Raw genomic sequence first — 72,089 nt, 5'->3', positions numbered from 1 at the left:
TTCACATGAATATATTTTGAAAATTCCCAGAGGAACTGGCAGATTAATTTCAGTAACGATTAGTTATTTCCACATTTTCCTCGATACTGGAAGCCCACCAGTGGTTAATACCAACTCGATAACCACCTGTTAATAGCACTTGATTGAAACATATTTGGTCACAGTGTTACATGGATAGAAAACATTCAATTAAACTCTTTCACATGAATATATTTTGAAAATTCCCAAAGGAACTGGCAGATTATTTTCCAGCAATGATTAGATCTTTCCGGAACTTTCTCGATGCTGAATGGCATCCTAACGAAAAGAGTTCTGCGCGTGTATGTGTCGATCCTTCGCCGTCCACCTCCTCCAGCACGTTAGGCAACGATGTTGTCTTGTCGATGTCCTCACGAAAAATGAATGTGTCTCACCACCAGAATATCGCTTAAGTATGCTTTTTGTGTGTGATTAAATCGAGAGAAGGTGTGGTTTACAATGGCAATTTGGAAGGCAAACTAGAGGGGAATGAACTCTCTGAGCTCGGAACTTTCGGCGACTGAGCAATAATCGATTGCGGGCGCATACAATATTGGATACGGAAATATCCTACTGATGGGGAAGAATAATCTTCTGAAGCTATCCTGTTAATTGCGATTGATTGAAAAACCACAAAACCAAATGTATTTGGTCACAGTGTTACATGGATAGAAAACATTCAATTAAACTCTTTCACATGAATATATTTTGAAAATTCCCAAAGGAACTGGCAGATTATTTTCAGTAACGATTAGATATTCCCACATTTTCCTCGATACTGGAAGCCCACCAGTGGTTAATGCCAATTCGATAACCACCTGTTAATAGCACTTGATTGAAACATATATGGTCACAGTGTAACATGGATAGAAAACATTCAATTAAACTCTTTCACATGAATATATTTTGAAAATTCCCAGAGGAACTGGCAGATTATTTTCAGTAACGATTAGTTATTTCCACATTTTCCTCGATACTGGAAGAAGCCCACCAGTGGTTAATGCCAACTCGATAACCACCTGTTAATAGCACTTGATTGAAACATATTTGGTCACAGTGTTACATGGATAGAAAACATTCAATTAAATTCTTTCACATGAATATATTTTGAAAATTCCCAAAGGAACTGGCAGATTATTTTCAGTAACGATTAGATATTTCCACATTTTCCTCGATACTGGAAGCCCACCAGTGGTTAATGCCAACTCGATAACCACCTGTTAATAGCACTTGATTGAAACATATTTGGTCACAGTGTAACATGGATAGAAAACATTCAATTAAACTCTTTCACATGAATATATTTTGAAAATTCCCAGAGGAACTGGCAGATTATTTTCAGTAACGATTAGATATTTCCACATTTTCCTCGATACTGGAAGCCCACCAGTGGTTAATGCCAACTCGATAACCACCTGTTAATAGCACTTGGTTGAAACATATTTGGTCACAGTGTAACATGGATAGAAAACATTCAATTAAACTCTTTCACATGAATATATTTTGAAAATTCCCAAAGGAACTGGCAGATTATTTTCCAGCAATGATTAGATCTTTCCGGAACTTTCTCGATGCTGAATGGCATCCTAACGGAAAGAGTTCTGCGCGTGTATGTGTCGATCCTTCGCCGTCCACCTCCTCCAGCACGTTAGGCAACGATGTTGTCTTGTCGATGTCCTCACGAAAAATGAATGTGTCTCACCACCAGAATATCGCTTAAGTATGCTTTTTGTGTGTGATTGAATCGAGAGAAGGTGTGGTTTACGATGGCAATTTGGAAGGCAAACTAGAGGGGAATGAACTCTCTGAGCTCGGAACTTTCGGCGACTGAGCAATAATCGATTGCGGGCGCATACAATATTGGATACGGAAATATCCTACTGATGTGGAAGAATAATCTTCTGAAGCTATCCTGTTAATTGCGATTGATTGAAAAACCACAAAACCAAATGTATTTGGTCACAGTGTTACATGGATAGAAAACATTCAATTAAACTCTTTCACATGAATATATTTTGAAAATTCCCAAAGGAACTGGCAGATTATTTTCAGTAACGATTAGATATTTCCACATTTTCCTCGATACTGGAAGCCCACCAGTGGTTAATGCCAACTCGATAACCACCTGTTAATAGCACTTGATTGGAACATATTTGGTCACAGTGTAACATGGATAGAAAACATTCAATTAAACTCTTTCACATGAATATATTTTGAATATTCCCAGAGGAACTGGCAGATTATTTTCAGTAACGATTAGTTATTTCCACATTTTCCTCGATACTGGAAGCCCACCATTGGTTAATGCCAACTCGATAACCACCTGTTAATAGCACTTGATTGAAACATATTTGGTCACAGTGTAACATGGATAGAAAACATTCAATTAAACTCTTTCACATGAATATATTTTGAAAATTCCCAAAGGAACTGGCAGATTATTTTCAGTAACGATTAGATATTTCCACATTTTCCTCGATACTGGAAGCCCACCAGTGGTTAATGCCAACTCGATAACCACCTGTTAATAGCACTTGATTGAAACATATTTGGTCACAGTGTTACATGGATAGAAAACATTCAATTAAACTCTTTCACATGAATATATTTTGAAAATTCCCAAAGGAACTGGCAGATTATTTTAAGTAACGATTAGATATTTCCACATTTTCCTCGATACTAGAAGCCCACCAGTGGTTAATGCCAACTCGATAACCACCTGTTAATAGCCGCGCGTGTATGTGTGTGTAGCGATGTCTTCCCAGGGAACCGTTTGTGGCATCACTCTCCTCCTGATAGATTCCCTTCTGGCCTAGGGTGCACAAACAGGCTCTTGGTGACACCGTTCATCCGCGCTTTCATGATAAATAAAGAGCTTCACCGCAACAGCGACAACATGCTCCAATCGCTGTTCAATTAGAACTGAGTGGATTTCCGAGCGCCGCTCGCTTATATACCGATTGGTGATTTCAATAGCCTGTTTTGAAAGCAATTTTAAGACTATTGAAACAAGTTTTTGGATCAAAAAGTAACAAGTATATAACGCGTAGACATTTTATCTTTCGAATGAAGTGTTTATCATACCATTTCGTTCAGTTGTTTAGGAGCTATTAACGCTCAAAATCTCGGTCTCCGGCGTAACGCTTTCGTTTTCGAAACTTTGATTTTACACCCCGGTATAGAAATGAAAGACGTAGTCCTACGTCAAAAAAAACAAAACATCCTCATTTTACTCGCTGCGCCATCTGGTTGTAAATCCAACGTAAATTCGTCAATTGGCGGTCTAACGTACAAATCTACACCTAGGCGGCGCTGCTGTGAAAGTGATGATGGTTTTAAATTTTGCCATGTGAGCTTATGGAAGGTTTGTAGTTTTTTCCATAAATTACAATGTTATAATCATAAAAGATTATTTGATTGCAATGATTTTGTCAGAAATTTAATTCTGCGCAATTTTATATATAACATGTTATTTATTTACCTCTTTCGGTAGTGAAAACTATAAAAATATTGACAATGGTTGAATTAAAGAAGGAAATTCGAGAGCACAATCAAACACAAGTAGAAAAATGCACGATTCCTGCATGTGAGAACTACCTTGGAAAGCCCGGAAGTAAAATATATGTGATTTGTTTTCGAGTTTTAGGTTACCTTTGCATAATTTTCTTAGTTCAAAAACAAAATCCAGATGTCTCAACGATCGTTTACGTTTTGCGTTAGATCGCCAATCGTATTTGTCGCCAGATCAGCTTCAAGTGTGTCAAGTTTTCTTAATTTTCAAACAAGCAATAGAGCACAATATTTGAAAAACTTTACGACATCGAACAAACTGAGAATATTTTAAAAGAGCAGGGAGCAGCAACAGCGACAACTACCAGCTTAAACTGGAGGAAACCCGGTTGATTCAAGATTAGCAACGTCCTCGGCGGTGGAAGCAATTCTGCTAATCAGAGCGACAGCGGGAGAAGGCTCCACTGATACAAGCCAGACGCAGCATCGAAATTATTTTGGACATCGCTCTCAAAAAAGGTCGTGAGTAACAAACGAAAACTTACTAATTCCATGCGCATGTCGAAATTAGTGCCGGTACGGTCGTGAAAATCTATGAGTAGCGATCGTAGCCGAGTGAGTTGATCGTCCGGTCTGCCATGATAAGAGTAGCCGGTTCGAATCGCAAGTTGTGAAACCATATGATCATATATGGAAAGTGAAATTTTCACGTACGTGATGAATCGAATTCTACAAATACAAAAAATCCTAGGTCTCAGCGATGCTAATTTTCCGCTGGTTGCGATATATATTATTTATTGAATGAAATTAATGAATTATGATGGTACACGCCCACAACCAGCACCCACAAATGTACATCAAAGATTAATAGTGATATGACGGAATGAACAACGGACAAGCACGAATAATGAACGGCACACCCGAGAAATTAGTATGGATGGAGATTAATAGAATAGTGAGGATTTAGAAAGATTTAGTGAGCCTAAATTGATAGTGGAGTTTAGATAAAGATGATAAATGACGATAGAGTGATTAGTAAAAAGTGGAATATTTAAAGGAATTAAAGGAATTTAATGAATTAAGGAAAATAATAGAGAGATAGGGTTAGAATGGAAAAACATAATGTATAAAATTTGCAAACAAAAATGTAAATGTAAATTTGTTGAACTATAACGAACATTTTAAAATTGTTAGATAAAAATTTCCTTGAAGTATTCGAAGTTCATTTTATTTTATTCTTAATCTGAAGCTGGTTAGGTGAAAGGATCACGGTTAGCGAGCCGTGCTTTCCCCCGTTGGTCTTTTTGGTGACTTTATGTTGGTCTGGTTTCCCAAGCGTGAGAGGGAATCGGGGATCGTATGAGCTGTGATGATAACACAGGCAAATTGGTGATCTGTTTTATCGATCTGTGTCTCCCACATAGTGATCCCCGATTTTTGAAATTAATCGTTCATCAGCTAATCGAATACTTTTCATCAGTTTGTTATTCGATACGATTAATCGCCTCAAATAATCGATTAATCGATTAATCGTCACACTGAGAGAAATAATTTGTTAGACTGATTTTCTCATTTGCGAGAAAGCATTCTGGAATCAAAAAAGTGTTCATTCTGCCTGAAAATCAATTACAGTAGAACCCCGATTATCCGCGGAATAGTCGGGGTAGATCACCGCGTATAACGAAAAACGCGGATAACGCAATAAAGGGCTAAAAGTGAGGTGCAAGCATTGAAAAAAGATATTTTTAGCATGAAAACCATGTTTTATCAATACAGAAAATATTGAACTATCTATCTGTATGGTCGTGTACATCAGTGATCAGATAATGTGAAAGCCATGACCAAAACAAAAGAGCATGAGTCTACCACTCACTGACAAATTTCGGGAAGGTTTATAGATTTACTAAGGAACTCGTAGTCGCGGATCATCCGCTCGCGGAAAATCGAGGTTCTACTGTATTATCTCTTACTCTTACCTAAACTTGTAAATAAATTAAGCTTTGTCGCGTTGACGGCATTGGGCTTCATTTACCAGTTTAGGGGAGCGTCAAAGATAATGATTGATTTTCAGGATAAAACTACAGCGGCCTTACTTTTTTTTTCTCTGGGTTTGTATCGATTAATCGACGTAAATTATTCGTTCGCTTCGATTATTGGTTGCGCAGTATTCGTTCGATTAATAATCGATTTCTGTAGGAAGTATTCGATTAATCGATTAATCGAACGATTATCGGGGATCACTACTCCCACAGTGCTTGGGACGGTCGAACTTGAAACTTCTCTTGTTTGGGGGTTCAAAGAAAAAACCTGCCCTTTGGCAGAGTCTCAGCTGGGCACAGAAACAGTGGTGAACGGCCTCCTTCGGGAGTGGCGCTTAAAGTGCGATTCACATACGACATTCACGTCACGAGCACGTCCCGTCACGTTACGTTACGTCAGTTATTCTACCATGCAATCCTTATGAAAACATTCACATACACCGGCAACGTAACGACCCGTCATCATACGTTCAATGAAAACGACCGGCGAATCACACATAATGGGCACCTTACACGATCAAACTGATTGACAATAAGTGTCTTCAATATCGTGACAGCTAGGCTTTCGACATCCGATCTAACCTCAATCAATATTTTGCCACCTTAAGCCGGGTTCAGACGGTGCGAGTAAGCATACGAGTCGGTCTAGTCAGTTACTGCAGTGGAGCTACTCACACCGTGTGAACACATCATGCCAGTTAGTGTCATGTGTAATCCGGCGTGCGAGCTACTTCAAAGTTTTTTGAATTTACTTGCACTCGCATCCCTCAAAACGTCAAAAACAGAATTTAGCGTTCGAATCATGGATGCCAAATATAAAGAAATGTCTCTATTTTTAAGATATTTGAAAATATGCGAAGATATTTAAAGACTTGAGAATTATTGGAAAAACAAATAAAACCCTCATAGTTTCTAAATGAAATCGTTGTTATTTCGTTTTGCACGCTGGCGGGGCACGCTTTCTTTTTGAGATAGTTTTCTTGAGAATCTCTAATATAGAATCATTATCAGGCACAATTTTCATTCAAAATTCACTCATAACTTGCAAAAAAAAGTATTGTTCTAAGAAACAGAATACTTACTCGATTTAAAAAAGTACATTTTCATTCATTATTTTAATTTTTGATGAATATTTATTCCAACTGCAAATCTACTATCATTTTCATTTCACAAATTGGTATACGAAGCTGCTGGCAAGGCGAAATAAATAAAAAAAAAAAAAAATTTAAAAAAATCTTTCAGACTGCCATTTATAGCATCACATACCTCCGGAATTATCTTAGCTATGGATGCTTTCGAGATTCTAAAAAAATATCAATAACAATCTGAACGATATTCCAGAAAAAAGGCACATCAATGTCATTTCTAATTTCACTCTTGCAGGTACAGCATCCCTCATGAGTGTATCTTGGCGTTGTATTTGTGGAGCAATTAAACCCAATAGTTTTTCCACCTGTTCAGGTGTTATTCTCAACACTGCTTTGTAATCTCGGGGATCCTCATCGCAGAGTTCTTTCAATATTGTATTTGTTGTTCCTTTTCTTTGCATCCAATTCCTGGCCCGAATCCCTTTTTTCTTTCTGTTTTTTCGGATAGTACCTTCAGTTCAAAGAAATTCAGCACAAAGTATGTATTTTTAATCACGATCAGCTTCTGTTTCGCTATAAAATTGTGTAATGATACATTCAACTGAAAACCTAAGAAGAAAACTGCCAATAGAGAAATAGATTTCGGATCAATCATCTGACAAATTCGGACCTGATTGCTGTTTCTGACTATTTGATGGACTTTTGAAAAATCGCCTGGCATCCCTGGTAAACCCGTGCCGTCATATCTAGTTTCTCGCCAACAGCTCACACTGTGTGAACGGACAAGGCGAATAAACCAATTGTCAAGCGAGTTCACCGGGTCAGTAGCTGCTCATTGACAAGTCAGCTACTAGCAACGTATAAATGGGCCTTTACACGGTCAATATCGCCCTCAACCCGAGACAACGAAAATATCCGCGATGGCTAGTGGCGACATTCGAGTTTGGGATTCAAACTATTCTCCATCAGATTAGAAGGCTAAAAAGCAATTTTCAATTGGTTAAATTTGAATGAAAATATCTACTTGGTATTATTTAATTAGTTGAAGCGCGTGGTCCTAACTCTAACTTTACCTGTTTTCTATGAATTTTCAGATATTCCTACTAAAATTTATTATTATTATATAACGTCAGTTTCAGATACAATTTTTGTATGAGATTTTCTCACCACTTGCAGAAAAAAAGTGATTTGCATTCACATAGCATACTAATTTGATTTGGAAAAGTTAATTTTCATTCATAATTAACACTTTAAAACTCGTTTTTCCTTCTCAAAAACACATCATAATACTCGCTTCACAAATACAGACTGATCCTTTCAGTTTCAGGGATGCCAGATTATTTTAGATTGCGAAAATATATGCAAATTATATTATCTGCAAGCAAATGTTTTTATTCGATAAATAAGACTATGACAGTAGAACCCCGATTATCTGTATCTGTATCTGTACCCCGATTATCTGTATCTGTATCTATTTCTGTATTGATAAAACATAGTTTCTATGTTTAAACATCATCCCGACTATTCGCGGATAATCGGGATTCTACTGTAACTTGAATTAACACGTGATGTTTTTTTCACCTGTGATTTTCCCAGATCTTCTCATTTTCCAAATTTTATAGCGGAGTGTGAAGAAACACACAACTTAGACTAAAGTGGCTGCCCCGCTTGCTAGCGCAAAGAATGACCGAGTTCAATGTTAAAAAAATCCTAAGACGTTGTTAATTTTCATTCACTCTCTCACCATCACATTGTCAGTTTACTTTGAGGTTTTGATTTGTATCGCGAAAAGTACTGTATTTTGCTATTTTAGGTACAGTAATTTACATTTAATGCGACATTTTTCTAATTGGACAGACCTGTATGTGACACGTTTAGTTAGACATTTTTTGTAAACATCGAGTTCGGGCCCAAATTATGGCCCCACATTGAAATTCGCCGCCAGACGTCGACGCTGTACCACTCTCATCTTCAAATCGCCTCCAATGCGACACTGAGTGGATCCTCGGCATGTCGCATTAAATGTAAATTACTGTATCAGTTTTCCAAACCAAAAGCTTTCATTTATGATTCCTACAATTTCAGAAGTTTATAAATTTTAATTACAATCGCAAAAAAGACTAACAAACATTAAATGTCCGCTTGCAAATCTGGCAACTCAGTCTGGAAGTCCGTGAGGTAAAACGTCATCATCATGCATCCATATGAAATGTCACGATATTGATGCCCGAAAATCAGAAAATCCGGATTTCTGCGTTGTCGGCCATGTTCAGCTGTCATTATGCTCTCAAATGTCATCATATTGTCAATAAATTTGACCGTGTAAGGTCCGCTTAAGGCGGCGGTGACAATGAATGCAGTGGTCGAATTGTATGCAATAGTGAAAGTAAACAACCACATTGAGTTGTATTGGTGTGGAATTCGTCAGCTTCTATCGAACAAAATTGTTTGTTTCTCTTCGTACAATCAAATTTTCGTTCGTACTCCGAGCCAATGTCACCAAAGCCGTTCACTAGACACTCCCCCATTCAAGTGCGATTCACATACAACATTCACGTCACGTTCACGTCACGTCACGTTACGTCAATTATTCTCCCATGCAATTCTCATGAAAACATTCACATACACCGGCAACGGAAACTTCGACTTGCCGTTGATGGTGTATGTGAATGCTTCCATAACAATTGCATGGGAGAGTAATTGACGCAACGTTACGCGACGTGACGTGAACGTGACGTGGATGTTGTATGTAAATCGCACTTCAATCAGATCCGACCGTCTCGGGTTACATTCAATGTACTGGAAAAAAGGTAATGAAGATGGTAGAGTTTCGAGCGACATAGCATGCAATGCCATAATTATTTTTCAAATAGTGACGTAAGTCATTGTGTTTATCTTTGATTGACCACTGCATTCATGTTAAAATTCTAATTTCAGAAATGAATTTATCAATCAAAAACGTACATTTTTTTAGAGCTCCCGCTGAATATAAGGCTAATGTGATAGCGTGCAGTGAATATTTGTGAAATCACGTCGAAAAAGACGGATAAAAGCGATATTTCCATGTGCCATTTTCACTCCCCCACGTTCATAGGAACAAACGAAGTTTCATTATTTTAACGTTATGAAGTGGATGTTTAGAAGGCTCTCAGTGTTGGTGTGTATGATGTGAGATAATAATCGCCAATTATTCAAAATTTTACCGAAAATGTTACTGCTTTCGAGAACTAAGCATACGACTGCTCTCTGGACCTTTTTATAACATAAATAATCGAAATAAGCCACGATACAATTGTTATCTGTTAAAAAACAAACTGTTGAATGATTTCATGAGAACTTATACCGGGGACAGGCATACAGCTGTACTTGCGTTGTACGTGTACAGCGTTGTACAGGTACCATCGTACCATGACAGACATACTTTGGTTGTACATTGTACCGTATGTCAAACTGACAATAAGAAATTTTCCCAATTTTCACCACATATTTCAATGAAAAAGGTTTTTATTTAACGTATAAACTATCAAACACTACAAAAAAAGCCTCCAATATGAGTTATTAACTTATGAGAAAATCAATGAAAAGAACGTTTAACAAGTACTTCGATTCGGTTTGTTCATGCTACCCACCACCAACCGTCTATGGCGCTTCGCACAGTACAACTGTAACCATGTACAGCGGTAAGATAGGTCGGTACAGGTACAGCGATTGTACAGAGTTGCTTGCATGGTTCTAGCGCTGTACATGGTGACAGACATACAATTTTCGAAGTACAACGCTAGTACAGTTGTATGTCTGTCATAAGTATTAGGCTCAAATTATCATGCAACCGTGAGTACTTTCAACATTGTTTTGTTTCTTTCATATACATTCCATATTGAATGCAAATAATTACGACTTGCAAATACAGTTAATTAAATAATTTGCTTGCAAATACAGATATACTTCCACCTCGATATGTACTCATTGGGTTACACAAGGCGCCTAGAAGTATATCCCAAGGCGCCTAGAAGTATATACTAAGGTGGGCCAACTTGCTAAAACCACTCTTCAGCCATCTTGGAAGTCTACTGTGTTTTGTTTGTAAACAAAACACAATACGCTATTGCCGCAGCTCGCTCCTGATCAGTCTGTCTCTTTCACGCTACAAGCAAATAATTCCCCTTCTACTTTCTACCGTGCTGTTTTCATATACCGCTCCCCTAACCAACTTAGTGACGAAACGGCCTCACCTAGTACCATAGACCCGTCTTGGTATATCCTAAGGTGGGCCAACTTGCTAAAAGTACTCTTCAGTCATCTTGGAAGTCTACTGTGTTTTGTTTGTAAACAAAACACAATACGCTAGTGCCGAAGCTCACTCCTGATCAGTCTGTCTCTTTCACGCTTCAAGCAAATAATTTCCCTTCTGCTATCTTCCGTACTGGTTTCATATACCGCTCCCCTAACCAACTTAGTGACGAAACGGCCTCACCTTAGGATATACTTCTAGGCGCCTTGGGGTTACATTCTTCACCGGCACCGGCACCGGCGATGTAAAGCGGACCTTACACGGTCAAATTTATTGACAATATGATGACATTTGAGAGCATAATGACAGCTGAACATGGCCGACAACGCAGAAATCCGGATTTTCTGATTTTCGGGCATCAATATCGTGACATTTCATATGGATGCATGATGTTGACGTTTTACCTCACGGACTTCCAGACTGAGTTGCCAGATTTGGAAGCGGACATTTAATGTTTGTTAGTCTTTTTTGCGATTGCAATTAAAATTTATAAACTTCTGAAATTGTAGGAATCATAAATGAAAGCTTTTGGTTTGGAAAACTGATATAGTAATTTACATTTAATGCGACATGCCGGAGAACCACTCAGTGTCGCATTGGAGGCGATTTGACCTGTAATTGGACATTGAAGATGAGAGTGGTACAGCGTCGACGTCTGGCGGCGAATGTCAATGTGGGGCCATAATTTGGGCCCGATCTCGATGTTTACAAAAATGTCTAACTAAACGTGTCGCATACAGGTCTGTCCAATTAGAAAAATGTCGCACCAAATGTAAATTACTGTACCTAAAATAGCAAAATACAGTACTTTTCGCGATACAAATCAAAACCTCAAAGTAACTGACAATGTGATGGTGAGAGAGTGAATGAAAATTAACAACGTCTTAGGAATGTTTTGACGTAGGACTACGTCTTTCATTTCTATACCGGGGTGTAAAATCAAAGTTTCGAAAACGAAAGCGTTACGCCGAAGACCGAGATTTTGAGTGCTAATAGCTCCTAAACAACTGAACGAAATGGTATGATAAACACTTCATTCGAAAGATAAAATGTCTACGCGTTCTATACTTGTTACTTTCTGATCCAAAAACTTGTTTCAATAGTCTTAAATTTGCTTTCAAAATAGGCTATTGAAATCACCAATCGGTATATAAGCGAGCGCCGCTCGGAAATCCACTCAGTTCTAATTGAACAGCGATTGGAGCATGTTGTCGCTGTTGTGGTGAAGCTCTTCATTTATCATGAAAGCGCGGATGAACGGTGTCACCAAGAGCCTGTTTGTGCACCTTAGGCCAGAAGGGAATCCATCAGGAGGAGAGTGATGCTACAAACGGTTCCCCGGGAAGATCTCGAAGCAGCCGCTACACACACACACATACACGCACGGAATTCTTTCCGTTTGGATCGAGAAAGATCCGGAAAATAATCTGCCAGTTCCTCTAGGAATTTAAAAATACATTCATGTGAAAGAGTTTATTTGAATGTTTTCTGTCCATGTAACACTGTAACCAAATATGTTTCAATCAAGTGCTATTAACAGATGGTTATCGAGTTAGCATTAACCACTGGTGGGCTTCCAGTATCAAGGAAAATGTGGAAATATATAATCGTTACTGAAAATAATCTGCCAGTTCCTCTGGGAATTTAAAATTACATTCATATGAAAGAGTTTATTTTAATGTTTTCTATCCATGTAATACTGTGACCAAATACATTAGGTTTTGTGATTTTTCAATCAATCGCAATCAACAGGATAGCTTCTGAAGATTATTCTTCCCCATCAGTAGGATATTTCCGTATCCAATATTGGATGCATAAAACCTTGTGCCTCCAACGTAACGCTCTCGTTTTCGAAGTTCTCCAAATATTCATTCATTCAGAATGAATTCAGATTCAACTTCATACAAATGATCTCTAAATCAACGATAGTCCTACGTCACCCTTGCGGTTATACCATAGATATAACCCACTTCCTGTTTTTAACATTGAACTCGGTCATTCTTTGCGCTAGCGAGCGGGGCAGCCACTTTAGTCTAAGTTGTGTGTTTCTTCACACTCCGCTATAAAATTTGGAGAATGAGAAGATCTGGGTAAATCACAGGTGAAAAAACATCTCGTGTTAATTCAAGTTACAGTAGAATCCCGATTATCCGTGAATAGTCGGGATGATTTTTAAACATAGAAACTATGTTTTATCAATACAGAAATAGATACAGATACAGATAATCGGGGTACAGATACAGATACAGATAATCGGGGTTCTACTGTCATAGTCTTATTTATCGAATAAAAACATTTGCTTGCAGATAATATAATTTGCATATATTTTCACAATCTAAAATAATTTGGCATCCCTGAAACTGAAAGGATCAGTATGTATTTGTGAAGCGAGTATTATGATGTGTTTTTGAGAAGGAAAAACGAGTTTTAAAGTGTAAATTATGAATGAAAATTAACTTTTCCAAATCAAATTAGTATTCTATGTGAATGCAAATCACTTTTTTTCTGCAAGTGGTGAGAAAATCCCATACAAAAATTGTATCTGAAACTGACGTTATATAATAATAATAAATTTTAGTAGGAATATCTGAAAATTCATAGAAAATAGGTTAAGTTAGTGTTACGACTACGTGCTTCAACTAATTAAATAATACCAAGTAGATATTTTCATTCAAATTTAACCAATTGAAAATTGCAATTTAGCCTTCTAATCTGATGGAGAATAGTTTGGATCCCAAACTCGAATGTCACCACTAGCCATCGCGGATATTTTCGTTGTCTCGGGTTGAGGGCGATATTGACCGTGTAAGGTGGCAAAATATTGATTGAGGTTAGATCGGATGTCGAAAGCCTAGCTGTCACGATATTGAAGACACTTATTGTCAATCAGTTTGATCGTGTAAGGTGCCCATAACATACCTGGTATTCTATTTAGAGCCCCCGCACACTACAGACTTTTTTTCAGCCGACAGTTTGGTCGGATCGGCCTACTGATGCATAAACCAACCCAACTGAATCGGTGTAATGTGCGCATATGCATACGGAGAGGTGTACTGATGAAGAAACCGACCGAACTATCGGTCGACAAATCAGTCTGCAGTCTGCGGGGGCTCTTACTTTGGACGGACGACAGTGCGCTATACCGAAATGGAAAAAGTAAGGTTGAAGATTTTTTAATCTGTGACGTCACTGATTTTGTTTCTGTATGTTAAAGGCTGATTTAGACGATGCCAGTCAGCGCTCTAGTTGAAGTATCCAGTGAACAGAGAACAGACACTCTGTTCAAGTTACTTGTACCAGTGTCGAACAAGTAATTGGCCTCTAACTTGAAAAATACAAATCCAAAATGGCCGCCACCACAAAATGGCGGATCACATATTTTCTCAAAACCCTATCAATATGGGTATCAAATGAAAGGGCTTGACTAGTAGAACACAATTATTCATGAGAAATGCAAATCCGAAATGGCCGCCACCACAAATTGACGGATCACATATTTTCTCAAAACCCTTTTAATATGAGTATCAAATGAAAGGGCTTGACTAGTAGAACACAGTTATTCATGAAAAATGCAAATCCAAGATGGCGGCCACTACAAAATGGCGGATTACATATTTTCTCAGAACCCCATCAATATGGGTATCAAATGAAAGGGCTTGACTAGTAGAACACAGTTATTCATGAGAAATGCAAATCCAGAATGGCCGCCACCATAAAACGGTGGTTCCCATATTTTCTCAAAACCCTTTTAATATGGGTATCAAATGAAAGGGCTTGACTAGTAGAATACAGTTATTTATGAAAAATGCAAATCTAAAATGGCGGCCACTACAAAATGGTGGATTACATATTTTCAGAAATTTATGGAAAATTATGAAAAATGCAAATCCAAAATGACCGCCATCATAAAATGGCGCCATGTTTTTCTCAAAGCCCATCAATATGGGTATCAAATGAAGATGCTCGACTGGTAGAACACAGTAGATCATGAAAAATCCCAACCAACATCGAAACATACTTTTAATTCTACTGTCATTATAAAACTGCGTATTCCATGTTCATCGAAAATTTGATTTGGTCGCCGCTAAAAAATGGCTGAATGGCTTGACTTGGAGAATACACTACACTATGAACAACATAATTTCGAAAAGGTCACCGCCATAAAATGTTCCACTATGTATTTTTTGCAATCCCCTCAATATTAGTATCAAATGAAATGATTTCACTAATAGAATACAGTACACCATCGAAATATTCCGAAGAAAGTTAGGTAAGAAACAAAAATTGAAAAAACACAATTTTTTTAAATGGTTTTAATGTAGAGAAACTAGGAAATAAAATAAGTAAAAAAAACCTTTTTAAGTTAAACGGTTTAATGTACTAAGAGCTAGAAAATAATTTGACAAGTAGCTGTTAGTAATTATCACATCCATTCTTTCATTGATCTAGGGCAATGATGAGACTAAAATAACATCGTGGGGTACATGATGAAACAACTAACTGTGGATAGTGGAAATCCAACGTTTATTTCTTACCTAATTTTCTTCGGAATATTCTCATGATGTATTTTATTCTATTAGTCAAATCATTTTATTCGATACCGATATTGAGGGAATTGCGAAAAATAGATAGTCGACCATTTAGTGGCGGCGACCTTTTTGATTTTATGTTGTTTATTATGTTTCGTGTTCTTCATGCCAAGTCATTCAGCCATTTTTAGCGAAGGCCAAAATAAATTTTTCAAGGTCATAGAATACGTAGTTTGATAATGGCAGTAGTATTAAAAGTATGTTCCATATTTCAGATCAATCAGTCAATAGGAACGGGGCAATTTTCTATTAATATGGGACAACCCTACAAACATTCAAACATACATACAAACAGGTCAAGCTGAATGAAACCATTTAAAAAGTAATTAGTTGTTAGGGGACTGCGGTCATTTTGGATTTGCATTTTTCATAAATTACTGTCTTCTACTAGTCAATCCCTTTCATTTGATATACATATTGATGGGGTTCTGATAAAATGTGTAATCTGCCATTTTGTAGTGGTCGCCATCTTGGATTTGCATTTCTCATGTATAACTGTGTTCTACTAGTTAAGCTCTTTTATCTGATACCCATATTGATGGGGTTTTGAGACAACGTGTAATCAGTCATTTTGTGGTGGCGGCCATTTTTGATTCGCATTTTTCATAAATAAATGTGTTCTACTAGTCAATCCCTTTCATTTGATATCCATATTGATCGGGTTTAAGAAAATATGTAATCCGCCATTTTGTGGTGGCGGCCATTTTTGATTCGCATTTTTCATAAATAACTATCAATCTCTTTCATTTGATACCCACATTGATCGGGTTTAAAGAAAATATGTAATCCACCATTTTGTGGTGGCAACCATTTTGGATTTGCATTTCTCATGAATAACTGTGTTCTACTACCCTTAGAAAAATCCTCGGTCGAAAACTACTAAATACATTTGGTAATGCAAAATTAGTAGAATGTACAAATTTTTTGTACATATTGTCAACAAACCCGCATCCCTACCAGAGATTAGTATATTTTACTCGATAACATTAGTAAGCTTGGATATTGTCATATCTGAAAATTGGTGAGAAAAGCGCGTATTAACCATTTTCATTGTTCCCATAAGGCAATACGGAGGTATAATAAGGATATAATTCTGATACGTGCATTTTCGGCGAGAAAATGTAGCCGATATTGGGCTTCCGAATCATGGTTCTGCTTGACATATGTGTTTATTAGAACGGTCGAAAATGACTATAGATTGGTAGTATTTACCAAAAAATTCGTTATATTGACTAATTATTTCTCTCAGTGTAGTCAAGCCCTTTCATTTGATACTCATATTGATGGAGTTTTGAGAAAATATGTAATCCATCATTTTGTGGTGGCGGCCATTTTGGATTTGGATTCCTCATGAATAATTGTGTCCTACTAGTCAAGCCCTTTCATTTGATATCCATATTGAAGGAGTTTGGGAGAACATGTAATCCGCCATTTTGTAGCGGCAGCCATCTTGGAGTTTACAAACATACACACATACAAATTACAGGGCAAGCTAAATAAAACCGTTTAAAAACAGTTCCTATCGGTGCTATGTTTATGAGAAAATCTGTGTTCTTACTGTACAGAACAAAACAAAAAAAAACTGAAAAAATATACCTTTCCGGATAAATCTGTACATTTGCCAACACTGGATGGTTTGACGGTACAAGGAACATCAAATTCAATTCCCTCAACGTATACATGGAAGAATCTCCATTCGCGTTGACGGCATTGTGCTTCATGTGTTCGATTTGTGAAGCGAAAATGATAATAGACAATGAAATCATGGAAATATCAGGAAATTTATATAAAAACAGCTGATGAAGGTTTAGTACGACGTGTTTTAATTAGTAAATTAACAAGAAGTAAAATTTTTTATTCAAATTTTGACAATTTAAAACTGCCCCCGGGCCTACACAACCGATAAAGATAAATTTGCCTCCCAAAATGGTAATCGCCACCAGATGTCGCCACTGTCATTCGTCATCGAGGATAAAGTGACAGCCAAGCCAGTTGCTGAAAATGTGTATAAACGCACAGCACCAGTCAACTGGTGATGTAAATATGGCGTGCCGTTGACGTTCTAGTAACTGGCGCCAATTACTGGTCAATGTGTAAATCAGCTATTAGTTTTCTTATAGTAGTCCAGTGCTTAGAAAAAAATTTGTTATAAAAAGTAAAAATACCAGATGAAATAAACAATACCAGACTAGTTTTCCTTTTCTTAAATTATTGCTATCATAATAATCATAAGAGCCTAACTGACATTTTAGCAAAAACAGAAATTTCAGTATTATTGAAGTGTTCTAAACTTAATTACAATTCAATTTTACTTCTAGTCAAATGTTAACTCTAGAATTATATTATTTGAACTTTTTCGTTCAATCAAGAGCTAAAAATACGAATTACATAAATTACAACATTTATTTCTTTCAAGTTAATTAGAAAGATAAAAAAAACAAGATCAATGTATAACTTAAATGAACATACGGTTGTCGTGCTTTGTTGTTCTCATTATCCAAGGTTTTTCCGTATTCAATTTCTTTCTAGAAATTGAAAACAATTCAAATCGATAGCGTATAGCTATTGAAACCGACAAAGAATTACGATATTTTGAATTTTCGATACCCTCAGCTGCGTGTAGCAAGAGTCTAATTGTGAAAAAAGTGATTACAATTGCGGACAAGAGATAAACTTCCATGAAGCTCTAAAATCCAAAATCCTCATTGGCGAAAAACTCTAGCAATAGATTTTTACAATCTTCTCTTGATCCCAATTTCTTATCGTTCTGGAAATTTTTCAATGCGAGAAAAAGTTGGTAATCGCTTGGTGCTAGGTCTGGACTATACACTATAGGTCTGGTGGTACATATAGTCTAAACATGCGCTGCGTTGCGCTCGAGTTCAATTTTCATCAGCGCGCGCTCAAAGAAAACTCGTATACTCTTTTGATACGAAACGCACCGAAATCCAGAACAAGTGAATCCAAAATCAGCACGGCGCAGAATACAGATACCTCACTTGTGTGGTGCAAGCCTCATTCTATACACACGCACGTATAAAATTCTAGCGCCCGTTTTGTCTTCGCTCGTTCTAAGCTAAGCATACAAACAACAGCGCGTCCCCATACGCACCGCCTCAACAGAAAAAAATTATAGGAGGTTGTGTCCAAGATACGACCGCATTGTTGACGTAGAACTAAGCTGTTATTTTTTATAAGTCGCTTGTTTATAGCTTCGGATATTATTCTATAGTGCTGTGAAATTTTAGAAACAACTGCTTAGTAGAATAATCTCTGAAATGTTTTTTCATTGTAGAATAAGTTGACGATAGTTGATTGATGATTCATTCTTGCCCTCGCAGAACAATACACTAGCTGATCATATGTCGCAATTAATTTCATGTCAATGTATTGAAAATTTACGTTGAACGCTATTCCGGTGGCCTTTTTCGCAATTGACATAGACTCGGCTACAGTTGATTATATACATGTTGCACCAGCACCATTATTCCACATCTCATAACTACATCAATATATCTAACTACTAGGAATATAAACACTTCTCATCATGTTACGTTATTCTCAAAAGAAACGATTCTGTTTATATCACTGGCCTCGAAAAAAGTTGCATTACTTTCTCATGCTCGAGATAAGCACAGCTGCAACCCTTAGTGGAGAAATTTTTTCTACTGGCAAACTAAACCTAATCACATACAACATTCCAGAACGACATTTACTTTCTTGGTATCTAAACAAGCGAAATAAACTCTTTTTGTTAATATCAACAACCTCGAAAATAGTAGCATTGCTTTATTATGATCTAGATTAGCGCAATCCTAGTTAATGGCAGTTTTGCGACTGACACGCGTACCCAAATAACTTATAACATTCCAGTACGACATTCAAGATGCTTGGTATTCCCCAAATGATTTTTCGGCAAACAACCTTAATGCCTGCTTCGCCATAACGTCAGTTTAATGCATTCATGCAATTTCAAAGACACCAACAAAACAAAATAAACAATGTTAACTGCTAGGAAAAAAACTGAATTATGTCACACAGCTCGAATCTGCTGTAAAACCCATCGATGCGAATTCTCTGATGAGTTTGTCAATAGCGACCGCCTTCACCACCAGTGGGGAGAGCTTGATTTTGGTTACAGCCTGGGTAACGGCGCTTACATTTTCGACTGACACGCCGAAGTCGCCTACTTCGCTGTTGTTCGATGCGGTGTCACTCGCGAAGGCTTGGTTCAGTGCGAGCGCTTTTCACTGCATCAACATCGCGTGCTTCACTAGATGTCGCTTGCCTCGAAATTTGATTGCCCCTGGCAATGCGTTCGCTCTTTGCAGTGCTCGAGGCAGCCTTCCTCTTCTTCTTACTCATCACACACTACGCGAAGCGTCCAATTTATGACGCGGAAAGAAAAATACACGATACGAATAACGCCAAAAACGAACCGAAAAAACCACACGACGATATCTAAGTTGGATTACCACTGGTGGGGTCCAATCTTAGATCGAAGCGCAGCAAAAGCAAAGTGAACTGGATTGCTCAACAGTCCGATGCCGAATGAAAGTTTGCCTCAGCGAGATCCACTGTTTATCCGCGTTGACGGCATTGAGCTTCGTATTACGAAATGGGGGAGTAGGCATAATAATATGGATTTGTCGAAGAAAAAAATACACTTTTAAAATCAAAATTATGAATGAAAATTATTTTTTCCAAATCAATTTAGTACTCTATGTAAATGAAAATCACTTTTGCTTGCGAGTAGTGAAGAAATATCATACAAAAATTGTGTCTAAAGATAATGTTATATTATAATGGTAAGTTTTGGTGAGAATATCTGTAAATTCATAGAAAATAATTGAAACTGGGGTCAGACAAACGTATTTATAGTGGGCAAATAACGCAAAGAAAAAAATTTCATACATATTTTAACAAATTAAAACTGTCTTAGACCCGACTAATCTGATAGAGAATAGTTAGCCTCATACAAACTAATATCGTATCTAGATGTCGACACCATTCCGCCGTCAACGCGAATTGGCGATCTAACGTACAAATCTACACCTAGGCGGCGCTGCGGTGAAAGTGATGATGGTTTTAAATTTTGCCATGTGAGCTTATGGAAGGTTTGTAGTTCTTTCCATAAATTACAATGTTATAATCATAAAAGATTATTTGATTGCGATGAGTTTGTAAGAAATTTAATTCTGCGCAATTTTATATATAACATGTTATTTATTTACCTCTTTCAGTAGTGAAAACTATAAAAATGTTGACAATGGTTGAATTAAAGAAGGAAATTCGAGAGCACAATCAAACACAAGTAGAAAAATGTACGATTTCTGCATGAGAGAACTACCTTGGAAAGCCCGGAAGTAAAATATACGTGATTTGTTTTTGAGTTTTAGGTTACATTAGCATCATTTTCTTAGTTCAAAAACAAAATCCAGATGTCTCACCGATCGTTTACGTTTTGCGTTAGATCGCCAATACTCTAGGCAAGTATTCCCCTTCATCGTTCTTCTTTTCCTTCGTTCACGGAGACTTTAAATCCTACGATTTCTCCTTCGCTGCTCGTCGATAAGTTGCTCGTTATTCACAGCTCTGTTCGGGAAAGCACACAAATGGACAGATCAAATGTATGTGAAAATGGAAACGCTTAAAGTTTTCATGTATTTTAACCATTAACAAACCAGGAGATTCTAATGTATAGCATATTAAACAAATCTTAGGGAATTTCCGATTCGTTTACTATGTAAATCACCAAAATCCGTTCGCGGCAAAAATAGTTATTAACGTTAACTTTATTTCATAAAAACGTGACCTGTTTTCTGATTTGGCACCCTTAATGAAAGACGTAGTTCTACGTCAAAAGCAAAGCAGACAAACAAGATTCGAGCGCGACTTAAAATTGGGCATATACACCGGTGAAAGGATACGGTGCAGAAAGAATGTACGAACGGTGTTGAAAACAAAACATTGGTTTCGGTGCGCGTTGATTCGTCCGGGCGCAAATGTGCGCAAGGAGTGAGAGTTCAACTGGGTGCAAAACAAAAAGCTGCACATCAGCACCGCGTTGCTTTCCGAAGACTGATGGTGGATGCATTAAAATATTCCAATCAAGCTCTTGGAATGCGTTGTTCTGATGGAACACAGCACCCCCTCTGTTAGCTAATTCTGGACGTTTCTTGTCAATCGTCAGCTTCAAACGGTCCATTTGTTGACTGCAGAGATCAAAATTTAGCGTATTTCACCAAAAAAATTTTAAAAAATTTTAAAAATTAAAAAAATATATTAAAAATTAGGTTCTCAAATGGGGATCAACACTAGGGTAGGAGCTTGCCTGTTGGTCTCAAATGTTCCTATTTTACGCCTCCACGAAGATCATATGACGACAATTTTAAATCGGGTGTGAACTGGAAACACACACCTGGTATTGGCTCCGAGAACGGGTGTCGAAAGTGGCTAAGTGAGGGGGTGCGATCAAGTCAGAGCGCTATATCTCTCTCGGGGTAGGCCTCCCGAGTCAATGGAGGCTTAGGGGTGCGTCTGATCTCCATGTTAGGGGCGGCGCCCCGAAAAGTTCCTCTGGCAAGGTGGGACTCTAGTATACCTTGCCGCCCCGTTGTCTCCCGGGCAAAGGAGATACACCCATGAAATGAATAATGCAATCACCTGAGCGAGCGGCCAGCGGTTGGAGGGCGAGGTGCAAGAGCGGGCCTCCAACCGGGTTCAAACCGAAGAGCTACCGCCACACGGAAACAGCAGCCATCGACATCGCCCACGAAACGCTGCGCCTACGAGCCGTGTTGCGACTGCCAGACGACAGTCGTCCACACTTGTGGGTACCACTAGGCGACGGATCATGTGGACACATGATATGAATAAATTTGTGATCCGCGCCTGCACTGCTTTGGAGACGGACATGAGCGGTCGCCCTTGAATACTAACAATGTTCGAGGAAGCGTATCCAGAGTTCGTCGGTAGGCTTGATCAGAACGCGATGAACGCGAGGCATAGAGCGATAGTACGCAACAACATGCTCTCCCAAACGCAAATCGATGAGATCAAGCAGCAGGTGCAGAGGGAAATAAGCTCCAGGAACAACAGAGCAAGCGATGTGTCGAGACGAAGTTCAGTACGGCTGAGCGATTCATTCGCGAGTGGGGCACGCGAATCAGCACCAGTGGAGACCACAGTACAACATCCCCCTGAGTCGGAAGACCCACAGCCAGATCAACAACTACTACGCGATCTGGTCTTCCACTACGACGAGGCGATCTCACAATTCCGCGACACAGATCCTTTGTCGCGCCCTAGGATCCCGAAGTTGCAGCATTCCCGCAGGCTGACAAGTGCAGTAAAGCTCATGAACGAGCACGTTCTTCCGCTGCACTTGGTTGATGCGGAGAACATAGAGGAGCTGCAACCGAAAGTTTACATGGAGGAGCTGCAACTGAAAGTTTACTGTTCACAAAAGTTTTGGATACCGTGTAAGACCAAGAGGCGGACTGCTCCAACATCTCCCTGAAAGGCGTGAGCCTCCATGGCGAAGGATATTGGAGCAACGGATCCTAAACAAGCGCGCCGCAATTGGAAGGCTGATGGCGTATAAAAGAGGCAGCAGATCGACGAAACTATGTCGCCAAGTTGCTGTAATCATGCGGCCTACTGGACTTCGCCAGCTGGGAGCTCACCAGCTGACGGAAAAACTCGACATACTGGTACAGCAATTGAGCGTCCTAACTAAACGGCTGAAACGTTACTCTGACTCTGCAAAGCGCCAGGAGCAAAATCGGAAGTTCAGAGATAACGAAAAAGCGTTCTACGACCACATTAGCGACGAGAAGCCCGACTACCGCGAAGGTTTGCCAGATATTAGCGATGTGACGAACTTCTGGGCTGGTATTTGGGAAACCCCAGTCGCGAAGGGCAAATGTGGTTAAGACGGGAGGAGGAGAGTTGTGGTGAAATTGGAGAGATGCCAGCTATCATCGTCGGAGAGAACGATGTCCGCGAAGACTCACCGTACCTAAGGAACTGGGCAGCACCGGACCCCGATGGTGTTCAGAACTTCTGCCACACGAAGCTGACCGTCGCACATCCCAAGATAGCTGAGTGCTTCAACAAGTTGCTACGTGATCCACACAACCTCCCTGAATTCGCCACTTTCCTCCTCCCGAAAGACAGCAACACATTGAACCCATCAAAGTACAGACCGATAACGAGTCGATAACGATAACAGCCTATCGAGTCTGTACAAAATACTGAGCAGCATCATTACCGCCAAAGTTTTTGCTCACTGCGAACAGCATCACATCATCGCAGAAGAGCGGAAAGGATGCAGGAAAAATACGCATGGCTGCAAAGACTAGGCCATCATCGACGCAGCCATAGTCGACCAGGCGGTATATAACCAGCGGTATGGCGACGGCGCCCACGAAGAAGTGACCCATACCTTCTACATGGACGATCTAAAGGTCTACGCTGATTCACGTCAGCGTCTAGGTGTAGCTATCCGAGTTGTCGAAGATATAAGCAGGGACATCTGCATGGAGTTTGGCCTCGACAAGTGCCGCTGTGTCCATCTGCTGAAAGGACAACTCACCGAATCCGGAGGCTACGAGGTCTATGACAGCAAGTTTATACAAGACATGGTTCGTGGCGAATCCTACAAATACCTTGGATTCCTACAGCTCACCGGGATTCGCCACTCCGATATCGAGTGAACTGTGTTCTAAGGACTTTCCTCAACGCGTGGAACAAGGTACGCGCGATGAACACATTCGCGGATCCCCTGCTGACCTTCAGTTTTGGTGTAGTCAAATGGAGCAAAACTGACCTGGAAGATCTTGAGAGGAGGATGAGGAAAGCATTTAAAGAGGTCGGAATGCACCATCCTCAATCGGCACTGGAGAGAGTTTCACTGCCACGCAAAGAAGGGGGACTTGGAATAGTCGACATATCTGCACTGTGTGTTGCCCAGGTACGACAACTGCGCGAGTACTTCGCAGAACGCGCCAACCAAAACGCGCTATACCGGGGTGTCTGCGCCGCCGACAGAGGATACAGCGCTCTGCACTTGGCGCAAGCGGAGTACCAACTCAACTGCAATCTGCAGACAGTGAAGGAGAAGATTGCAGCTTGAAAGCAGAAGGCAGTGCATGGTGCCCATCCCCATTAACTGGACCGGCCACACGTCGACAAGGCCGCATCTAATCTGTGGCTAACGCGTGGTGAACTCTCTTCAGTAGTAGAAGCCGACATGATAGCCATCCAGGACAGGATAATGCCGACGAGAAACTGCAGGCGGTACGTCTGGCATCAAGACGTTGATGACATTTGCCGGATGTGCCATCAACCAGGTGAAAACATAGAGCACATTATGGGAGGCTGTCCCGTTTTGGCCAACGCAGCCTACACCGAGCGCCACAACAACGTGGCCCGTATTGTTCATCGACAACTGGCGCTCCAATGTGCTCTACTGGAAGACAACGTACCAAACTACCGGTACCTGCCTGCACCTGTCCTGGAAAATGACCGTTTCAAGTTGTACTGGGGTCGCACTGTTCTGACCGACCTCTCGATCCACCACAACCGCCTAGATATAATGGTTTACGACAAGAGCGACCGCAAAGTCACCATCATCGATGTCGCTATTCCACTGAACCAGAATCTGGAGGAGAACTACGGTCGTAAAATCTGCAAGTACCGACTATTGGCCGTGGAGCTCATGGAATTGTGGGGGCTAAGGGAGGTGTCAAGAATTGTTCCAGTCGTTCTCTCTAAAACTGGAATTGTCCCGAAGATACTTCTGGATGCGCTAAAGGTGTTGAACATCGAGAAGGAATTGGCCGGCATCCAAAAGTCGGTCATCCTGGACTAAAACAACACGAACATGCAGATACGTGCATTCCGCAGAGCCTAGTCTCCTTTGGTATTAAGAAGCCCGGGCGCAGGTGAATATTCTGGCTAGGTTCGCCTAGTTAAGAAGTGAGATAAGTCTGCTAAAAAAATAAATTAAACAAATATTGCCCATATTTTACTGTTACAGTATCAGCACCAATAACACCATTCCCAATTTCAGCGACCTGGCTTGCATTGTTGCTTTTATAAAAGAAAAAGTGTAAAATGTATACCGAGATTTCTCTTAATTGACCTCCATTGTTGACACCCTGTAACTCGCAACTGAATGGAATAAACAAAAATCAGCAAAATATTTTAAACATAAAATTCTCGCGTAACTTTTGAAAAGGTCCAATGTAACATTTTCGTCAACTCGAGAAAAACGAAGTTGAAGACCCGAATATTTATCTGCGAATTGTATTGAAAAGTATCGATCTCTATCGCTACTTTCACCACTAGCAGTCAAGAATAACTCTGTAAAACCAATCGTAACTGTTGTTCAGTGATTTGAGCTTAAATTTGAAGCCTAGGAACGAAAAATGTTACATTGGACGTTTTGACTGCCGCGTTTGTACATTGGACATAATACGTTGCACGATGCGAATCTGAAACTAACTACTAAACAGCAATTCAAATATCAGCATTTCGTTTCAAAGACGTATTAAGTGCGATTCACATACAACATACACGTCACGTTCACGTCCCGTCACGTCACGATACGTCAATGATTCTACCATGCAATTCTCATGAAAACATTCACATACACCAGCAACGTAACGACCCGTCAGCATACGTTCAACGAAAACGACCGGCAGGGTTTGTAGAAAAGAATAAAGTGCGATTCACATACAACATCCACGTCACGTTCACGTTCCGTCACGTCACGGTGCGTCAATTATTCTTCCATGCAATTACTGTTGAAGCATTCACATACACCAGCAACGGCAAGTCGAAGTTGCCGTTGCCGGTGTATGTGAATGTTTCCATAAGAACTGCTTGGAAAGATAATTGACGCAACGTGACGGGACGGAACGTGAACGTGATGTGGATGTTGTATGTGAATCGCACTTAATTGACGGAGACGGACGGCTCGTTTGGTTTTTGTCTGGGCTTTGTGTCTCGGCTTTTGTTTTGATTTGGTTATACAGTAATTTACATCTACATCGACATTAAGCTAATTGAACAGATCTGTGATGCAACACGTTTAATTAGACATTTTTACCTCTAGTTGGACATTTTTGTAAACATTAAGTTCGGGGCCCAAATTATGGCCCCACATTGAAAGTCGCCACCAGTCGCAAATGTCCAATTCCTGTCAAAACCGACTCCAATGCGACACTGAGTGGTGCCTCAGCATATCGCTTTATAAGCAACTTACTGTACTTTTCATGCCAACATATCTCTTAGCTCCAAATTTCGGAGTGAAAATCATTCGCGACTAGTTGAAAGAATTATTCTATTTATTATTATTATTGCATAAGGGTCGGACTACGGGGTTTAAGCATTTAAATAATTGAATTCAATGATTCTCATTGAATTTTTCAAAATTTAGAACTGATTCTAGGCATGCTGTTTTGAAAGAGGGCATTGCAATTTAAAATTGTTGTAGGTGGCGACACCATGAATAAAATTATATAAATCATTCGTTTGGCATTTGACGTGACGGTGCTGGTGGAAGCATTGACTGCATGTGTGAATTGGTGGAGACGTTGACGGAACGTAGACGTTCTTCTCCGTAACGTGCTATGTGAATCGCACATTATTGTTTGTTATCACTCGTTGAATTGCACTGAAATCGCTAACAACGCCTGTAAAGCGGACCTTACACGGTCAAATTTATTGACAATATGATGACATTTGAGAGCATAATGACAGCTGAACATGGCCGACAACGCAGAAATCCGGATTTTCTGATTTTCGGGCATCAATATCGTGACATTTCATATGGATGCATGATGATGACGTTTTACCTCACGGACTTCCAGACTGAGTTGCCAGATTTGGAAGCGGACATTTAATGTTTGTTAGTCTTTTTTGCGATTGCAATTAAAATTTATAAACTTCTGAAATTGTAGGAATCATAAATGAAAGCTTTTGGTTTGGAAAACTGATACAGTAATTTACATTTAATGCGACATTCCGAGGAACCACTCAGTGTCGCATTGGAGGCAATTTGACCTGTAATTGGACATTGAAGATGAGAGTGGAACAGCGTCGACGTCTGGCGGCGAATTTCAATGTGGGGCCATAATTTGGGCCCGAACTCGATGTTTACAAAAATGTCTAACTAAACGTGTCGCATACAGGTCTGTCCAATTAGAAAAATGTCGCATTAAATGTAAATTACTGTACCTAAAATAGCAAAATACAGTACTTTTCGCGATACAAATCAAAACCTCAAAGTAAACTGACAATGTGATGGTGAGAGAGTGAATGAAAATTAACAACGTCTTAGGAATTTTTTAACATTGCACTCGGTCATTCTTTAAGATCTGGGAAAATCACAGGTGAAAAAACATCACGTGTTAGTTCAGGTTACAGTAGAATCCCGATTATCCGCGAATAGTCGGGATGATGTTTCAACACAAAAACTATGTTTTATCAATACAGAAATCATTAAACTATCCATCTATGAGGTCGTGTATACTAGTGGCTAAATAATGTAAAAGCCATGACCACAATGAAAGATCATGGGCCTACCACTCACTAACAAATTCCGGAAAGCCCTATTGATTTACTATTGAACTCGCAGTCGCGAATAATCCGCACGGCGGATCACCCGCTCGCGGATAATCGGGGTTCTACTGTCATAGTCTTATTTATGGAATAAAAACATTTGTTTGCAGATAATATAATATTATATTTTCGCAAACTAAAATAATCTGGCATCTCTGAAACTGAAAGGATCAGTCTGTATTTGTGAAGCGAGTATTATGATGTGTTTTTGAGAAGGAAAAACGAGTTTCAAAGTGTAAATTATGAATGAAAATTAACTTTTCGGAATCTAATTAGTATTCTATGTGAATGCTAATTAGTTTTTTTTTCTGCAAGTGGTGAGAAAATCCCATACAAAAAATGTGTCTGAAATTGACGTTATATTATAATAATAAATTTTCGTAGGAATATCTGAAAACTCATAGGAAATACGATAAATTAGAGTTAGGACTACGCGCTTCAACTAATTAAATAATACCAAGTAGATATTTTCATTCAAATTTTACCAATTGAAAATTGCCTTTCAGCCTTCTAATCTGATAGAGAATAGTTTGGATCCCAAACTCGAATGTCGCCACTAGCCATCGCGGATACTTTCGTTGTCTCGGGTTGAGGGCGATATTGACCGTGTAAGGTGGCAAAATATTGATTGAGGTAAGATCGGATGCCGAAAGCCTAGCTGTCACGATATTGAAGACACTTATTGTCAATCCTTTTGATCGTGTAAGGTGGCCATTAGATTCTGCATATCCTCTTTCAACGTTCCTTGACACATTCAATTTTGTACCATTTGAGTAAACGGTATGCCTGGTATGTGAACCTTCTATTCGCGTTGACGGCGGAATGGTGTCGACATCTGGATACAGGTTGTAGCGCTCATGACAACTCTACACGAGCTGATGATTGCGCCGGCTAGTGACCATTCTATCCTGGATTTCTCGAGTCGAGAAGACGCACCACGCTAGATATGGGGTACATACTAGGGGGGCGTTGCTGATTAATGGTCAGCTGCATCCCAATAGGAAGTATCCCGTGTCGGGCACACGTACAGAGCATTGGAGACAGCAACATCCCAATTATGAGAACACTTGTAATACTAACCTCGAACCGACCGCGAGTAATAGGTTACATATTACTAACATAGATAATAAGAAAAACTGTTAAAATATTGAACTCCGGCCCCGTCAGGCTAACTCCATAGGAGCCTTGATAAAAATATATATTTGGAAAAAAAAAATCTGGATACGACATTAGTTTGTATGAGGCCAACTATTCTCTATCAGATTAGTCGGCCCTGAGGCAGTTTTAAATTGCTGAAATTTGTATGAAGTTTTTTTCTTGGAGTTATTTACCTACTAGAAGTACGTTGTTCTGACCCTAATTTAAGCTATTTTCTATGAACTTTCAGATATTCTCTCCAAAACATATCATTATAATATAAAATAATCTTTAGACACAATTTTTGTATGATATTTTTTCACTACTTGCAAGCAAAAGTGATTTTGATTTACTTGGAGTACTAATTTGATTTGGGAAAATAATTTTCATTCATAATTTTAATTTTAAAAGTGTGTTTATTTCTTCTGCAAACCCATATTGTCATGCCTACTCCCCCATTTCGTAATACGTAGCTCAATGCCGTCAACGCGTATAGGGCGCTTGCAGCGTGCATATGTATTAGTGATCTGTTGGGCAGGCAAAGGAGTTCGCTGCATTGGATTTATATGGATCGACAAGATTGAGTTTTGTTTAAATAATTATTTCAGCGAAATAGTTGTAGAAATTACGCGCTACACTACATTAATAACATGCGAATATATGTCTCTTTACATAAAAATATTTACTGTTAGCGTCAAAGCCATATACACGGAGAAAAATAGAAATTTCTGTCATGGCTATGATCCATATCAATGGAAGCAGATTGATTATTCAAAAAGTTTCACAGAAACAATGCAAATTGTATAGCCGGATTGTGTGAAGTGTGCTCCCATTTAGGCTTCGTGCCTTTGCCCTGAAATGCTGGTCTCGTGAAGAATAAACTAAATGAGTAATCGTTTGCAGATATTCTTAATCGGTGGTAAGTTTCGCCAAAAAAGCAGATGATTATGTTGAAATTAAGATCATATTCAACCAGAAAGATCAACCGACCCTCAGATATGATTTCCGGGTACCTGAATGCTCTGCGGAGAAGTGAAATATGGTTATAAGAAAATTGATCGGAAACGGAGAAAATCCATCAGTTGACCAATTCATGGAAAATACAAGGAAGCATTCGAACGTGAGCTCGAGCCTCTATAACTTTGATCTTGATCCAAACATGTTGATAATCCTTTTTTCCGTCAATTTCGATCTAAATATTAGAAATAACAGAAAATAAACTGATATGCGAAATGAGTGCTAATAAAATAAACTAATATGCGTCACACAAAAACTCTTGTTCAAGAAATAGCTTACTTAACTGTTTCACAAAGTTTATGTTAGTGCTGTTAACAATTTCGCGCTAGTAGGAATACCACATCTATATTTAAATCAAGAACAAGATAATAAATCCACTGCTGCTGCAAAGAAATTACAAACGTAAACAAGCGATGTTTGCCCAACAGATGCTCCGCATGTATGTGTAGCAAGAGCCCTATTGCTTCCTTCTTGCTTCGTTCAATCAAACCTTAGGCTGAGGTTACCTTGGATAGGAGTACGCACGAAAATTTGATTGTACGAAGAGAAACAAACAATTTTGTTCGATAGAAGCTGAGGAATTCGTACGAAGCAAGGGGGAAGCAATGTGACCACACCAATACAACTCAATATGGCTGTTTTCTTTTACTATTGCATACAATTCGTAAGACCACTTTTCCGCATCCAGTGTCACAGCCGCCTAAGATTGCCTAAATTGCCTTGTTTCTCTTTGTACAATCAAATTTTCGTGCGTACTCCAAGCCAATGTCATCTTACCCTTAGGCCACGGTGATACTGCCTGCAGCTTCTTACGAAAATAAGGCTGCACGAAACGCATATAATCGTGAGAAGTAAACAACCACATAGAATTGTATTGGTATGGTACATTGCTTCCCACTTGCTTCGTTCGAATTCGTCAGCTTTTATCGAACAACATTGTTTGTTTCTTTTCGTCAGTTATCGCACAATCAAGTTTTCGTGCGTACTCTGATCCAGTGTCACCTCAGCCTTAGCCTTAAGCTCAACTGACGCAGTCTTTCTAGCTTTACAAAGGTCCACAAAACACCTAGTATCATAGACCCGTCTTGCCCGAGATGAAGGATAGAAGGTGGGAAGATTCACAGGTTTTAGTCGTGTTGAACTTTGATTGTGTTAGTAGCCAGGAAGATAGGAAGTTCACATATCAGGCATACCAGTCAGTTACTCAAATGGTACAAAACTGAATGTGCAAACGAATAACGTTGAAAGAGGATGTACAGAAGCTAATTACAGATTTCCAAATCATATTTTTCGAATTCTGAACAAAAAAAAACAAAAAATATCATAAAATGTTATAAAATGCTTAATTTAATTTTTAATGTCTACTATGTTTGGATTCTAGAGCAACTTCATGGAAGTTTGACTTTTGTCAGCAATTGTAATTACTTTTTTCACAATTAGGGTGCTGAAAACGCCAGTCGTCTAAAACTAAGACGCAAGCGGAAAACTTTTCGTCTCAATCTAAGTCATACGAAGTCAATTAAAATTATTTTTAAAGTTGATTTTACGTGAAAAAAACTTGCAACCTTTTTTCCCATGCACTGTCAAATGTTTATCCGTCAAAGGAACAAAAGATTGTATGACTCTGACTTTGTTCGTTTACGTTTTTGGTCGACGTAACGAGAAGTAAAATTTAATTGAAATTATGTTTAGAACACTTCAAAAAAACTGAAATTTCAGTTTCTGTTAAAATGTCGGGCCCTTGTGATTTTGAACGCTAGCATTAATTTAGGAAAAAAGTAGTTCATTTCATTTGTTTATTTTTACTTTTTTTTTTCGGCAGACTTATCTCACTTCTTAACTAGGCGAACCTAGCCAGAATTTTCACCTGCCCCCGGGCTTCTGAATGCCAAAGGGGGACTAGGCTCTGCGGAATGCACGTATCTGCATGCTCGTGCTGTTTTAGTCCTGACCGAGGAATTGTCGGACAATCGCGCAGGTGCTAAGGATGACCGACTTTTGGATGCCGGCCAATTCCTTCTCGATGTTCAACACCTTTAGCGCTTCCAGAAGTGTCTTCGGGATAATTCCAGTTCCAGAGAGAACGACTGGAACAATTCTTGGGACCTCCCTTAGCCCCCACAGTTCCTTGAGCTCCACGGCCAATGGTCGGTACTTGCAGATTTTGCGACCGTGGGTCTCCTCCAGATTCTGGTTCAGTGGAATAGCGACATCGATGATGGTGACTTTGCGGTCGCTCTTGTCGTAAACCATTATATCTGGGCGGTTGTGGTGGATCGAGAGGTCGGTCAGAACAGTGCGATCCCAGTACAGCTTGAAACGGTCATTTTCCAGGACAGGTGCAGGCAGGTACCGGTAGTTTGGTACGTTGTCTTCCAGTAGAGCACATTGGAGCGCCAGTTGTCGATGAACAATACGGGCCACGTTGTTGTGGCGCTCGGTGTAGGCTGCGTTGGCCAAAACGGGACAGCCTCCCATAATGTGCTCTATGTTTTCACCTGGTTGATGGCACATCCGGCAAATGTCATCAACGTCTTGATGCCAGACGTACCGCCTGCAGTTTCTCGTCGGCATTATCCTGTCCTGGATGGCTATCATGTCGGCTTCTACTACTGAAGAGAGTTCACCACGCGTTAGCCACAGATTAGATGCGGCCTTGTCGACGTGTGGCCGGTCCAGTTGATGGGGGTGGGCACCATGCACTGCCTTCTGCTTCCAAGCTGCAATCTTCTCCTCCACTGTCTGCAGATTGCAGTTGAGTTGGTACTCCGCTTGCGCCAAGTGCAGAGCGCTGTATCCTCTGTCGGCGGCGCAGACAGCCCGGTATAGCGCGTTTTGGTTGGCGCGTTCTGCGAAGTACTCGCGCAGTTGTCGTACCTGAGCAACACACAGTGCAGAAATGTCGACGATTCCAAGTCCCCCTTCTTTGCGTGGTAGTGAAACTCTCTCCAGTGCCGATTGAGGATGGTGCATTCCGGCCTCTTTGAATGCTTTCCTCATCCTCCTCTCAAGGTCCTCTAGGTTAGTTTTGCTCCATTTGACTACACCAAAACTGAAGGTCAGCAGGGGAACCGCGAATGTGTTGATCGCGCGTACCTTGTTCCCCGCGTTGAGGAAAGTCCTCAGGACACAGTTCACTCGACTCAAGAATTTGTCTCGCAGCTCCGTCTTGATGTCGGAGTGGCGAATCCCGGTGAGCTGTCGGAATCCAAGATATTTATAGGATTCGCCACGAACCATGTCTCTTATAAACTCGCCGTCATAGACCTCGTAGCCTCCGGATTCGGTAAGTTGTCCTTTCAGCAGGTGGACACAGCGACACTTGTCGAGGCCGAACTCCATACAGATGTCCCTGCTTATGTCTTCGACAACCCGGATAGCTACACCTAGACGCTGACGTGAATCAGCGTAGACCTTGAGATCGTCCATGTAAAAGGTATGGGTCACTTCTTCGTGGGCGCCGTCGCCATACCTTATTTTATAGCCATGACCGTTTCTATTGAGCGTCCTACTGAGGGGGTTCAGTGCCAGACAAAACCAAAGCGGGCTGAAAGAGTCGCCTTGGAATATCCCCCTCTTTATCTGCAGCGTTCTAGACTGCAACACATTTTCCCCATCACTAAGGTGCAGAGACGTGCTCCACTGCCTCATCGCATGCTGCAGGAACATAACGACGACGGGATCAATTTTGTAGAGCTCCAATACCCGGACGAGAAACGAGTGAGGTATGGAGTCATAAGCCTTCCTGTAATCGATGTAGGCCATACTTAGGTTCCGCTGGTTATATACCGCCTGGCCGACTATGGCTGCGTCGATGATGGCCTGGTTTTTGCAGCCATGCGTATTTTTCCTGCATCCTTTCTGCTCTTCTGCGATGATGTGATGCTGTTCGCAGTGAGCAGAAACTTTGGCGGTAATTATGCTGCTCAGTATTTTGTACAGACTCGATAGGCACGTTATCGGTCTGTACTTTGATGGGTTCAATGTGTTGCTGTCTTTCGGGAGGAGGAAGGTGACGCCACGGGTGGCGAATTCAGGAAGGTTGTGTGGGTCACGTAGCACCTTGTTGAAGCACTCAGCTATCTTTGGATGTGCGACGGTCAGCTTCTTGTGCCAAAAGTTCTGGACACCATCGGGGCCCGGTGCTGCCCAGTTCCTCAGGTACCGCGAGGCTTCGCGGACATCGTTCTCTCCGACGATGATAGCTGGCATCTCTCCAATTTCACCACAACTCTCCTCCTCCCGTCTTAACCACATTTGCCCGTCGCGATGTTCTACTGGGGTCTCCCAAATACCAGCCCAGAAGTTCGTCACATCGCTAATATCTGGCAAACCTTCGCGGTAGTCGGGCTTCTCGTCGCTAATGTGGTCGTAGAACGCTTTTTCGTTATCTCTGAACATCCGATTTTGTTCCTGGCGCTTTGCAGAGTCAGAGTAACGTTTCAGCCGTTTAGTTAGGACGCTCAATTGCTGTACCAGTGTGTCGAGTTTTTCCGTCAGCTGGTGAGCTCCCAGCTGGCGAAGTTCAGTAGGCCGCACGATCACAGCAACTTGGCGACATAATTTCGCCGATCTGCTGCCTCTTTTGTACGCCATCAGTCTTCCAATTGCGGCGCGCTTGTTTAGGATCCGTTGCTCCAATCTCCTTCGCCATGGAGACTCACGCCTTTCACGGAGATGTTGGAGCAGTCCGCCTCTTGGCCTAATACGGTATCCTAAACTTTTGGCGGTCGCCACAGCAGCACAGTAAACTTTCAGTTGCAGCTCCTCCATGTTCTCAGCATCAACCAAGTGCAGCGGAAGAACGTGCTCGTTCATGAGCTTTACTGCACTTGTCAGCCTGCGGGAATGCTGCAACTTCGGGATCCTGGGGCGCGACAAAGGGTCCGTGTCGCGGAACTGTGAGATCGCCTCGTCGTAATGGAAGACCAGATCGCGTAGTAGTTGTTGATCTGGCTGTGGATCTTCCGGCTCAGGGGGTTGTTGTACTGTGGCCTCCACTGGTGCTGATTCGCGTGCCCCACTCGCGAATGAATTGCTCAGCCGTACTGAACTTCGTCTCGACACATCGCTTGCTCTGCTTGTTCTGGAGCTTAGTTCTCTCTGCACCTGCTGCTTGATCTCGTCGACTTGCGTTTGGGAGAGCATATTGTTGCGTACAATCGCTCTACGCCTCGCGTTCATCGCGTTTTGGTCAAGCCTCCCGACGAACTCTAGATACGCTTCCTCGAACATTGCGAGTATTCGAGGGCGACCGCTCATGTCCGTCTCAAAAGCAGTGCAGATGTAATAGGCGCGGATCACGAATTCATTCATTTCATGTGTCCACATGATCCGTCGCCTAGTAGTACCCACAAGTGTGGACGACTGTCGTCTGACAGTCGCAACACGCCTCGTAGGCGCAGCGTTTCGTTGGTGATGTCGATGGCTGCTGTTTCCGTGTGGCGGTAGCTCTTCGGGTTGAACCCGGCTGGTGGCCCGCTCTTGCACATCGCCCTCCAGCCGCTGGCCGCTCGCTCTTACGCCCGTTCCAGGACCAGCTCCAGTTCGGGGACCCTCCTCGGGCGATCGCATTCTGAGTATTCTTCGTGAACGTAGCTCCATTTTCTGGGTGTATCTCCTTTGCCCGGGAGACAGCGGGTTGGCAAGGCCTCCATGACCCGGGAGGCCTTCCCCGGGAGAGATATAGCGCTCTGACTCGCTCGCACCCCCTCACTTAGCCACTTTCGACACCCGTTCTCGGAGCCAAGACCAGGTGTGTGTTTCCAGTTCACGCCCGATCTAAAAATGTCGTCATATGATCTTCGTGGAGGCGTGAGATAGGAACATTTGAGACCAACAGGTAGGCTCCTACCCTAGTGTTGATCCCCATTTGAGAACCTCCTTTTTTTTTTTTTTTTTTTATCTTCGCTTATTTTTCGTCGGCCTATTTCCACCACTTTTAGTGCCAATCACCGACATCAGGGAGGCGACTCCACCTGTTCCTACCTATCAGACTCAACAACTCATGAGCCGGGCCAACTTCTTTTACTTCCGCTCCGAAGGAAGACGTAACCAGAGATTTTTCGCCTCAGAAAATCCCAACGACGCCAGCTGGGATTGAACCCAGGCCGATCGGATTGTGAGGCTGTTACGCTAACCATACAACCACTGGCGCCGTCAATTTTTACTTTTAATAACAACACTTTTCCTATGTAGTGGACTATTATAAGAAAAGTAACATACATAAACAAAATCTGTGACGTCACAGATTTAAAAAATCTTCCCACCTTTCATTTTCCATCTCGCGTCTTGCCTACGATAATGCATGTATGTGTGTGTGACAAGGTAAACAAACAGGGTGTGAATGATACACTGAATCAAATATAAAACATCATTATAACACCCAGCGTATTCTTCCAGCCAGTCTTCTGGAAAACACTTACACATGTCCACGCAATGTGAAAACTCCATGTTTTTGTTTGAATTCGAACATGATTCTCGCTAGTGTTGAGTGTCTATCCCCAACACGAACAATGATACACAAACATAGACATGTGAAAACAAACTCGATGTTTATAATTCAAGAACATCATGTACAAACATATCACCCGATGTCGCAGTATTCATTGCTTTCGTTTCGTTTCGTTTTCATACACGGAAAGAAATTATTCATCCCAAAGCATTTCTTCGTAGAATACTTTTTCACAGAAACGAACTTGAAATTTAATTCGCATTACAAAAATTACATGAGCTGAGAGGCCATGAGTTCATACATATTTTGCAAGTCTGATTAAATAATCCTTGGATTCGTGCAGAGAAACATTCTCTGAATAGAAAAAAGCTTTCTATGAGATTTTTTTTGCGTGCATGTGGGCAATTAAAGTCTGGGGAACCGACTGCACAGCGGGCGACGTCGTACAAATGCTGACCAAAAAAATAAATACCCAAAAATTAGTCTTATATGCATCCTTCAGCGGCACATAGCAGAACCAGCAGAGAAATTTCAGCGGCTAACACAAACTATTAATTTTTCGATGTTATCACAAACTGATTGAAGGAAAAAACTAAAAGCTACACTTACACTTCACTGCATATGCTATGTGTGCATGCGATTGCATCATCCTTTCTTCTCCTCTTCTTCGCTCGTTTTATAGCTCGGGTCGCGTTCGTCGCGAACAAGCAGTATTGGCCATTTGTATTCAAAGATCCAGCCAAAATGGTTGCTCCGTGGTCGAGTGATTAGCGTCACGCCTAACATGTCACTGCTGAATAATTGTGGTACCTTATATTCGATTGAAGTTATAGAAATATTGTAATCAAAATTTGTTGTGGTTAACTAAACATCTCCGCCACGCTCTATTCAATTTTAGTACTTCTTCAAATAGCTAATAATAGCGAATGTTACATGAATTCAATATATAAATTGTTGCGTGCACTAAATAATGATATCAATTGTGAAAAACTCTGATATCAATCGACGTTTATTTTGTTCAGAACAGATAAAGAGGTTTATTTAATTTGCCCAATATTTTAGACGAAGTATCCATTGTCATGATAGAAAAGCATTTTCTCCATGTCCACATACCAACACACCACGCGTTGAGTGGTGGTGGTGTGGTGTCCGATTCGCTTCTTCTACTCTACGCACTGCCGGTGCTTGGGGTGAAATTGCAAGAGAAACTGTACACCATGTTCGAACATCATGTGAAACATTGGGATTAAACATCGTATGTCCAAACATACAACGAATACAAACATGTCACATTTTCAAACATAGGTACGAAAAAATCATGTTTGTATTCAAACACAAAATTGCGAACAGCAGCGTGGACATGTTTATCCCGGACGCAGTGTTTTTTGTGAAACACGGAAGACTGCTTCCAGCTTTGATCACTTTCTGGCTCGTGGTTCATCCTTCGCCCTCATACGCCATCCTTCTGCACACCGTCGAAGATGGTTCTTAAAGTCAAAGATCACAGTGCTTGCTGTGAAAATATCCCTCCTCTCGCTGGCTGCGATTTATTTGTGCATTTCACTCCTCCACGGATAACGCACTACATAAAAGAACCGTTAGGGCGAAAGAAATACGAAAAAATTAAAAAAAATCGTTCAAAAATGACCCAATATGAATATTTTATAAACAATGTACAATTTATTAACGATAGTCCCAATTTACAGATCAACTCCACGTATATCCTTCCTCCTTATTGTAAACGATTCGCTCAACATCACATACCGAATCTTTGCTCGCTCGGCACATGGTTTCGAGGATATAATCGGAAATTCCACTATCCGACAGATTCTCCTTCCAAAGAACCTGATCTCCAATCGCAGTCGCTTCGTTCTCCTTGTCGGCATCGTCAATGAGTTTCTGGGAGACTTTACAAAACGCCGTAGTGTTGGGGACACTCACCAGCGTGGCACTGAAATTGTCCTTCGCTTCCGTCAGCAAATCACAGAGATAGGGTAACACATGGGGCAATATAACGCCCTGCAGTTCCGTGCTGTGGTAATCTTCACCATCCATCCGGATCTTGCTGGACCGGGTAGTGAGCGTTTGCAGCGTAGCACCAACGAACGCCGTCGGGGCCAATAAAGTCGGTGGAACTCCAGCTAGGCGGCCCACCCTGGTCGTTGTACTTTTGGCGTTCAGAAGAAAATTGAAGAAAGCCTGGCATTCAATCCCTTCAATAAGTACTGTGGACAGCTCGCTGTAATCTTCATCGCATTCGCGGTTTTGCTGTTTTCTCGTCTGGTGATAGTTAATTTTTTTTATTTCCTCAGCTTCTACCCCTAGACTCTCCAACCACTTCTCCTCTTCCACATCTTCGTCGTCGTCATCATCATCCTTTTCTGAGCAATTGTCAACCTGAGAAGCCTGCGAATAGAACATTGGAATAAATTTAAATTGTTTTTTCGAACACAATCCAACACATCTTACGGTCATTGCACCTTCGGAAGAATTCGAGAAGCTACCGTTGTGAACTCCGATGCCCGATTCTGCCGATCGATTCAAATCCGGCTTATCTTGCCCTTTCTTAAGAGGCATAACAAACTCGATGTCCTCCTGCTTCAAAGCCGCTCGCATGCCGCGTGAAGTAGGCGTAAGCAATGCGTGCGTTTCAACTCGACCGCCAATGCCGGCTGCACGGAACAGAACCGTAAAACTGTTCGCACAGACGTAAAAGTACGGACACTGGCGGGCACGAACCAGCTGGAAAAGATTCCGGAAGCTGATCGCCCATTCCTTCCCGAGGGCAACCCGTTCCGGCTCACCGAGGACCATCCCATTGTTGCCCTTGGAGTTTCGCGGGAATAACTTTAGCCAGGGAAGATGCGGATGCTGCCAGTAGAGTGTGCTCTGATAAAACCTCGCTCCAGGCGAAATGTCTAGCCCGGCAGATGAATCCTTTACTCCGATGCAACGAACGAACGACGTCAGACCGCTTGCTTCCTGATTGGTTCGCAAATTGTTACCCGGAAGCACTGACTTACACACGATCCGTAAGCGACTTTTAATACTCCAGTGTATAGGGAACCACTTGCTTGGTTTGGGCACAGGTTCTTGGGGATCTTGTGGTTGAAATAAACACTGCTGGTGATCTATGAGAAATCGAGGTTCCGGAAGATTCTCGATTACTGGAGCTTCTATAGCCGGAACTTGCTTCGAAGTGGTTTCACTTAGTAGCTTGAAAATGCTATCTTCATTCACCTCTTCTGGCCCCAGTGGCTTTTGTTTCTTGGCAGTACTTTCTTTTCTATAAGTTGACGAAAATTCATGTACCAATCTATTCAATTGCAAACCAGCAAACACTTACTTTGAGAAGGGATTTTTCCGCTTCTGGTTTTCAACGCATGGTTCTACTTGTTCAGCAACGGTGGAGTTGGCCCCAGAGGCGCACGCCCTGGATGGTCTCTGGATACGAGCCTGCAGAGCTTTTTGCTTTTGTTTGAGCTTCCGTAGCCGCAATATTTCGTCGGGTCTTTTCCACTGATTCGAGTCGGGAGGAGCTCCACCCGTGTTTGGATTCATTGTGCTTTTTGCGGAAAAGAATATTATAAATAAACCTTAAAATATGTGCATTTACACTGCAACACAAAAGACAACTAAGTAATTGTGCATTATTTACTGTTACCACCTCCTGCATGGAGGCTTTACTGATGTCAGTACGGGAAGAAAGGCAAGATTCGCGCCACTATTTATGTTTATGTTTTCAACTTTACACACTAAAAGGAAGTACAATGCATACAGTAAGAAATAGTGTCAAATGCCAATTTTATTAAACTCGCTCTGTAACTTTTTAATTTCACAAAATCGAAGTAATTTAAAACAAACCTAGGTCATGCGGAGACATTAACATTTATTTTTCAAGTGCATTTAGCTTGAAAAACAGTTTTTTTGCGCCTTTTTTCCCCATGCTGTCAAAAGTTTCTCCTATAAGAAGAGCATTTTTCTTGCTTTGTTTATTTAATTTTTTGATCGAGACAAAATTTCACTCAAGAAAGTTTATCTGCAGAAATCTTCGTGACGTTAGATTCCTGCTACATGTAACCGAGAGACGAAGTTACGCAAAATTCAGTTTATTCAAACTTTCAAAATTTGTATTCAAAATTATACCTAGCTGCTATGATTTGATGCTTTTTCTCAATCGTTGGCCGAAGTATGTTTTTAAGTATATTCTATCGTTACTGATGTTTTTTTTTTGAATGAAATAAATGTTGTAGTTCGTGTAATTGTAATTTGTGTATTTTGCGTTGTTCTAATGAATGAAAATAAAAGTCTAGATTATATTAGGATGTGGAAAAAGAAGCTGGTTTTAGTCATCAATATTTCGAGTAATATCGATCATACAATTTCAAGTTTATGCTCATTGTAAAGGTGAAATTTTACAAAAAAAAATTTTTTTTTTACGATTTTTGTTTGTTTCATTTAGTTGTAAATTTTAAAAATTGAAGTCGAAATTCGGTACAATTTACACTTTTTCTTTTAAAAAGCGAAAATGAAAGCCAGACCGCTAAAGTAGTGAATGGTGTTTATGGTGTTGATACTAAAATAGCAGAATGCGCGCAATTTATTTTTTCATTTTAATTTTTTTTTCAGTGTTTCATTTTTTAAAGCATTTTTTTGTAGTTCAATACACTAAATTCATATTACTATAGTCAACTTGGGTGGTGTGGAGTCAATCAAACTTAGTTTTCAAGTGCAAAATTTCTTGCATTTTTTTCCCCATGCTTTATTTCTCATGCAGGCAAACATTTCTCAGATCAAAGGAGAAAAAGTTTTCATGACTCGGGTTTTGTTTATTTACGTTTTTGACCGAAACCGAATTTCACCCAACAAAGATTATTCTTGTGCAGAAATTCCTTATTACTTTGTGACGTTAGGTCTCCGCTACACGCAACTGAGAGACGAAGGTATCGAAAATTCAAGAAATGTTTGTATTTAAATTTCCGTCAGTTTCAGAAAACTTAAATTTTGTTCCGTTATTTTTGATCATATTTGCTTTTTATGGTTTTCATGGTCTCGGGACTAAGAGCGCTATATTTTTTAATATTTTCTCTAGAAAGCTGAGGATTTTTTACATAACTTAATTAACTTTTTAACTTTGAAAAAAAAATAACTAAAAAAACAAATCTTTGATTTAGATATATTTTATGTAGAAAATTCTTTCTGCTTTCTAGAAAAAAATATATAAATATATAGCGCCTTTGGTACCAAGACCATGAAAACAATAAAAAACGACTACAATAAACAATTTCGAAAATAAAATCCAATTTTAATGCAAGTTCAATATTTATATGTAATTTTATATGTCGATCATCTCAATCGGTTCAGTGGCTCAAATGTTATGAATTTTTGCAAAAAGTCATTTTTGGGAAAAAGTGGAAAAAACTGATTTTTTGTGCCACCCTAAAATGGAAATGGTCACCCTAACGAAAAAATAAAAAAAACGGGTTTAATATTTTGCGATAAAGAACAAAACTATCACTTTTAATGGAAATCTGAGAACCACTATATCGGTATGGCATGGAATGGCTGTATTTCAAAGTATTAAATTAAATGCAAATTTAGTATAATCTGATAGTACATTTTAACTTTATAAATACAATTATTTTGATATTCAATGTTTTTCAGCTTTAACATTGTTAAATCGTAAGTTAGAAATTTTTAAAACAAGAAGAATGTTGGGCTGGTCAAAAAACTTCTAATTGGGCAATACTTTTGTATGTTTGGTTCATAGAAATTCAAATCACATATGTTCTCTGATCACCGTGGTCACGCGTATTCTGGAGCTTGCAATTCCAGAATTCATTCAAGGCGTATTATCCGGCATAGTTATCTCAACTAAGTACTACCAATACAAAATGACACAAGTAACAACAAATGACGCAATTTTTTTATAAAACCGCACTCCGGGTACTCAGCAAGCATAAAATCGTATAACTTTTGCACATGCCAGATCGCATAGAAATTTGTATCAAATTACAATCGTATAAAATATCAATCAACGAATCCATCATGCGTATCCGAAATCAAATAAAATGCAAATACACGACTTTCTATATAATTGATGGATTAAGTAGTATATCGATGTCTTGACTCCTTTTTCCCGTTGCAATTCACTGTTCACGTACTCTTGCGACCATCTGCTTCAATATTACTCAAGAGAATAATCGTCCTGATCTTCAGTCAGAACATGAAGACATACCGATGCGTATCTCTTACGCTCTCATAACTATTTTCCTCTCTCTTAATGCTCTCACATCCCTTCTCATTTATGGAGAACCCAAATTTCAACGATTCAGAATAGACGAAACATGCAAATATATGTACCACATTTGGTCGCGTAATTTATATGTGTTTATCACTTTTATTATCTGATTTTTATTCATTTAATTATCTTCTTTTTATCTCCCACAATCGGTATAACGATCATCCAAGTATTGCGATATGCAGTATTATATACGCACATTCTATTCATTTTATATAGCATTGCCAGGTCAAATCGCATGTCAGTGTGAAAAGCATCGTATATCGTTATATACGGCTTTATATGAGTATAAAATATGACATATACGTATATCGCCTCCACATTTGCGTGTATATGCCACTTATATGCATCATATATCATCCAAATGGGTCTTGAATTTATGTATATGCCCCAAGTTTCCCCAAGAAAATAACTCAAATCCGCGCCATTCACCGTACGATTTCCTTTTGATTCCTTGCTTTCGATGGGATAGTTTGCCTTTTTTGTTGCGCGTGGCTGTGTTGTGCTTTCAGTTGCATGTCGAAACATGTTGCTGTTAGGAATCATGTCATGCGCAACTTAGAGCATTTGATGGAAGGATGGGAATGATTGAAAAAGCGGATAACTTAGACGCAAATATGTTTTTTTCGCACTGAAATGCATATAAATCAACGAAAAAACCAAAATTAACGATAACTTCGTCAAATATGCTGATTTTTTATATACCGCACAAAAACAGGTTTTCCTGTACAACAAATACTGAATGCTAAAATCCAACGTAGAAAATGCTTAGAATACGCTGAACTTTAACAACATAAGAACCAGCAGTAGCCAAATGAAATGACTACAGAAATATTGCCCAAGACAAGGTTTTTTGATAAAACTGTCAAGAAATATTTTTGCATTCTAGGATAGAAAAATAAATCCACTAATAGGCGCAATGAGAAATAATTATTCGCGATGACAAAGGTAACAAAAAGACCATTATCAATCATCAGTATTTATGCCGGATGGTTTTCTGAATTTTTTTGATTCAGCACGCGGAAATAAATTTATGTGTCATGTTTAAATAACAATATAATATAATCATTTTATTTATAAGCATATAATAATGTTTAGTATTTTGTGTGGCGATATAAGAAAATGAAAATGAAGTAACGAACGATTGAATATCTTCAAAACTAAAACCATTTCCTATCTGGCATCTCTGCTAAAGCTAAAGAACCAAGAAGGACACACGAAAAAAAACTTTTGCGCTTTACAGCTATGCAGCTCTTCAGCTCAACAGCTCCGTAATGATCTGATGAGCTGTGTGTTTTTTGACGTAGGACTACGTCTAACCGGAAGATATAGGGGGTGAAATGGAAATCTAGGCACTGAACAAGTAGGAAAAAATGCAAGATTTGGAACGCTTATAACTCGAGTATTTCTCAATAGATCGCAAAGGTTTTTGCATCAATTGATAGGAAATATATCTACGCATCTATCATAACGAATAACATTTCATTTTTCTTGAGATAAATAATTGAATAATTGTGAAATATCAAGCATTGTCCAAATGCTCTATGTGCTCATTTTTGATTGGTCCATTTTGTGCTCCTCAAATCGTACCGACCAAAACGGGCAACCAGAGCAGCAGCGAAATAGAATGAAGCACGATTGGAAAGGAAAAAGAAAAAAATGAACGAAACATTGGTCGCAGTCTCACACATGCGTAATTCTCGAGTCAGCCAGTCAGCTTAAAAATCCCCGCTCCGCTGCCGTAACGATTGCAGCGACCAATAAAACAGGCGGGTTTTGTATACCCAGCCTAAATAAATACATCTCCCCGAACGATCTTTATGGCGGGTCGTGTAAATATTTTCGATAAGAATTTATGATTTTAACGGGAAAGAGATAGGGGAAAATCCAACCAAGGATTTTCCAATATGAATGTAAGGAGGAAGAGAAGGAATGGAGATAGAGCGTTAGAAGGATAAACAGAGAGAAGGTAAGAATGAACAAGCTCCGCCTCTGGAGTTCAGTCGGTAGAAATTAAGATTAGGAATGCTTCGTTAAAAGAAAATGGATCAAATATAGGAGAGTCGGAACTCACAGCTTGGAGAAAAAAGTTGTATTTATTTCCTAAAGAAAGTGCCTTGGACCGCTCGGGCGCTACACGATCATTCTTTGTGTGGACACCGACTGGACAACATCGTTGCTGGACGAGCTGGACGGCGAGGGATCGAGTGCCTTTCTCAAGGTAAGAGGGCGGTGGTGGTAGCGCTGGAGTAGAGTAGAGTAGAGTTTTCAAAGGGCCTTTCTCAAGGCTAGAGACGAATGAACTGCAAAAGTTTAAAGTCTCTATAATACAATACCTTTCTTCCTTCCGTAACGATCATTCTCATTCAAACCGTACACCACATCGGTTCGCATCACAACACATCAACAAACCAACCCAAGCAGCCATGTCTGGACATGGTAAAGGAGGAAAAGTGAAGGGAAAGGCAAAATCCGGCTCGAACCGTGTTGATCTGGAGTTCCCCGCAAGGGTAGCTAGGCCGAGCGCGTTAGTACCAGTGCACCAGTCCACCTAGCCGGCGTTATATAGTTTCGGTCGCCGAAGTGATCGAGTTAGTTGGCAAAGCTGCTCGCGACGATAAGAAATCCCGCATTCGGAACAGAACACATTCGGTTCGGTGGACATCAAGACAACAGGCAGTTGCAGCGAGTGGCAAGCGCAATCGCAAAACGGCACCAGGTAGCAGAAGAAAAAAGTTTGTTCTTTATACAAACTGCTTTGGTGGCGAAAAAGAGTTTATGAAATACAGTTCAATGCTTTCTAAAACATTATCCAAAATAATAATAAAACACAAATTGATTTTTTCATAATTTGTTTGCCAGGATCTGATGAGTATGTGAATTTGGCAGTTGTTCTGAGCTTATTGATAGTTGGGGACTTTCCTGATTATTCAATTTTCACCAATTCTTAAATTGTTTCCAGATTGAAAGTACAGTAATTATCAATTAGTTCGACATTTAGCTAATTGGACGGACATGTAATGCGACTTATTTAGTTGGACATTTTTGTAAACATAGAGATCCAAATTATGACCCTACATTGAAAGTCGACACTGTACCACTGTCATCGCAAATGTTCAATTACAGGTTAAAATCGCCTTCAATGCGACACTGAGTGGCGCTTCGGCACGTCGCATTGAATGTAATTTACTGTACAACATGTCACAAAGCTGGATGGGAAGAAATTTTCCAACTGTGAAAGCTGTGGCGAGTGGCAACAAATCGCTAAACAGGAAGGTTTAGCCGAACAAGATGGGGATATCGAGTGATAACAAAACAATAAACTCTTTAGATTGAAGATAATTTTGTGATCCTGAAAAGGACCCTTTTTAGCCTGCATGTGAATCCAACGAGCGAACAAATCGTAATGAATGTATTTTTTTGCCATCGCTCCCTTTTAACGCTCATTCGTTCGTCTCGTTGGACTCGTCCCTCTGGCTGAGTCTGCCGATTTGTCTCTATCCTGTGAGTGTGTACCGCTAGAGTATAAAACACGCGGACCCCAAATTTTCTTTCGAACCGTAAACCCGTGTGGTTGTACGGCATCGGCATCGTGGACGTAACAAAGGAGGACAAGTTAAGGGAAAGGCAAAGTCTCACTCGAACCGTGCAGGTCTCCAGTTCACTGTTGGTCGCATTCACTGATTGCTCCGCAAGGGTAACTAGGCCGAACGGATTGGTGCCGAAGCACCAGTATACCTAACAGCGATTATAGAGTTTCGGCCGTCGGAGTGCTCGAGTTGGCTTGCAAAGCTGCTCACGACAATCAGAAAACCCGCATCAAGAACAGAGCAGCTTCGGTTCGGCGCTCATCAAGGCAACAATTAGTTTCAGTGAGTGGAAAAGTGTTTCTCCGGCACGTCGCATTAAATGTAATTTACTGAACAACATGTCACAAGATGGATGGGAAGAAATTTTCCAACTGTGAAAGCAGTGGCGAGTGGCAAACGCAATAGCTAAACAGGAAGGTTTAACCGAACAAGATGGGAATATCGAGTGATAACAAAAACACAACACCAAAGGTTCTTTTCAGAACCATCAACATATTCATAAAGAGTAAACAGTAAACTAATCCATTTTTCAGGTAGATAGGAAGGAGAAGAAAATAAAACAATATATTTAAAATATATATTTAACAAAAGCTGTCCCCTTTGTATAGTCCTACATCACTCCGGTTATGTCCCCGACATTACCCACCCGTCTTTTTTTTTATTGCGAACCTATCCGAATCCACTCCCTATGATGAAGCGATTCGAATGAACAGCTCATGAGCGGATGGCACATCTTGAAATCAAACCCAGCAAATTCGCTGTTCGAGAAGTAAAAAGAAACACAATGGGCCCTATTATAGAAATCGAGGCGATAAGAATTTTGCTCGTAAGCTCTATTTTACTATTATAGAAATCGAGCAAATCGATAGGACCGAGCGAGTGATAGCTACGATGCAAGTGTCAAAACTTTTTGAGTTGTTTGGTTCAATTGTTGCATATCTTCAGAGAATTATTTTGTTTTGGTTTACGTCGCTGATATTTTCCTTTAGGAAACATTTCAGAAACGCTTAAATATATGCAATTTTGAACACATGTTTGTTTGTTTTGATCAATATTTGTTTTACTGTGCTGCCAGAATAGACTATACAAGGTAAGTGTTCAATCCAGCTATATTTATATTAATCATGTTATGATTTACAATGCAGTATTTATTCCAGCGCATATTTCAGTGGCTGAAAATGAGTGGCGGAAGAAAAAAAACCAAATCACCACCAGTTTGAACGACTCGTTGAACCAATGAAAGCGAATGTAGACATTGCTCGAGGTTTTTGTGGAGGCAGGATTAGAGGATTGACATAAGGGGAGGGGTAAAAAAAAGACACACAACACACAACACACAACAAACGAGAATTTAGAGCAACAGGTGGTGACCCCAATACAATAAAGCTATTGACGCCGCTACAACAAGAAATCGACGCTAAAAGAGAATTTCATGTTGCATTACATGAATAACAACAATAAGCTTTATTCTTTGAGGGAATATCAATTTACTCCAAAACATAACCATATTAACATTTTTAGAAATACATTTTCATAGCAGATGCCTCAAAAAAAGATTTAGCATCCTTACTATAGCGCTTCGTGGAACATTTTAAACTTGTTTCAAAATATTTCATCACAACCGCGGACATTCGACCTTGCTAACGAATCGAGGAGTTTTCCTCGATTTCTATAATTCCAGATTTTATTCGGTGTGATAGTGATAGTGATTGTATCGAATCCTCGATTCGATTTTTATAATAGGGCCCAATGACCGTTTTACAATTCTTCCGCTTGTGTGCCAATATAACAGTACACTCCGCGAATTACATACGTTTATTAGCTTTTATTTAAAGTATTATTTAAAGTATACACATTGGATGAACACACGTTCCTCGAAGCGTTTCTATCGGAATGATGAAGATTGCGAAACAAAAAGAAATTGACGGCATCCAGACCGTGCTGCCAGAACGACAATAACTACGGGCTGTTGGAAAGCCATAGATGAACAGATCGCCTACACCGCTCACATATTTTGGATGTCTACGACGAATGAATGAAATGGTCTGGAAATCGTTCCATTCAATGAATAATTTAATCAATACAAACAAATTATTATTCCAGAAAGGGAGCGCAATCAGTTTCATGGTCTGCATTGCATGCATTACAGCTCTTCCCTTACTCATGGACGGGAAAAAGTGGCACAGAAACAGTCATTCCGGCTAAAAATTAGCTGAATCAAACCGAACCACCGACAGCTCAACATGATATCGTTCCACCTTACTACAATGACTTGGTTCCACACGAGTTCAAAATTATTCTGCTTTTCTATCCCTCAATAAGTCACGGAGATATTTGATATTGCTGTCAAATTTGTGCTATTCGTCTTTCAGAAAATTTACCTTAGCGAATCGCTGTTAGAAAATTGTTTAGAAACTTGATATTGTGCGTATTCTTTATTATTACGCAAGTTCTTATATATTTGATTTATCCAATCTGTAAAATAATACGATATTACCTGTATCATGGTGTTTTGCACAACAAGCAGTTATTTTAAAATGATCAAATTATGTAATCCTTGAACGTATGTTTTTGTTTACATCTTTCTTCGTTCTCTGCTCCTCTCCAGAGAATCACTGCCATCAGCGGAACAGTACCATGGGCGGACACGACCATCACCACCACGGTCCCCCGTACAAAGTACCGGACGCGTCGATCTACAAAGTGTCGGATGCTCCCGAGCTGGTGGAAGTCGAGCGGGCTCTCGCTCGCCGTGGCCTTAAGGATCCCTGGCTGAGGAACGAAGTGTGGCGCTACAACGTGCAGCAGTTCTCGACCCATCGCACCCGATTGGTTACGTTTTTATTTAAGGGTTTCCCGCTGGGATTCGCTGCCTTCGTCGCTACCATCGGTCTCGAATATGCCCTGGGAATTGATTATCATGCTCATCCATCCCACAATGGACATAGCGAGGGGGACAAGCATGGTGGTCACCACTAGAGAGTTGATCGATTGTTGTGAGGAAGTAGAGAAGGTTTTCTTTTGAATTATCCGGAATAAATCTGGGAGAACGTTATGCGCTAAACAGTGTTTAAATTGTTTTTATTGGTTATATACTTGTGGTGGTAGTTACTATCCGGGATCAAGTATTTTGGAAACTTAGTTGGTGGCCCGTGGTTTCAACTCTTCGTAGCAGGATCGCAGGAAAATGTATGTTTTCTTTTGGGGATTGTTGTATTCGTGTCCTTTCGACCAATCATATCCAACGGTATATGCGAAGATCTGTCCATTTGCGTTGAAGCAACACTTGGTGATAGATTGATCCATCGGATCCGAAGATTTTAGCTTTGTCCGGGCATCTTTATCCCAGAAGCTGAATGTTCCATCCGATCCAACGGTTGCGAGTGTTCCATGCACCGGGTGGAAAGCAATGTCATTCACTGCGTATATATCCTGATATCCAGTGGCACCATTCGAACGGTGGCATTTGAAGGTGAAATTATCCTTCGGATTGAGTGGATTGACGTACTGAATTGCCACACGACCCTCAATCGAACCCAGCGCATATCCTGTTGGGGACTTTTTCTTATCGCGGAAAATTGAAACGGTTCGGTGCTGATATTTGAGCGGACTTTCCTGTTGCTTAAATTGGGTTGGTTTGTTTTCCAGTGAGTATATCAACACATGTCGGCCAGCCGTTCCAACGACGGCCATCGGATAGTCCACATCAGCGCAATAGCATCGCTCTGGGAGCTGAATCGACATCATGGGCTGTGGCGTCCGGGTGTCCCAGAATTTAAGCGTCTTATCCCACGAGCCCGTCATCAGACAAGTGTAATTGGTTCCCTTGACCCAGTGGCATGTTTTGATGGGAGCCTCATGCTGGGCCACTTGGACAATCTGATCGGAAGCTAGATCCCAGCATTTCACCTTTCAAAATTCGATATTATATTCGTGCATAAATAGCGAAAACGGTACAAGAAAAAAACAACTAAGAAACACTAACCTGCTTATCAGCGGACGCGATGAAAACCTTGCTCCCGTCGTCTGCCCAGCAAACATCCAGCACCGGGCCACCCATGGTTTTAATCGATTTTCCCACCGTTTTACCACTCTGTTCCACCTCCCAGCAGCGCACGCTACAATCCCAGCTGCCGGCGATTAGAAAATTCTGCTGCAGCGTAGCCGGACTGAATTCCATCGCCGAAACGGTATCGTCCGGCGGGGAGGTCACCTCGAAATCCTTCATCGGATTTTGGGGGGCCGTAGTTGCGCCAAACATATCGATCTGCGTATCTGAGGGGAGAAAGTCCCGAAATCTGTTGAATGGTCGGACCGACACAGCACACAATTAACGAGTTGTATGCTAAAAAGCACGAGTACTTACATGGTAAAATTAGAAACAACAAGAAAGCGCTCAGAAAAAAATTAAAATCGTTAAGACGCACTCTGCGAAAAATTTGCGGTCGGGTTTTGTTTTGATGGCACAACAGTTTGACAGTATCTAAACGGTGTGTAAAAAGTTAATGGAATGTAAAAAAATCGTAGTTCGCAACGGTAAGGGGTAGGATTGCAGATATATGGAAATTTGGTACAGTGAGTTGCTTCTAATTGGACATCTAGCTGATCGCATTGAAGGAAAACATAAGTAAATGCAGCTAGCAAATCAAAGGAAGTTTAGTAGGAAATTCGGTTGATAGTAATTCAAAGAATATGATAAAATTTACTTATGAAGTTATGTGTATCGTAGAAGAAACATTTACTTTCTGCCATTCTGAACTAAGACGCATTGATGCTCTCAGTGACAATACTCATCTCAGGTCTCAGGCACAATACAATAGGTCTCAGACAATACACTGGTGGTGATTTGTCTGTCCACTCATTTTCAGCCACTGAAATATGCGCTGGAAGTAAGTTCTGCATTGTAAATTATAACATGATTAATAAAAATGATGCTGAATTGAACACTTACCTTGTATAGACTATTTTGGCAGCACCGTAAAACAAATACTGATTAAAACAAACGAACATGTGTTGAAAATTGCATATATTTAAGCGTTTTTGAAATGTTTCCCAAAGGAAAATATTAGGGACGCAAACCAAAACAAAATAATTCTCTGAAGATATGCAAAAAAGCAAACCAAACTACTCGAAAAGTTCTAACACTTGCATCGATAGCTATCAATCGCTCGGTGCTATCGAATTGCTCGATTTCTATAATAGTATAATAGAGCTAACGAGCAAAATTCTTATCGCCTCGATTTCTATATAGGGCCCTAATTCTCGATACACGACACAAATTAGTAGATTTGCTACAGATGTCTAAAACCACCGTTCATGAGAAACGAAACATCACGAAAAACGCTACATTGTATGGACTACATACTAACCCATATTCCGGAACCCAATCGGATTTTTTTTCAAATCGCAAAACAATTGAAGGATCGTATTTCAATTTGCGAATCGTTTCATAAACGCAACGAATATACATATTTGTAGCAAAATGTGAATGGCAAATCATTGACAAAATTGAAATGGCAAAAAAATCTTGACAAGTGAAAAGAACTCCGAAGCAGGTTTTTGCCTGAAGGAAGTAATGGCTGGGTCTGGTGGGACTGAAAGAAAATCTGTATCATGAGCTTTTACCAAGCAACTAAGGGGCGAACACGAAATTATTGCGACACCGAAAATGTCATGTAAATTTTCCTATAATGTTTCGAATCAAACCAAAATTTTAGGGTAGTTTTATACATATATTTACTTCAAAAATCAAAAGAAAAGTTATTCTATGGAGCCTTGAGTGTAAAATTGAACGCATTTTCGCTTGATGCCCTCCATCAAAGTCTTTACAGTGTCATCCGGTACCAGTTTCTCAGTTTCGGAGCTTCATCGTGCTGCTGCAAGAACGGCAAAAGGCGCTTCTCGAGGCACTCAGATTTGTAGATCTCGCCATTTACTGTGCCCTTTGTCACGAAAGGCTCACTCCTCAGTCCGCAAGAGCAGATGGTCTGCCAAACGAGATATTTGGAGGCGAACTTCGACATTTTCTTCTTCTTAAATTTGTCGTCCACATCGAACTTGCTTTTGCCGGTGAAAAACTCCAACCCCGGAATTTGCTTAAAATCGGCTTTTATATACGTTTCGTCGTCCATCACACAGCAGCCATTTGTCAGCATCTTCTCGTAGAGCTTCCGTGCCCGAGTTTTAGCCGTCGATTGTTGCCGCTCATCGCGGTTTGGGGCGTTCTGTACCTTGTATGTATGTAGTCCAGCTCTCTTCTTTGCATTCTGGACGTAGCTCTACTTGTTTCATTTTAATTCGTCAAAATTGCATATGTAGATGAAACTTCAATTGATCTATATCAATTAGATCATTGGAATCATTGATAAAGCAAATATAATTAATGAAAAGTTTAAGAATTTTCACTGTTTTCTTTCTGTTAATTCCTGGTAGGGTAGGTTTTTTCAGCTCCTCGAAATCAAGCCTCCTCCATCCGCCTAGGATGCCTGATATCATCTGTTGAAGTACCGTCCAAGCTAGTTGGACGCGAACACATGTACAAAACTTGTGATTTACTGTTTCTGCAACTCGGCTGTCGCAGTGTGTACAATTTTCGTCATCTATACGCCGCATCACGAAAAATAATTTTCCATGTTCAATTTTCTCGTTCACACATAAGTACAGTTTTGAACGCTGTTCTGAAGTAAGATGCTTCGATGCAATATTTCGCCACGTGCGTGGCCAGTCATCTGCTGGATTATTTCGTTCCACCCTTGGTGTTTCGGTTTGAATGACGAAATGATTGTGGATTTGATCGGCGGAGGGGTTTTGTAGGATTTGGTGTGGAATTTGGGATAAGTTTTGTAGGATTTGTTTGAGGTCAGGAAGATCTACTGAAATTTGTGGTCGAGGATTTGTTTGGAAAAGAAAGGAACTGTAATAAGGAAGGGATCCGATCTCTTTCAAATTTTCTTTTGTAACATCAGACCGCCTTTTTCCTTGCAGCGAGCCAACAGCATCATCGGGACGCGGGCAACAGTCCCTCTCCAGAGAAATGTTCCCATCGTTGATGTAATCTTCGCTATATGTACGTTCAACGGTGGGAGAATGGACGCGAGGTACCATATCCTAGAGGTACCGAACGTGTGAGGCATGATCTCTTTTTGATGCAGCGTCAGCATACGCAGAGAGTGCAGCCACATTAGTTGCGAAAACTTCACCACCAGCGCATTCCAGTTTAGTGTTGTCATGTGCTTTATCGAGTTTGCGAAAACTACACCCAATATTTTGACTACATCGGCTGTTTGCAGCCACTGGGTGTTGAAAATGTCGTTTTCGCAAAACCCAACATCGATAGCAACAGTTTTCCTCAAATTCAATTTTGCCCCAGCAGCATTTTCGAAGCGAGTAAAGAGTTCATGCATCGCTTCAATTTGCGCTGCCGATGTGACGATCACGCTGATATCATCCGCATACGCTACCAGCAGATCGTTCCCGCATACACTTTCGAGTCTGCACACTAGTGGATGGAGATACAGTACGAAGAGGTGCATTGACAACGGGTCCCCCTGTCGTACCGATCGTTGAATCTCGAACGACCGTGAGAGATGTCCGTTGATAAGCAGTCGAGACGCAGATCGACTGACGATGTGCGAGAGTAGAGAGATGAAATCGTCGTTGAAGCCGAGAGAACGCATGATTTGGAAGAGAAAAGAATGCCGGACCCGATCAAACGCATGGTCGAGATGTGAGCTTCCCAGCACGACGGTCATGACGGAGACTCGCTATGCGGTCTTTCAGAGCAAGAGTGGCTTGGAAAATGTTCCGCTCTGAGTTCGAGCATTTCTGACCTTCGCTTAGCACGTGGTGTTCCCTCATCACCCGCTCCAGCCTAGTTTTGAGGATACGGGAGAACAGCTTATAATCGCTGTTGAGCAGTGAGATCGGTATGATCGGGCCGTATGGTCGCCTCCCCTCTTCTTGACCAGCACGATGATACCCTCCACAAACGCTGGAGGAATATTTCCGCTGAGCGCCTCGTTCAGCAGAAGGTTCAGCTCGCGGTGGATGACGTCGAACATGCGATGGTAAAACTCTCTCGGTATTCCATCGCAGCCTGGAGATTTTTGTGGTGCGCTTTCGGTTATCGCAGACCATATTTCTGCTGTCGTAATGTCGCTCATGCAGACTTCGTTGTTTGGCGGAATAACACGTTCACATATGAAACTGTTCCCATCGGCCTCTCTCGCCTCCTCTGAGTATAGTGACGAAATGTAGGTGACCATGTGGTCCTCGATCGATCTCGACTCTGTTATTGTTTGCTCCCGCTCTGTCTGCAGCTGTGTGATTATGGTTTTCTTTCTCCGTCTTTTCCCCAACTGGAATATCGATATGGGTTCTCCCGCCACGTATGTTTCGTTGATTCTCATGAAATTGTGAGAAAATCTCCTTTGGAGCGCTAGTATTTCGCCTTTCAGTCGGTTGATGGTGGTCAACATTTCTGGATGCTGGTAGTATCCGTCGTATGCACGTCGTAGTTCGCCGTACAGACGTTGATGTTCACTGTGGAATTCATCGAAAACGGATCGACTTTTCCACTTAAAGAAGCGCTTTATTTTGGGTTTCGCGAAACATAGCCACCACTCAATCCAAGAGCCGTAATTTCTGCGTTGTCGGGTCCAGTATTGCCACTTATACTGGAATTCCGCAACGTTTTCGTTAGTCATAAGATATGGTCGAAGGGACCAAAATCCACGACCATGTTCTTGTCCAAGGTGGGGAAGACATAGACGAAGTGTGAGCGCTTTGTGGTCGGTGAACGAGCAGACATGGGTGTGTGCTGCTCGCAAGTGGTCGCGCAGACTGCTGCTGACATAGATGGGGTCTAGGCGCGACTGGGCGTTGCGACAGACGTACGTGAAACCACTATCACTGGGACATAGTTTCTCCCATACGTCGTGCAGCAGTAGTTGCTGGACGGCTGCTTTGAGAGCGGGACTCGCATTCGGGCTGCTTGAATCGCATGTTCGAAGCACGCAATTGAAATCGCCGGTCAAGATTACATTCGTGGTGTTATGACGAAAGTAGTAGGGAAGCGTTTCGTGGAAAAAAAAATCTCGAACGGCGCGTTGTGAAGAACCGGAGGGAGCGTAAACATTGCAGATCGTCGTGTCTTGCACTCGCAGCGCAATCAGTCGGCTGTCCAGACTTCTCTCAACGTTTGTAACTTGTATATGTTGTTTTAGAGCAATAGCTGTGCCCCTTTTCGTATGGTCTACATTGAAGAAAACGACGTAGCCAGGCAAAGAGAGCTACTCGTTCTCTACTTCTTGCAGACACACGATTTCAAGGCTCAGACTGTTGACGAAGTTTCGTAAAGCGTTCAGTTTCGTGAGGTTCGTGATGGTAGCGATGTTGATGGACGAAATGTTATACGATGTGGGAGCCATTTAGATTAGCATCACTTCAAAACTCTCACCGTCGGTATCTTCCCGGCGAGGTTTTTTACCAGCCGGTCGTCCTCGGTTCGATTTGCTGCTGTTGGATGTGGTAGAGTCATCTGTTTCATTACCATTGAAAAAAAATTTTTTGAAAAAATCGTCCACAGCTACGACAGCTTGCGGTGGCGCTAGCAATTTGGTTCGTTGAGATTGGGCTACAGGCTGGCTGTTTGCATTCGGTTTTGGACATGAGGTGCTTTCGGGCTGCCCACTTGTGTGCGTTTTTGAACCCGAGGGTTCACTCTGGTTCGTAACACTCGGCAGTTCCGGAAACACTTGTGATGATGTCAGTGGTGGAACGGTAGATTTCTTCGTTTGTGTCGGTCTCTCACCAGCTGATTTCTTGTGTTGTTGATTGGAGGTTGACCTATTAGTCTGTCCAGATTGCTTCGCCACGTTCGCGTAGCTTTGCTGGTACATACGCTTTTTGTTCTGGATACATGATATGCCAGTGTGTGCTTGCTCTTTGCAGTGGCGGCAGGAATGAAGCTGTCCCTTATACACGACAAACGCTTGCTCTCCGTCGATTGTTACCCACGAATCTATATTTCGCTTTACCAGCATACGAGCGGACCAAATGCCGAGCGGTATACCTTGGGATTCATTGTTTTCGCCCCACGATACTTCTCTGATCTAGATTACTTCACCGAACGCAGTGAGAAAATCGACGACTTTCCTTTCGGATACATCTTCCGGGAGATCGTAAATACGTACTTCTACACTACCATCTTCCAGCGTAATTCGAAGAGTGTGTTTCTTCCCCTCACACTCCACTTCGTGCTTTCCGTCATGTTCATCGACGACTTTTTGTGCGATCGCCAATTCACTGACTTTTACGAACGCACATGCATCACTTCTGTGGCACTGAAGTCGTTTGATGTCTTCCATCTTCAATCCGAGAACTGAAGAACAAAATCCAACAAGCTTTTCGACCGACGGCTTAACGGCGAACTGAGAATAGTCTATTTGAAACGTGTTTTCTCGCCTCATCGCGGAACACTGATCACGCGACGCGGCACAGTATAGTATTAGAAAAATCAACGGTTAATGCTTCACTTGTGATAGGCGCAATGGGAATATACGTCTGCACGTCTCAAAAGCTGAGCGGTATATGTTAGTAGTCGAAACATTTGTAAAATGTACACATTTTTTTGTAAATATTACAAAAACTTTGTTAAACTAATCTCAGATGCAATGTACACCCCTACCAATGATTCGTACATTTTACTTCATAGCATCTGTAACCTTGAGTAATTTCATTTCTGGCAACTGTGTGTATGCAACCGCCATTTCTCTAATGGAAGCGAAGCGATACGGAGGTAAACATTTGGTTTTATTATGATTCATTTTACCTAAATATTTTCCTTTTTCAGCTTAAAATCGTAGAAATCCATAACAACGGTTTCACGCAGCCGTAAGTGTTTAGATAAACTAAACATCAGAGGCCAAAAACGGCGGATGTCGACGTGCACAATTGATTGATCCGATTATTGTTTGTTTTTTCCCCTTATTCTATTATCCAAAGATCGCAACCAACAGCAGCAATTGACCGCCTCTCGATCGATTCGTTGTTCCAGGAAACGATGGATATCAGTTGGGCCAATCGTACCGTAAGCAGCAAGGAAACCAACAACAACCGTTTTACACTGAGCAATCAACAGCGACCGATTCGGACAACATTGACTCGGATGGAAGCAGCAGCAACAGCGCGGATTGTCGGTGTTATTCCATATACTGTCTACAGCAAAAACTCCACTAGCTGATGAACGATATGCTACGGCGAAAGTATCACAATTTCAAACACATCGTCCCGACAACATTAATTCTACAACAGTACTTGGCGACGGCACCCAGCGAAAACCATCATCATCACTACCACCGACAGCAGTCCACTAATCCTTCCATCGAAGGATCGGAGGGAAAGCGATATGTGTCCCATTTGTGACACAATTTCCTCCACAAATCACGACTTTACGGAGCTCAACAACAGAAAATCCGCGTTTGAGGATGATGGGGAGGGTCAGTTTGCGTGGTAAATTTGCTTCAAGGCGCTTCGTTACTGGATCGGTACATGCTACCTCCGCTCGAATTTGGAGCGTCACATCAAGCAGTGACATCCTTAATTCTGGTCGTATTGACAGCGCGGAGGCAGAGATCCAAATCCATCGTCGACATGGCAGAAAAAAAAATCGTATAAAGCCTAGCGCCAAACCGAGTCAACTGCCCCTACTGGCATGTTCCCCTCGGACATCAGCATAGGATCGGAAAACAACAGTCCACTGGAGAAAATTGCGATCTCTTCGAAGGTATTGCCCACGACAGATTCCACCGTAAAGAAGATTTTTTCTGATATCGAACTCTAGGGGGGAGGTATTGGAAAATCGAAATAATCACATCCAATGTGCAGCGGTTCTAAGCTAACATGTGGATGAGTGGAGAATTCTATCAAATTTAAAGAACAAGTACTACGAATTTTGATCTACAATGGTCAATCCGCATGTGACTGAACTGGAAGATTTTTTTCACTATGCAGCTTCCATTGGGATTTCCAGTAAAAATAGGTAAATGCTCAATTATTTTAAAAATTTCGCAAATGTCCGAAAAGGCACACTTTTGAGTACTGTGATACCCAACTCGCTCGCTAAAAGCATGCTGGAAAAGCTTTTCAATATTTTATAAAAATAAGAATAGAATAAGAATATTAATAAAACTAAAAATATTTTAAATAAAAATTATATTAAACCAATGGGGGGCCAACAAATCAGCCATTACTAAAGCCGAAATTGAGCCAACACTGGACTTACAAACCATAGTTTTGTTTTACATTTGTGTCTACCAATTTTTTTTCGTAAGATGTACCAATGATTAGTAGGGTAGAAAATGACTAGAGAATAATTTGGTAATATTTACCAAAACATTGGTCATATATACTAAATTTTCCTCTCAGTGTAGTATGCAGTCAGAGCGGACCATGTAGCATTTACCATGGTGAATCGGCTCTATATCATGTGCAGACAGAGTGGACCATGTATCAATCATTTGTATATTGAATTTAAACAATTTTCAGGCGCCGAATTCAAACCAACAAAACTTTTTCTACACTGGAGAAATAGTTTAGTAAAAGCAGCTACCAAATCTTTAGTAGCCAAAACATTGGTAAAATATACATATTTTTTGTAAATATTATCAAAATCGCGTAAAACCGGTGTCAGACGCAATGAACGTTCTTACCAAGGATTCGTATATGTTACTTCATACCATTAGTAACCTTGTTTTATTTTGTCATACCTAACATCTGTGAAGCGCGCACTTTGCAATTGCCATTTCTCTTTTGGAGACGAAGATATTCGGAGGTGAGCATTTTGTTGATGTTATGTTTCATTACATGTATACATATTTAATATTATTAACATATGTTTTTCCTTTGTTCATGGGGACACGAGAGAACAAAATACGAATGAAACGTGCTGTGCTACCGACACTCTGTTAATCAGCTATCCCCGTCTCTAAATAATGCAAACCAGAGCGATGCAGTAGGAAGAGGAACGGAAACTTTTTCGAGTACTCGAAGGAAGGTATTGAATTAGAGAGACTTTAAACTCTGAGAGTTCATTCGTCTCTTAGGGAGTACTCGAGACTTTGGAAATGCATATGAAATTGATGTGGTTGAGGCTGCGATAGTAATTTTCCCCTTGTACGCTGCTCATAGAATAATTGATGTTATTAAGTACTGTTATTATTATTCACAATGATCATTTTTATATTGTAGAATAATTGATACTATTTATAGAATAAGTTATATGTTAGTAGTATAATGTATTTTAAGTATGTGGAGTTAAATGTAATCAATTACATTTTTTGAATTAAAAATAATTATTAAAAAATATTTTCATAATCCCTGATAGGTAATCATCACAAATGAGAAGCAACATTTTCACTCATATTGCACCAATGTTGGACCAACAAATAGCAGTTTGTTTGACATTTTTTCCTACATTTTTGCTTTCGTAACATGTACCAATGATTAGTAGGGTAGAAAATGAGTAGAGAATTGGTAACATGTACCAAAAAATTCGTCATAATTACTAAAATTTCCTCTCAGTGTAGAAGCTAATACACCCATACCTCGCTTTACGGCCTATATACGTTCCTGGGTCGCTAAGAAAAAAGCCGTATAACGAATCAATTATTCCAATACAAATTCATGCAAACTCTATCGGATCGGTTCCAATCTTGTTCAACGAAAAGCCGTATAAAGAGCGGCCGTATAGCGAGGTATGGGTGTAGGTACCTTGTTGAAATTTACTTGAACCCGTTAGTGTAAAATGTGCACATTCTGAGTATATTGGGTTGGGGAAAAAGAAGTGTCGTATATTGTCAATATATGGCAACACTTAAACATATCTTGTGTTGTACTTATCGCATCGGGTCATACTATACGGCTATTTAAAGACGACAATCAATCTGTGCTACAAGTGTCGTTTTGACAGTGTTGTGATTGTCCTTTTCAGTCTCAAGTTATAGCACTTCAAAGATGGAGTCCACCAAGCAAGAAATTCGCCATATTTTACGTATTTACTACCTGCGAGGTAAAGTTGCAACGAAGGCGGCAGAAAAAAATCGTGTAGTTTATGGACCCGATACTGTAACGATTCGCACAGCACAGCGTTAGTTTGATCGATTTCGTTCTGGTGTAGTGGCTTATTTGATAGCGAGCTTATATAAGATACACCCCGTACTGGTAGGCCAATCGTCGTGGAAACCGATTAAATCGTGGAAATCATCCAAGTAGACCGGCATGTGAGCACACGCTCGATTGGCCAGGAACTGGGTATATACCATAAAACCGTTTGGGACCATTTGCAGAAAATTGGATTCCAAAAAAAGCTGGATGTATGGGTGCCACACGTATGGAAGGTGGAAACAACATTATGACCAACATCTTAACGGCGATGCAGTAGTGGATGGAAGCGGTACGACGATAGATTTAAGAGCACGTGCAGTCGATGACCGTTTTCCGGCCCCTGATCTCCAAGAAGTAGAGAAAGAGATTAGACGGCTGAAAAACAATAAAGCTGCTGGTATCGACAATTTACCGAGCGAGCTACTAAAATACGGTGGTGATGCACTCGTTAGAGCACTGCACTGGGTAATCGTCAAGATTTGGGAGGATGAGCGCTTACCGAAGGAGTGGATGGAAGGGATCGTGTGTCCAATCTACAAAAACGGCGATAAGCTGGATTGCGGTATGAATTCGTGTACTTGGACTCACTGGTGACCGCCGATAATGACACCAGCAGAGAAATACAAAGACGCATTATGGCAGGAAATCGTGCTTACTTTGGACTCCGGAAGACGCTACGGTCGAGTAAAATTCGCCGCTTAACGAAGTTAACCGTCTATAAAACATTGATTAGACTGGTAGTCCTCTACGGCCACGAGACGTGGGTTATGCTCGCGGAGGACCAGCGCGCTCTTAGTGTATTCGAACGGAAGGTGTTGCGCACCATCTACGGTGGAGTGCAGATGGATGACGGAATGTGGAGAAGGCGAACAAACCATGAGCTGCACCAATTGCTGGGAGAACCACTCATCGTTCACACCGCGAAAATCAGCCGGCTGTTGGGCTGGGCACGTCGTTAGAATAGCCCATTGAAAATGGTCCTCGACAACGACCCGATAGGAACGAGGAGAAGAGGTGCTCAGCGCACATGGTCCGGTGACCAATTCATGAAAAAATGTATGTTTTATAACAATACTTTCTCTATGTAGTGGATCGTTATAACAAAAGTAACACTTTTTTCCTCTCCTGATTATTGGATCTCTTTTGACATTTCTACTGGATTCTTTTTGACAACCAATTTGATTCCATCCGTATGACCCAGATGTACACCAGTGGTCAGATAATGTGGAAGCCATGACGAAAACAAAAGAGCAAGTGCAGTGTATCACTGACAAATTTCAGAAAGTTCTATAGAACTACTATGGAACTCGTTTTCGCGGATAATCGGGGTTCTACTGTGTATATAAACATTTTTCTTTAATTCTAAGGTTATTAAGGCAGGAAACCGATTACTCGCGGTCGACTCGAGTTTAAATGGGTGACATAACGTTTGAATTAAAAAAATGGACAAAAATTGCCGATTTTTCATGGGTCTACCTTCACACGCACTGACGAAACTAACCATGCAGCATCAATCATAGTGACCTATGAGACAGCAGAAAAAAATTGACGACTCTATCAGTTGAAAACGGACATTGTGCGGCACTTTGTGGACGCCGGATACGCCCGTTTCGGTATCTACAATATTTTGGCACTATTGGACAACAATCAGAGCATCGAAAGAGAGCTCGGTTCCGGACGGCCGACGGCCCTGTACGACAAGAAGCTACTATGGTTGCTGAAGAGGAAGATCGAGGGAAAAGTGGCTACATCGCTGCGTGCGCTTAACCGGGAAGTCGGTACAACCGGGCAAACAGTGAAAAAGTACCTGGTGAACATGGACATACATGTCAGGAAGCGGAAGTCCCGTCCACTGGTCTTGGAGCTGCAGTCAATGACGTAGCGGCAGCGGCTGAATAAGATGGTCAAGTCGATTTCCCGGCGAATCGCGACATGGCGGTGGTGATGTACGACGAGACCTATCTCACCCTGGATGGCAACGACTGGTAGGGCACTTCGTATTTTACTTCCCCACGAAGGAAGTGAGCTCCGAAGTGAAGTTTATTTCACACACCAAGTTCCCCAAGGAGGTGCTACTGTGGCTGACAATCAGCGAGAAGCGAATGTCAAAGCAGCTCTTCTTTAGCTCCGGACTGGGCATGAACGGGGTAATTTATAGTACGAAGTGCCTGCCGGAAGTTGCGTCGAAACGATCGTTAGAGGAGATGGAGCGGCTGAATATCGATGTGGTACCCAAGTCGGCGAATCCGCCCAACGTCCCCCAGTTGCGTCCCATCGAGAATTCCTGGGCAAACCTGAAGCATATGATCTACTCCAACAATTTTGTCGCGAAAATTGAGAAGGAATTTTCGCTTAACTTTTGAAAAGGTCCTATGTAACAAAAGTAAACAAATCGAGTTAATGGATGCACTCTCTTAGTTTCCAATCATTGAATGCATTACAAAAACAATCGTTCATGTATCTATCTTCTTCATCTTTTTATCGCCGATACAAAAAATATCCAATGTGCAGATTCGTATTTTAAGCACTCGGCTGTTACTTCGGACGCCACTTGTTACCGTTAGCGTCGTTTATTCGTTATTTTTGTATTATTTGTATTTAGTGTGTAAGAAAATATGCCATAAAAATACTTACCCAGTGCTAGGGATTAGGTTAAGACAACATTACACTAACATATGAAAGCTGGAAAAGAGAATGAGTGTCACGCGGAAATAGAGATGGGGATAAGAATGAACAATAGTAAACAATAGTGAGAAAAGTAAGGAAAAGTTGAGAGGAGTGACCGAGGAAAGCGAAAGAAAGAGAGAATGTACAGGGCAGATGAAAGAAGAACTGCCAGAAGAATTCATTTCCTGGCAGCATCGACTATCGCACGGACTGGAAAAAAGTACACGGAAAATAAGATTTAAAAATTTTAATTTTAAAAAGCGAAAGATTTGGACTGATTACACTAAGAGAAAAGCTAATCAAGACTCGGAAAAAATAATTGGCATTATTTTTTTACACCGGAGTGTAGGAGAGGTTAAAAAGCGAACATTGTTGGTGGTACACGTGGCGGCATTTGCCTGAAATCCTTCTAAAAAAAAAAATTAAACTATGGTTCCGATAAGTGACTTACTAGTGCGCGTACGTTTGTGAAGAAGAAATTTAAAGCACCAAATTTGCATAAATAGTGATTCATTCATAAGCGCGAATTCGCTGATAGGTTAGAAGAAGAATTGTAAACGGGTCTTGATTCGATTATCGACGAATTTGTTCATTGATAGAGTTTCTCCAAGTGGTTCGTGACACGGATAACAATTATTAAAACACTGCTAGAATATTTATTAGTGCAATTCATTCGTACATTCATTTTCAAGATGAATTTTGATTCATTATACCGGAAGTTAGAGGTTTCTCATTTAGGCGTAGATGAAGTAGAGCATGAACTGTTAATCCGGAACATATTATATGATCCGAATGAACACGAGAGTATCAAGCGGCGTAAGCTGAAAGATCAGTTGAAACGTGAGAGAGAGCATAGCAATCCAATCACGTTCTATCAGATAACTTGGCGATCGACCAAGGATGAAATACAAACAATAATGATGAAGCTCGTAGCGATTGGTTCCTTACTAGAGAATCCTAAAATGGATACTAGAAATAAAGAGAAAATTAAAACAAAACTGATTCATTACAAATCCCGCATCGCACGTTTGAATTCAGCATCGGACTCTCAGAAATTTGCCCCAGATATTAATAGACTTGAAAAAGAATTAAATCAGATTTGTTGTAACCATTTCCCAATGTTAGCTGAGATCCCTGAAATGAGTAACGTGGAAGAGGAAATTTCGAAGCAGTTACAAGAAGTGAGAACGGAAATAGATGATCTAAATCAAAGTGTAGGAGCTGTAGGCCTTATTTCTGAGGAATCAGAAGAGGCAAATAGAACGGTCAAATTGATTCAGGAAAAGGAGGAAGAGCTAGAAAATTCAACGAAGCGTACAGAGGAAATATTGGAAAAATTGTCAGAATATGAAGAGGGTGAAGCCGAGAATTTACCCGATCTGTTCAGGGCTTTCAAAGATTTCGTTATTCAAACATCTGAACAAGAGAAAACAAGACGTCAGAAAGAATTAGAGAGACAGCATCAAAGGGTGAATGACGTAGAAAAACGTATTTACAATAAGAAAAAGCTAGAGAAATTGCTTTCAAATTTAAGCACAAGTATGAAAACCGAAGCGATGAATCCGCCTAAACCGAAAGTTTGTTTACATGAAATACCGAATCAAATGAATACGAGACAGGGCATTAGGAAACATTTAAAAAGAAACGAAAGCTCTCACACTGAAAGCTCACTATCTGATGGCTCGGAAGATTCAACGAAAGATACGCGGAAACACCGAGTGAATAAATCGGTTAATATACATAAATCTCGCACGATTCATAATTCTAAAACTAAGAGGAAATCGAGGAAAGCGAGATCGGAATCGGAAAGCTCAAATGATTCGAAAGGATCTCATAGTGAGTGGTCGCGAGAAACCAGCTCAGAAAGTTCTTCTAGATCGCGAACTCGTAGGAGTAGAAAAGTAAGGAGATCTAGCAGTATAACAGTTAGACGTATACCAATAGCGGAATGGAAAATTAAATATGACGGTAGAGATGAGGGTCGGAAAATAGCAGAGTTTCTGAAAGAGGTTAAGATGAGAGCCCGAGCAGAATACGTAAGCGAGAAAGTTTTGTTTCGGTCTGCAATACATTTGTTCACTGGCAGAGCAAAAGATTGGTACCTAGAGGGATATGAAAATAGAGAATTCAGAACCTGGTCTCAGTTGAAAAGAGAACTGAAGCGTGAGTTCTTGCCTCCCGACTTAGACTTTCAGTTGGAAATCCAGGCAACTAATCGTCGTCAAGGACGAAGCGAAAAATTTATTGATTATTTTCACGAAATGCAGAAGATTTACCATTCCATGACCAAACCAATTTCAGAACGACGAAAGTTCGAAATTATTTGGCGTAACATGCGACATGAGTATAAAAATGCGATGACAGGTGCAAATATAAGTTCTCTATCAAAATTGAGAAAATTTGGCAGGATAGTGGATGAAAATAATTGGTATTTATATCATAGACCAGCTGAAAATAGCTATAAACCACGAAATTTACAGGTGAACGAGGTGACAGAAGTGAAAGAGAGTGCAAATAAAAATGGAAATCAGAAAGGGAATAACTCAAAAATATTTCAGAATCCAAAAGTAAAACCCATTAAACAGCGCGAAACAACCAAGGGTAACATGCATCAAGATGCAGAAATGAGGGATCAGACTACGAACCCAATGGAAGGATCGAGTCAGGGAACATTTCGTACTCTTGTGGAAAAATACGTACGACCACAAATCGGCATTTGCTATAACTGTCGAAAATCTGGACATCATTATGTGGAATGTCCTGATAAACGTCAAAAGTTTTGTAGAATATGCGGATTTATGGATGTATTTACCAGTATGTGTCCGTTTTGTCAAAAAAACGTGGGCAATTCAGTTTGAAAGGGCAAATTGAATGTTATGATCAAAATCCCTTAGACGGCGTGCATATTTCGCAGAGTCTTCTTCTAGACGCATTGGAACCATTATCTGAATCTGATTACTGTTATTTGCCCGAAGTTGAAGAGCTTGTTATGAAAATGAATGGTGATCCACGTCCATTCGTAAAAGTTAGCATCCTAGGAAAAGAAGTAATTGGCTTACTTGACAGTGGAGCGCAGTGCTCAGTTCTTGGAATGGGTGCAGAAAAATTTCTGAAATCATTAAGATTAAAGATAAATTCATCTCATACGAATTTAATTAACGCCGCAGGCAAAACAATCCCTGTTATTGGTCAGGTTGATTTGCCGATACGTCTGGGTGAAGTCGAAAAAGTAATTTGTACGATTATTGCTCCACAGTTGAATCATCGATTGATTTTAGGCGCAGGCGACTTTTGGAAAGCATTCGGAATTCAACCGAACATTCCATGCATAGTCGAACTTGGCGAAATAACCGAGTTAGATACTGTAACAAAATTAACCCAACAACAGGAACAGCGTTTAGATGAAGTCAAAAAACTTTTTAAAGTATCTGTCGAGGGAGAATATCTTGATATAACACCGTTAATCACTCATAAAATAGAAATAAAAGATGAATATAAACATCTACCACCCATACGAATAAACCCTTATCCTACGTCACCTTCGATTCAGATAAAAATAAACCAAGAACTGGATAAGCTACTGACTCAAAATGTCATTGAAAAGAGCCACAGTGAGTGGTCTCTCAGCACCGTACCGGTTGTAAAACCTAATGGCGAAGTACGATTATGTTTGGATGCTCGTCGTCTTAATGAGAGAACACGAAGAGATGCGTATCCTTTACCACATCAAGACCGAATACTTAGCCGGTTGGGATCGAGTAAGTATTTGTCGACGATCGATCTCACGAAAGCTTTTCTTCAGATACCACTCGAACCCAACTCGAGAAAGTATACGGCTTTCTCGGTGCTCGGTAGAGGGCTTTTTCAATTTAATAGACTTCCCTTTAGTCTCGTGAACAGCCCAGCAACATTATCCAGACTGATGGACGAGGTTTTAGGATACGGAGAACTCGAGCCAGAAGTATTTGTGTATCTTGACGATATTGTCGTCGTCACAGAGACTTTTGAGCGACATATTGATTGTTTAGAAGAAATAGCAAAACGACTCGAAGTTGCTAACTTGTCGATTAATATGGAGAAGTCGAAGTTTTGTTTGAACGAACTCCCTTATTTAGGATATTTACTTACTCCAGAGGGCTTGAAACCGAATCCGGATCGAATAGAGGCCATTGTCAACTATGAGCGACCATCTTCAATCCGAGCTTTGCGTCGTTATCTTGGCATGGCGAATTATTATCGTCGCTTTATATGCCACTTCAGTGAGATCACCGCTCCACTTACGAATTTACTCCGTAAAAAGCCGAAATCGATTGTTTGGAATGATGAAGCTGAGCAGTCATTTATTAAAATCAAGGAGAGTTTGATAGCTGCTCCAGTCCTCTGTAATCCCGATTTTATACGACCATTTCAAATACAAAGTGACGCAAGCGACACAGCCATAGCGGCGATACTAACACAACATCACGACGACGGAGAGAAGGTTATTGCCTACTTTTCTCAGAAGCTGACACCAGCTCAACAGGCCTACGCAGCATCTGAAAAAGAAGGTCTGGCTGTGCTTTCAGCCATCGAGAAGTTCAGACCGTATATAGAGGGAACTCATTTCATGGTTATCACAGATGCTTCAGCATTAACCAACATCATGCGAGGCAAATGGCGCACATTTTCGCGTTTAAGCAGATGGAGCATCGCGCTCCAAGGCTATGACTTCGAGATAAAGCACCGTCGAGGTAAAGATAATATCATTCCCGACGCATTATCTCGCGCTGTAGAGAGTATTGATCTGTGTACCCATGACGATTCTTGGTATACCAAGCTCTTAACGAACGTGAAAGACTATCCGGAAGAAAATCCCGATTACAAAATAGAACAGGGAAAATTATTTAAATTGGTTCCGACCAGAAATGAAGTGCTAGATTATAGCCATGAATGGAAACTGTGTATTCCGTTGAGTATGAGATCACAGATTTTACAACAGGAGCACGACGATAACTTACACGTTGGCTTCGATAAAACATTAGAAAAAATTAAAAAACTGTATTTTTGGCCCAAAATGTCTTCTACAGTCCAGAAATATGTCCGTAATTGTGTCACCTGTAAGGTGAGTAAGCCGTCCAATACATCACAACATCCTGAAATGGGGAAGCAGAGATTAGTTACAAAGCCGTTTCAGATGATTTGTATCGATTTTGTACAATCCTTGCCCCGTAGCAAATCGGGAAACGCTCATCTTTTGGTGATGCTTGATCTCTTCTCGAAGTGGACAGTCCTTATTCCTGTTCGAAAAATTTCAGCCAGTTTGACCACTAAGCTTCTCGAAGAGCAGTGGTTCCGTAAATTTTCGGTGCCAGAAATTTTGATTTCTGATAATGCATCAAGCTTTGTTAGCAAAGAATTCCAAACCTTCCTTGAGAGATTTCATGTGAAACATTGGACCAATGCACGTCACCACAGCCAAGCGAATCCCGTAGAGAGACTGAACCGAAGCATAAATGCTTGCATCCGTACCTATGTAAAATTGGATCAGAAGCTGTGGGATACTTGAATATCACAAGTAGAGTATGTAATGAATAATACCGTTCATGCGTCCACCGGATTCACTCCATACCGGGTACTATTCGGGCATGAAATAGTTTCGAATGGAGACGAGCATCTTCGGGAGGTGGATACAGATGAAATATCGCCTTCAGACCGAGTAAACCGTAAACGGAATATTGACCAATCCATTTTCGAAATTGTTCGTCGAAATCTTGCGAAAGCCTATGAGCATTCTAAACGAAATTACAATTTACGATTTCATAAACCTGCTCCGGTATACCATGTTGGTCAGAATGTGTTCCGTAGAAATTTTGCATTATCTTCCGCAGGAAACGCCTATAATGCCAAATTAGGTCCAGCGTATGTTCCATGCACAGTGGTTTCTAGAAGAGGCACTAATTCTTACGAGCTCGTCGATGACAACGGGAAAAATTTAGGTGTATTTTCAGCAGCCGATCTGAAACCAGGTGTCGACGATCCTTGATAATAGTATTTTTCGCATGTTCTGAAAACTCATCCTTAATAGTATAGTTCTATATGTAAATTGATTAAGAATTACAGAGATTGAGTCGATTGGAGTCCGCGGTGTTTGTGAATGGTTAAAGTCAGATTATATTTTTGTCCTGTGCGTCTCTTGTTTCCTAGAAAAGTAGCTTCTTGTCTAGTCTTGAGCTGATCAGGGTTGAATAAAACCGCCAAATGATAAGATAGACATTCCATTAGATGTTTTTCAAAACCGGTTAATCTAAGCACTTTTATAGGATGCGACAGTGTACGGTATTCCCTTTTCATTAATTATTTAATCAGCCACGACTTGTTCACGATGATAACACCACTTTCGCTACAATGGAATTTAGGAGATAAATTCCTATTGTGAGGCTAGAGAGACTTTATCAGTGAGTGCTAAAGAAGAGATGAGTTCTCATCTGCAAGATAGCAGATTTGAAAACTCCAAGAGAGAAATGATAGGGTAAACGCGTAAAATACTGATATATTCAGCTAGTTGAATGAATCATCTATTTGAGAAAAAACGTGTCAGAAATGCCTTTTTCACAAGAGTCGAGATCTGCATATAAAGATGCTAACTCAAACCTGGGTTATTTAGAAGAGCTAACCGTTTAAATAAAAATAAACCATTCTGGTTTATTTTCTAGGGGGAGTGTAGGGTAGTGTTACCGTTAGCGTCGTTTATTCGTTATTTTTGTATTATTTGTATTTAGTGTGTAGGAAAATATGCCATAAAAATACTTACCCAGTGCTAGGGATTAGGTTAAGACAACATTACACTAACATATGAAAAGAGAATGAGTGTCACGCGGAAATAGAGATGGGGATAAGAATGAACAATAGTAAACAATAGTGAGAAAAGTAAGGAAAAGTTGAGAGAAGTGACCGAGGAAAGCGAAAGAAAGAGAGAATGTACAGGGCAGATGAAAGAAGAACTGCCAGAAGAATTCATTTCCTGGCAGCATCGACTATCGCACGGACTGGAAATAAGTACACGAAAAATAAGATTTAAAAATTTTAATTTTAAAAAGCGAAAGATTTGGAGTGATTACACTACAAAATAATCAGTAGTCCTAAAATATAGTGAGTCCACAAGTGGGGAAATATCAGGTATGTACCCAATAAAGGTACAAGTTTGGAAAAAAGGTCCGTACGTAACTCCCACTTTCCTTGCGAACAGGACCCGTTGTTTTAGAGCCTTAAAAGGATCCTTATAACCTCGAAGAGGAGAACGAGCAACGTGCGAAGAACCCATCAAGCGAACAACGATCACGATTCCAGCGAAGGAAACACCACAAACTGACATACACCAACACAGAACTGTAAGGTTAGGTAATAAAAAAACATAAAAATTATATCTACACGCTTTTCCATACTCCACATCCGAGCCTTGATCAGCTTTTTCCCCGAAGAAGCCGACCCTGAGAGCGATTGGCCTCAAGCTCGAGCTTGCCAGCATTAAAAGAGGCCTTGAGAGCCCAACCTCAAAGGTTCCCGTGGCTCAGACCAGGAACCGAGGTGTTGCGGGAGGTCCGTCTGACCCCCGAAGTAATACACTTTCCTCCGACGCTCAGAACGTCCGAAATAACAAAGCAGTCATAACAACACAAAGTCGTACTTCGGTCGTTTTGGGTTTTTGTTTCTTACAGGCGTTGTTAGCGATTTCAGTGCAATTCAACGAGTGATAACAACAATAATATGTCTTTAGAACGAAATGCTGATATTTGAATTGCTGTTTAGTAGTTAGTTTCAGATTCGCATCGTGCAACATAATATGTCCAATGTGCAAACGCGGCAGTCAAAACGTCCAATGTAACATTTTTCGTTCCTAGGCTTCAAATTTGAGCTCAAATCACTGAACAACAGTTACGATTGGTTTTTCAGAGTTATTCTTGACTGCTAGTGGTGAAAGTAGCGATAGAGATCGATACCTTTCAATACAATTCGCAGATTAATGTTCGGGTCTTCAACTTCGTTTTTCTCGAGTTGACGAAAATGTTACATTGGACCTTTTCAAAAGTTACGCGAGAATTGATAAATACGAGCAATTCCGAATGAAATCGACAAATGACAAAACATGAGTATTTTTGGTTCGAATGAAAGTTTGTATTCCGTTTGAGTTGAAGGAAATATGAGTTTTCCACAGCAATTGGGATTTTTTTTGACTCAAGCGTAACTTTTGAAAAGGGCGTATCGATTTTAGTAGGAGAAATCTTTGATAATTTATATCTCAAAAACCGTCGTACCGAAAAAGTGTCTTAGAAAGAGTTATAGAGTATTGATGTCTAAACATGAAAAAAATATACACTGAGAAAAAAAGTTAGTTTTTTTTTATTTACAAAAAAAACTTTAATTTGCAATATCCAAAATACATATTTTTAATTTTTTTTAAATTTTTTCAAAATTTAAAAAATGGGTCCAAGATGGTAAAACTATTTTTGACGAACTTTGTGGAACATCGAATTTTTATGAATTTTCGAAACTTCGAATTTTTGTATGTTAACAATCATTTTTAGCCACAAATTATGATTTCTGATATGATTTAAA

General features: G+C 40.5%; 3 protein-coding genes and 3 long non-coding RNA genes across 8 annotated transcripts; 2 read left to right on the top strand and 4 right to left on the bottom strand.

Annotated features, from left to right (window-relative positions):
• Nucleotides 1-38,436: 38,436 nt before the first annotated feature.
• Nucleotides 38,437-40,522, bottom strand: LOC129768190 (protein downstream neighbor of son homolog). 2 transcript variants are annotated; one of them, XM_055769660.1, is made up of 4 exons: nucleotides 40,435-40,522; nucleotides 40,123-40,341; nucleotides 39,246-40,062; nucleotides 38,437-39,182 (listed from the first exon to the last, which is right to left on the bottom strand). In XM_055769660.1, exons 2-4 carry the CDS (start codon nucleotides 40,335-40,337, stop codon nucleotides 38,484-38,486), a joined length of 1,731 nt encoding a protein of 576 aa, XP_055625635.1. In that variant the 5' UTR covers nucleotides 40,338-40,341; nucleotides 40,435-40,522; the 3' UTR covers nucleotides 38,437-38,483. The 2 variants fall into 2 exon arrangements, with proteins under 2 accessions (XP_055625635.1, XP_055625634.1); XM_055769659.1 differs by having other exon boundaries at nucleotides 40,123-40,493.
• An 8,435-nt stretch (nucleotides 40,523-48,957) lies between these two features.
• LOC129767522 (NADH dehydrogenase [ubiquinone] 1 beta subcomplex subunit 3) lies at nucleotides 48,958-49,736 on the top strand. Its single transcript, XM_055768512.1, has 2 exons — nucleotides 48,958-49,091; nucleotides 49,276-49,736. Exon 2 carries the CDS (start codon nucleotides 49,305-49,307, stop codon nucleotides 49,644-49,646), a length of 342 nt encoding a protein of 113 aa, XP_055624487.1. The 5' UTR covers nucleotides 48,958-49,091; nucleotides 49,276-49,304; the 3' UTR covers nucleotides 49,647-49,736.
• LOC129767520 (protein Rae1) lies at nucleotides 49,726-51,161 on the bottom strand. Of its 2 annotated transcripts, none has more exons than XM_055768511.1 (3): nucleotides 51,034-51,161; nucleotides 50,653-50,942; nucleotides 49,726-50,576 (listed from the first exon to the last, which is right to left on the bottom strand). In XM_055768511.1, the coding sequence occupies exons 2-3, from the start codon at nucleotides 50,926-50,928 to the stop codon at nucleotides 49,806-49,808; spliced, it is 1,047 nt and encodes a 348-aa protein (XP_055624486.1). In that variant the 5' UTR covers nucleotides 50,929-50,942; nucleotides 51,034-51,161; the 3' UTR covers nucleotides 49,726-49,805. The 2 variants fall into 2 exon arrangements, with proteins under 2 accessions (XP_055624486.1, XP_055624485.1); XM_055768510.1 differs by having other exon boundaries at nucleotides 50,653-50,965; nucleotides 51,034-51,160.
• A 6,263-nt stretch (nucleotides 51,162-57,424) lies between these two features.
• LOC129771298 (uncharacterized) lies at nucleotides 57,425-58,783 on the top strand. Its single transcript, XR_008742330.1, has 3 exons — nucleotides 57,425-57,465; nucleotides 57,520-57,560; nucleotides 57,672-58,783. It is a non-coding gene; the product is annotated as an uncharacterized LOC129771298 (long non-coding RNA).
• Nucleotides 58,784-68,519: 9,736 nt separating this feature from the next.
• Nucleotides 68,520-68,985, bottom strand: LOC129771829 (uncharacterized). The gene is made up of 2 exons (XR_008742485.1): nucleotides 68,693-68,985; nucleotides 68,520-68,629 (listed from the first exon to the last, which is right to left on the bottom strand). It is a non-coding gene; the product is annotated as an uncharacterized LOC129771829 (long non-coding RNA).
• A 228-nt stretch (nucleotides 68,986-69,213) lies between these two features.
• Nucleotides 69,214-70,321, bottom strand: LOC129769978 (uncharacterized). The gene is made up of 3 exons (XR_008742005.1): nucleotides 69,595-70,321; nucleotides 69,316-69,540; nucleotides 69,214-69,257 (listed from the first exon to the last, which is right to left on the bottom strand). It is a non-coding gene; the product is annotated as an uncharacterized LOC129769978 (long non-coding RNA).
• Between the last annotated feature and the right edge of the window lie 1,768 nt (nucleotides 70,322-72,089).

The sequence above is a fragment of the Toxorhynchites rutilus genome, chromosome 2 (assembly GCF_029784135.1).
Source record: "Toxorhynchites rutilus septentrionalis strain SRP chromosome 2, ASM2978413v1, whole genome shotgun sequence".
In the NCBI taxonomy this organism is placed as follows: domain Eukaryota; kingdom Metazoa; phylum Arthropoda; class Insecta; order Diptera; family Culicidae; genus Toxorhynchites; species Toxorhynchites rutilus.
Note: the sequence above shows the minus strand (reverse complement) of the source record. Positions and strands in the feature narration are given on the sequence as shown.

Excerpts from the sequence above, each read along its gene's own strand:
- LOC129767520 (XM_055768511.1), bottom strand. The coding sequence starts at position 50,928 with ATGTTTGGCGCAACTACGGCCCCCCAAAATCCGATGAAGGATTTCGAG. Across the intron at positions 50,577-50,652 it reads TCGCGTCCGCTGATAAGCAG|GTGAAATGCTGGGATCTAGC; the intron begins GTTAGTGTTTCT and ends GAATTTTGAAAG.
- LOC129767522 (XM_055768512.1), top strand. The coding sequence starts at position 49,305 with ATGGGCGGACACGACCATCACCACCACGGTCCCCCGTACAAAGTACCG.
- LOC129768190 (XM_055769660.1), bottom strand. The coding sequence starts at position 40,337 with ATGAATCCAAACACGGGTGGAGCTCCTCCCGACTCGAATCAGTGGAAA. Across the intron at positions 40,063-40,122 it reads CGGAAAAATCCCTTCTCAAA|AAAAGAAAGTACTGCCAAGA; the intron begins GTAAGTGTTTGC and ends GTCAACTTATAG. Across the intron at positions 39,183-39,245 it reads CTTCCGAAGGTGCAATGACC|GCTTCTCAGGTTGACAATTG; the intron begins GTAAGATGTGTT and ends TTCTATTCGCAG.